We start from the raw sequence: 72089 nt of genomic DNA, 5'->3' as shown, positions 1-72089 counted from the left end.
GGCAATATACATCTACGTTCAACTGTTGATTTTGAGATTATAATGTCTCTATTCAAGCTAATTCAACACACTGTTTTAGAACCTTATTCAATGAATCAAAATGAAGTTAGAGTGGCCCTTTGGATCTATCCCAAGTTTGGTTGAGATAGTTGGTTCTTTATATCCTTACATTGATCTGTCTTGGATATAGTTGCCCAAGTAGGGTCAAAACTGAGGCAGTGTCTGGCATACAATAGGTGTTTGAGAAATTTGTTTTGAATTTATGCTGTTATTGTTATTATTAACACTATCATTTATTATATAATTCAATGAAATTCTTGCTGTGCCCTCAGGTGAAAATTTCTCCCACTTTGAGAACCAGGATTTCGGAACCTGTAATGCGCAAAATTGCAAGAACAGGTAGCACAGACTCCCAAGTGGGTCACTGGAAGTGATGGTAAGTGGAGCTATTTCTGCTACTATAATTTTGTTCCTGGACTATTATTTCTATTAGGAGTAGAGTGTCACATAAAGAACTTTAATTTAAACTGTATACTCTTCTACTGCATCCTAGAGGATAGTGCCCCATTATCATAATGTGTCATCTTCAAACTACCACTTCACCAACGACTTTAACAGGCTGTTCCACGGCTCTGTTAGATGGCGTGGTATATGAAATGATATTTGCCCATGGTCCAACTCTGGAATTTTCTTTGCTCTAAAATGTGACCCTTGTTCTGATGTCATATTCCTGTGGGGTCTCATGCAAGTGACTCCTGCAGGAAAGAAAGACAAAAATGTACCAGAATACCTGTCTATTCCTATCAGAGTGAATTTCTTAGAGGTCCAATGTAGTCAATTTGACACTGTCCAGGACAATCCTTAAGAGATTGTGCTATATAAGCAATTCAACATTAGTCTCTGTTTCTAGAAGATTGATTTCTGGGGCCCATGCATAAACTCTATCTCTACCTCCATGGCTGCTTTACTCAGGTGCCCATAGTGCCAGCACTAGAGTGGTTATTGACAAAGACTTGACTAATTACAACTAGAGAAATAATTTTGTCTGCTGAGTTGTTTAGTGCCTCTTTTCTGGTAGATGCTCTCTGATGGATATGAATGTGTGATACACATATCTTCATACTTCATTGCCTCTTTTATAGGTACACTCACATGTCTCTATTCCAGAACTGCTTTGTCCTTTTAGGACCCAGATCAGCCAGACAAGCCAATGTCCCTGCCCATGATTTCAAGTATATTCTAATCCAGAGTCATTCCTTGTTTCACTCAAAGTGGAAGACCAGGTGAACTGCCCAAAGTTCTGTCCATTGGGAGGATCCTAAACTGCCTTAGATGCTTTAAATCCATTTGAATATACTAGTTCATAAGCAATTGGAAACAAAGCTACTTAAACTTCAGACTGGATCACTTGGAGAGCTTTCTGTTGCTCTGAGCCTCATGATTTTAGCATTTCAGCTTTATTTAGAGTGGGCCTCCATTGGGGTCTGCTTTCAATCAACTAAGTAAGTGAATAATTTAAATCACTCCCAATTCTGTATGTTAGCACACTGAATTGTATTCCTGCTAAGGACACCCATACCAATAAATCTGGTCCAACTTAAAATTAGAATCTTCTGTATTTATTCTGGCTCCCTCAGAATTAATTTCTACCCACATTCTTCCAGCATTTGTTAGCATAGTGCAAACTTGAGACCAGGATATTTGTAGAAGTAAACATAAAGTTATGACCCATGCTAAGGCAGCTTGCAATTCTAGAATTCCCATAGAATAGTAGTTTCCAACCAGCGACAATTTTACCCCCACTCTTTTCCCCCGGATTGTCAACGTCTGGAGACATTTTTTGTTGTCACAGCTAGAGAGGTGTTAGTGGTATCTACTGGGAAGAGGTCAGAGATGCTGTTAAACATCCTACAAACCACACAACAGCCTCCACACACACACACACACACACACACACACACACACACACACACAGACATAAACAGACACACACAATTATCTGGCCAAAATATCAATAGTGTTAAGGTTGAGAAACCTACTGAACTCAGAGAAGTGGTCATTTTGAGAGAAAACTCACTGTGGGAGGGGCTGGGGGATATAACGTCACCAAAAGATGGTTTCAGTGATGGCTCTGTAAGCCATGGATGACAGAAAGAGAAGTTATTATAGAACTAGGCTCACTGGTGGCAATGAAAATAGTAGAATCCACCTAATGGTTATTAGCCAGTCCCTGAATATATAATTAGAATAATAATAATTGGTAGTTGGCAAAAATTCACTTTGGGTCCTTGGTCTGTGGGTTAAGAGCTATTATTGTTCTGTATTTCTATAGTCATCTACTTCCCTTTACAAATCACTTTGCTCTCATGCAAAATAGATGATTACTACAGGACAAAGATGTTCCTAATTAGATGACCAATATCCAGCAACCATTATAGGAACATAAATAACCAAAATTTCCTACTAAGAATTTCAAAAAGATTCCCTCCAATTAGCAGAAATCATCAGCAGTTATGCAGCTACACCATTTTTCCCTGCTCATAATAACATGGGTTTCTCATTCAGATGGATCCAGAAAAATGAGTTTATTTTGTTTTAGGTACAAATCTGTCAAAATAACACAACAAAACAACAAGAATAGAAGCAGCAATAACAAAAATAAACTCAGCTCTGCTTATTCATCTACATACCAAACATGCAGTGTTATTCTTTTGCTTTGTCTCCTTAGGTCCAGACTGAAAACACAAGCATATAACCCCAATTCAAATCACTTACCACCTAGAGAGTAATGGGTTCAGAATTTTATGCCTAAAAGTGGTCTTAAAGTTTCATCTTAAAGATAAAGAAATTGTGTCTCAGGAAGCTGAAATTACTTCCCCAAGGTCAAACAGTGTTTTAGTAGGCAGTAACCTAGATTTCTGCATTCCTATTTAATGCTAAATAACAAAATGATAGTACTAGGGATGGTCAGAATAACTTAATTAAAAATCATGCTATGTAATTCTATTTTTTGTTGTTGCTGTTTTTCTTGAATTTTTGAATTTTATTTATTTTTTTATACAGCAGGTTCTTATTAGTTATCCATACACATCAGTGTATACATGTCAATCCCAATCTCCCAATTCATCACACCACAACCCCCACCCCCTGCCACTTTCTCCCCTTGGTGTCCATACGTTTGTTCTCTATGTCTGTGTCTCAATTTCTGCCCTGCAAACCGGTTCATCTGTACCATTTTTCTAGGTTCCACATATATGCGTTAATATACGATATTTGTTTTTCACTTTCTGACTTACTTCACTCTGTGTGACAGTCTCTAGATCTATCCACGTCTCTACAAATGACCCAATTTCGTTCCTCTTTATGGCTGAGTAATATTCCACTGTGTATATGTTCCGCATCTTCTTTATCCATTCGTCTGTCGACGGGCATTTAGGCTGCTTCCATGACCTGGCTATTGTAAATAGTGTTGCAATGAACATTGGGGTGCATGTGTCTTTTTGAATTATGGTTTTCTCTGGGTATATGCCAAGTAGTGGGATTGCTGGGTCATATGGTAGTTCTATTTTTAGTTTTTTAAGGAACCTCCATACTGTTTTCCATACTGGCCGATTCCCACCAACAGTGCAAGAGGGTTCCCTTTTCTCCACATCCTCTCCAGAATTTGTTGTTTGTAGATTTTCTGATGATGCCCATATTAACTGGTGTGAGGTGATACCTCACTGTAGTTTTGATTTGCATTTCTCTAATAATTAGTGATGCTGAGCGGCTTTTCATGTGCTGTAATTCTATTTTAAATGAACTTTATTCACTTGGGCCTAAATATATTACTAGACAAAAATTAAGACATTCATATTAAATATATGCTATATTCTTTATTAGATTAAGCAATTTATTTGATATTCCCAAAAGACTTCTTTTGTTTCTCATATAATTTTTAATTTTCAGCAGAAGACCATAAGAATCCAGGAATTGAGAAAGTGCATATCTGGGCTTTATTTGCATCATTGTTGATAACATACATGCTCTTGACAATTGCTTTGTTCTTTGTGTTTCTGTTTCCACACTAATAACTCTGCCTTTGTTCTCCACCACATCACAGGGGGGTGCAGATGAATAAAAGCTCAGGAGAGTGGTTGTTGGGAAGGCAAAATGGTAAGAGATAAAGATTTTAAACAGAATTTTCCTGGTGTATAATTTAAGAGTAACAGCATTAGGCTAAATAGCGACTGAGTATGTTTGAGTGAAATACTTGGTGGAGAAGAGAGGTAAAGGGAGAGTAGGGATTAATAGAATATGTAGGATAATTTCTCTCTCCGAAAGGCTTATGGTATAAACCTCTTTTTCCTATTTATAAAGTAAAAAGAATTACATTTTGGGTAGCCATTGGTCCTAAGGTCATCAATTCTCATCTAATTCAGGAAAAATAAAGGATTATTCTCTGAGTCTAATGGTACAAAGGAAAACAAGATGTGAATACTAAAAATGTAATTTCATGGATGCTGTCCAAAACCAGACTTCATACTATAAATTTGAATCCTAAAATATAAATAAAATAAATATTCCTATTTTTATCATAAACATCTTTCTAATACCATCTAAAATGCTGCAGACTGGGACTTCAAATGGGATGAAGAACGTGAGCAAAGCCTATTATTTCACTTAATGAGAGGTTGTATGTTGAAAGCTTCCTCTATTCTGGCTACTGTAGTTCTCACTTATCTAAATTTCTTCTAAATTTGGTTCTAAATTTCTTCCTGTGTTTATTGTTCCATTTTCTGAACTAATGATAACGGTATTCATTCAACAAATATTTACTGAAATACCTTCAAGCCACAAAACTAACTGCTAAATATCAGAGGGGATTTGTCCTTGCTCTAAAGGATCTTACAATATTAAGTAGTAAAATTAACCTAGATGAATAATTTTGTTCAGCAACCCAATCCATGCAATCAGGTGGTTGAATAAAAACTCAAAACTCTTTATTATATTTTGAACTTTCATATAACCAATTACTTTATCTAAAAAAGATATTCTGCTCAAAGTATTAAAAAGCAGAGTGACAAAGGATCATTGATAAAATTATGTATATTTAATTTCCTCATATAATATATATCCTGAATGTTTATCTGTCTTTTAAAAGTGTTAATCACATTTCTCAAATAAATTAAAAACTCTTTTCATATTTGTATTGAAAGATTTATTAGGTTAGAAAGCTCTGTGTGATTTTGTATTTATCCTATTGTGAGTAATTTAATTTTATTTTGGTACAAGAAGGTACTTTGTGAGATTTAAATCCTCTTATATTTATTGAAACATTTTATGTTGAATATATTGTCTATTTTAAGAAACATTTCATGTGCACTTAAAAGAATATTCTACAATTTAGGGGTATGATCAAAATGGTTGATAGTACTGTTAACTTTATTTATTTATTTATTTCAGCAATCGTTTACACATAGATGAATGCTAAAACCTCCAAATACAATTTTGAATTTGTTAATCTCTACATTTAGTTCTGTCAAGTTTTGCTTTATCTTCGTAAAGAATGAACTTTTACCATTTTACATTCAATCTCTCTATTTTTAAAGTACATCTTTTATAGACAGAATGTAGTTGAGTCCTTTTTTTTAAATCATGGGTCTTATATTTTTATCCTTCTAAAAATCTCTGCCTATTAATAGAAACATTTAGTCCATTTTAATTTAGTGATTGATATGTTTTGGTTTAGATCTACCCTAATTTACTATTTAATTTCTATTTGTCCCACCTGTTATTTTGGGTTAATCAAATTTTTGGGTTTTTTTTTTTTTGTACTACATGTTGATATCTTAAATGGCTTTGAAACTGTCGGTAATCATTAGTCAAATCCATTTCACCTGTCTTCACTAATCAAGGTCATCTACAAAAGGCTTAATTGTTAAGAACTGGCTATTGGGGATTGAGCTTCTTGGTGACTATAGCAAGGACACTTAGAAAGATTTTGTTGCTGTGACCACCTGGAAACAAAATTCCTTCAAAATGGAAAGTGTTAATTCAATCTCTACTTGCAGCCCTCTAGGCTGCAGTCTCTAAAATTGAGTGACTTTCAGTAATGAATCCATGGAAAAGAAAAATATGGTATTTTTTGTAACACTGTATGTCCACAATGTCCTTTAGACTTCATAGCAAAATGGCCTGAAAATGGATCCTTAAATCACCATACAATTTTGCAACCAAACTTATTTTGTAAATGAGAAGAAAAATGGGATGAAATACCTTATGTACAGTCTTTTATGTTATTGTATCAGAATAAATCTGTTCAAAGAAAATGTAAGATTATGGTCCAATAGGAAGGGAAGGCAAAGAAACCTGTTTTGCCTGAATTTAATGAAAAGTAGAGCGACTTGCTGTTAATTCAGGTGGACATTCTGAGTGCTCTTCCTCCACACTTGCATGATGGCACTGCTGTTCCTTTGTTGCCACTGCCTGAGCCACAGCCTCAGGCTCACCTGCAAACATCCCCCACCCCCAGTCTCTGAGGGTCGAGAAATACTAATGGTCACCCTCTCCCCCTCTCAAATTTTAAATAGCTTATTTAAGTGGTTAATCCATAGTCCTTACTGTATATTTGCCCTTACTGGTGGGACTGCTGCTTTCCTAAAAATTCTTACTTCTTGTTGTAGTCTGTACTTTTCCACTTAGTGAAGAACCTTTAACGCTTCTTTTGGGGTCCATTAAGTCTTGGTGAACTCTTTTAGTTTTTGCTTGTCTGAGAAATTCTTTATCTTTCCTTCAATTTTGAATGATAACCTTGGTGGGTAGATTATCCTAGGTGTAATTTTTTTCCTTTCAGCATTTTAAATATATCATGCCACTCCCTTCTGGTCTGCAAAGATTCTATAGAAATATCAGCTTATAACCTTATGGGGGTTCCCTTGCATGTGACTCTTTGTTTTTCTCTTGCTGTCTTTAGAATTCTCTCTTTATATTTAACTTCTGTCATTTTAATTGTGATATTTCTTGGTGTGTGTCTCTTTCGGTTCATCTTGTTTGGGACTCTGCTTCCTGTACCTGGACATCTGTTTCCTTCTTCAGACTTAGGAAGTTTTCAGTCACAATTTCAATAATACATTTCCACCCCTTTGTATTTTCTCCTTGGGACCCCTATAATGCAAATGTTAGCATGATTGATGTTGTCTCAGAGGTCCTTTAAACTTTTCTCATTTTTTTCTTATTTGCTTTTCTTTTTGCTGTTTTGACTGGGTGATTTCCTTTATTCTATCTTCCAGATCACTTATGCCTTCTGTATCACCTAGTCTGCTGTTTATTCCCTCTAGTGTGTTTTTCCTTTCAGTTATTTTATTCTTCATCTCTGACTGTTCTTTTTTATATTTTCTAGTTCCTTGCTAAATTCTCACTGTGTTCACCTATTCTTTTCCCAAGTTCAGTTAGCATTCTTATTACTAATGCCTTGAACTCTTTATCTGGTAAATTATTATCTCTGTTTCTTTAGTTTCTTTTTCAGGGTTTTTGTTCTTGGCATGTGAAACAAATTCCTCTGTCTTCTCATTTTGTTCAACTTTTTCTGTCTCTATGAAATTAGATGAAACAGTTACGTATCCCAGTCTTGAAGGGGTGTCCTTGTGTGGGAGTGTCCCATTGCAGTCTGAGTGTGCCCAGTGGCTTTGGTGGGAGAACTGGATCTGAAGTGATCATGGATCATGTCTTCCCCCAGGACGTCCTGGCAGCTATTACTGTGGCGGGAGGTGGGGAGGTAGAGATGGAAGAGCTAGAGCCAGAGCCAGTTGTGAGCTGGAGCTTCTATTATGCTCAGTACTCTTGCCTTCATTTTTGAAGGTCATTTTCATTGGCTATAGAACTCAGAGTTGGCTTTTTTTCCTCAACATTTTAATAATGTTCTTCTATTGTCTTCTGGCCTCTGCCATTTCTAATGATAGCTTAACCACCATTCTTATCATTGCTTCCCTATATATACTAAGCCTTCCTCTACCTCTGGTTGATTGCAACATCGTTTTTATCTTCTTTTTTATTTAAGCAATTTGATTGTGATGTCCTATGTGTAATTTTCTTTGTATCTATTTGTATTGGGTTTTTTATTTTAACATCTTTATTGAGTGCAATTGCTTTACAGTGTTGTTATATTGGGTTTATTTATTTATTTATTTATGGCTGTGTTGGGTCTTTGTTTCTGTGCGAGGGCTTTCTCTAGTTGTGGCAAGTGGGGGCCACTCTTCATCGTGGTGTGCGGGCCTCTCACTATCACGGCCTCTCTTGTTGTGGAGCACAGGCTCCAGACGCGCATGCTCAGTAATTGTGGCTCATGGGACCAGCTGCTCCATGGCACGTGGGATCTTCCCAGACCAGGGCTTGAACCTGTATCCCCTGCATTGGCAGGCAGATTCTCAACCACTGCGCCACCAGGGAAGTCCTGTTGTATTGGGTTTTGATGAGCTTCTTGGATCTGTAAGTTGGTGTTTCTCACCAACTTTGAAGCATTTTCAATTATTTTCTCAAATATTTTTCTTTCCCAATCTCTATACTCTTTTTCTGGACTAGACAAATTGATATTGTCTCTCAGATCACAGTTACTCTGTTCATTTAATTTTCAAATCTTTTTTCCCCATTCTGTTCTTCATATTAAATAGTTGCTACTGATTTTTACTCAAGTTTACTGACCTTCCCTTCTGCTGTCTCCAGTATACTATTAAGACCATGTGATAGATTTTTAAATTTCAGATACTATAATTTTTACTTTTAGAATTTTCATTTGATTCTTTTAAAAATAATTTCCATTTTTTTCTCTGATATTCCTCTCTGGTTTACTTATTATTATAATCATTTCCTTTAAGTCAGTCATTGAATGTATCTACTGGTTGTTTTAAAGTCCAAGTATGCTAATTCTGTTATCTAGGTGGTCCCACGGTCTGGATATACTGAATGCCTTTTACCTTAATTATAATCAATTTTTCCTGTTTCTTTGCACATTTAATATCTTTTTTACTGTATAATGAACACTGTGGATGATACATTGTACAGACATTGAATTCTGTTATATTCATCTGAAAAGTAGTCATTAATCTTCTTGCATTTAGTTAAATTACTGACTGATGCCATGAACTTGTAGAAGCTTGGTTTTACACTTTGTTAGAGTGGCTGTTTGGGTTTTGCCCTTAGTCTTAAGAAAAGTTCTTTAGTTCTAAGATAGAGAGCTATGTGAGAGTGTGGGCCCTCTTAGGCTTCACTGTAAACCCATTTAATCTAGCACATTTCAAATTTCAAATTCTATCTCCCCTACAGTGAACAGCAATTGAAGTCCCATTCAACATATCCTGCTTTCTCCCTTTTGCTTCCTGCTGGATTTGCTGTAGTCTTTCTTGCTAGTGCAGAGTCAAAAGGTCAGCCAAGGATATGAGGAGACTTAAATGCAAATTTACTGGTCTATGTTTGTGGCTTCCTACTTTTCTGAATTCATCTTCTCAATTTACAGCCATCTGGTAACCCCAAACTCTGTCCTCTGGCATTACGCCTCAATCCAATTACACTGCAACTTTCTGCTTGATCTTTAATATTCTCCTTGAACACTCTGGACTGAGTAATGCTCATGAAAAAAAACATGTAAACACAGACCTCACCCAGTGAGGTTCATTTTCTGAAGCACTAAATTCCATCAAATTTCTGCCTGCTTTGTGTCAGTTTCTAGTGCTTTCAATTGCTTTTCTTTAAAAAAATATAATTTGTCCACATTTAATTGTTATTTGCAGGAGTCTTAGTTTTATATAAGCCACTATGACATTACTAAAACTGACAAGTGATTTTTGGAACTCTATTCCTTGGAGACCTACTGGGTCCCAGATATGGTTCACATACAGCTACAAACAGTGAAGGAGAAGTTAGGTTGGTAGAGAGTCTCATCTTCCTATTGCTACTTGAGAAACAGCTGATCACTTTTTTATATTTTATTTTATTCATCATTGCTGTTTCTTGTAAGATTTTGTTTAGAAAATAAAATATGCTGAGAGTAATTGGAAAGTCACTAGGCACACTATTTATTCAATAAATTTGACGTAAAACCATGACATGTGTTGCAACAGACTTTGAAATTTATTTCAGTTAATAACTGATGATAAGGTTTATGGTAAAATTTTTAGTAACTTAATCTATTCCATTTTTTGTATGCCCAGGCTTTATTTTTTATATGTGTATAGATACTGAAATGAGTATCACTCCCAGATAGAAAAAACTTTTTTATTCCAACATTTTACTGTGGTGTACATTTTATATGTAAGGTTTTGGCCATCAAAATTTTTGACTGAAATTGTTAGTCTTCTCATTCCAGATTTCTAATGATAGGGATAATTGAAGTATTTTGAATCTCCTGAAGTTAATAATACAACAAAAGAAATAAAATCACTATGGAATAAGGCCAATAAATATTTTATATATAATGAACATAAGCATAGTTATACAAGATAGCAGTAAATACTATATAGAACATTTTGCTATTTAAATTTAAAGAGTGGCATATATATCTAATTACTTAACTATTGTTTCTTTCTAAACATTTGACCATGCAGCATACCATTCTTGTTTGCTTTTGAGACAGACTATTCCAATACCTTTTATCAGGAAAGAGCTACTGTCAATGAAAAATATAAAGTTCATTTCCAAATAAATGGGCCTTAAGAATTTCAGTTATTATAAAAATATCATGCTATAGTTTCAATTTCAATGTTACTTTAATAACACTTACTTGTGGGAGGAATTGTGTTTTCTTGTTGAGTCTTGCATTTCACCTGAGGAAGAAAAATATGAAGAAGGACATGATTTGCCATCATTAGACAAAAATTTGATTTTTTAAGGAATGCTGGGAAGCATCTTTTTAAACTTCGTTTCATCAAGTTGTTTTGCAAAGTAAATAACTTGATTTTGTTTAAATACACTACTTTACAAAAATTAAATTTACACCAATGTTGACTGCAAATTTGTTGTCATGGAGAACATACTGCAATTGTCCGAATGAGGCTGAATAAAAATTTTCTGTATAGTTGCCTGAGGGTGAATTTAATTATCAGGAATATTAAATAGTTAAAATCTAACACACTAACAGGAAGTTACAAAATTGATAGATAAAATGTTGAGGAACATTTACCAATTTCCCTTGGAATTATCTTGTCCTCAAAGAAACAGTATCTTATCCTTCTTCATTTTGTACCTATAGTGCTTATTCAGCATTAAAATAACAGCTATGTTTGTATAGTGATATATCATCAAAAGCAATGAATATACATTCATTTAACCTTATATAAATACATACCTACACATATACATTTTTCCAAATTTAAATTCTATAACTGCTTCCTCTAAGGGACTCATAATGGTGCAGAATTACTCAGAATACACACCTAGATTAAAAGACAAACCATACATTCTGTAGACTGTAAATCCAAGAGTGTCTCATAGTAATATCACTCCTGAATGTGTTTTAGAAACTTCTGCCAGATCCCAGGTCTGGAACTTGTTACACATATAGGCATGATAAACAGGAAAAAATAAAGCAGTGAGCTGAATTTTAAGGCAAGGGAGAAAAACTGCCAGCACGATTTCAACCCCAAAAGCACTGAAAGGCTCTTCTATGTCTAATCACCATCTAGGGAAGGGAGACAGAGGTAGAGGATACAGTAAATGCATCTTTGGATCAGTTGTAAACATTAGGGTTTTTTGTATAACTTATGCTTTTGTGCTAATGTGACCTGAGAAAACAAATTGACTCTAAATTCTGTAAACAGTTTTTTCTTTTGGAACACAATGCTTATTATACAAGGGAATTCTTGCTTCATCTTTTATTTGAACTAATTTTTATCTCATAAACATCAATGTCAAAAAAAGGATGCTTGTAGTGGTAGGTGTGAAAAACAAATTGTCAGTTTAAGGGCTAGTGACAGAATTACTCAGGGTCTGTCTTTTCCTGAGCACTACTTCTATGAGCCATGTTTAGTTAGGCAAAGATAGACCTCAGGCCTATTAAAAGGCTGAGACGTGTTCAGATTGATATAAGAAAACTAAATTTCTCCCCATAATAAATTTAGGATAATGCACAGTTTCCCAAAGCTGCTCATAAATAGCATTACATTGCCTGGGGATCTGAAGCAGCTGGAGTTGATGAGGAGGGCAGGTAAGGAAAAGGCCAGCAAGACTGTAGAAATGTAGGGCCCAAGAATGAGTCAACTGTGAGACAGTCTCAGCTACGGGTATGGTCCAAATATTCTGGACACGTCCAATTTTGAATGTAAGTATGGTAGGTAGTTATGTTGTGCTATGCTCTGTGCACTTGAAAGTAATCCTCCATTCCACCACATGCGTCAATCTCTGCTCCTGATTTTTTTTTTTTTTCGCGGTACGCGGGCCTCTCACTGTTGTGGCCTCTCCCGTCGTGGAGCACAGGCTCTGGACGCGCAGGCTCAGCGGCCATGGCTCACAGGCCCAGCCGCTCCGCGGCATGTGGGATCTTCCCGGACCGGGGCACGAACCCATGTTTCCTGCATCGGCAGGCGGACTCTCAACCACTGCGTCACCAGGGAAGCCCTCTACTCCTGATTTTTAAGTAAAATTCTTTTATACAAAATATTCTCGTGCAAAAGTGATTTGAGATTTATAAGAAAAGAGAATATCCCATAATTGGGTCCATGCAGAATAAAGAAAAGGAAAGGCTGCTAAGACTATTTCAGGCAAAGCAGGAAATTTGAATAAGACCATGAGTAGAAGAAATTTAAGAACCATTTAGGAGGATTGAGTGTAGTATGTCTTGCTATTGGCAGAAGAAAGTTTTGCTATCCCTTTCTTAAAATTAATCAAGAGTGATTAAAAAATAAAATGAGATATGAAAAGTGCTGGAGGGGGGAAGGGTTTTTCTTTAGGCAGAGTGGGCAGTAAAAACCTCTCTGAGGCGCTCGTATTTGAGCTGAGGCATAAATGAGGAGCAGTAGGCAACCAGTTGAAGAAATAGGGGAAGAGTGGTAGAGGAGGAGGAAAAAATTCCAGAACAGAAATAAGCCAGTGTAGCTAGAGTATAATGGATCAGGGAGACTGGTGAGGAAAGAAAGAGGATAGGTAGGCTGTCATCAGTTATGTAGGCCTTGCATATTGTCACAGACTGGATTCCTTAGAAAACAGAACCTGAGGCAAGCTTACATGCTAACACTGTATTGGGAAGAGGACAATCTCAGGGTAACAAATGTGAGTGAGAAAGGAAAATGAGGCAGGAAAGGAGTAAGAGCAAGCACAAGTAGGGCTTTACTAAGCTAACCACAAATTGTTGCTCAGTTACGAAGGGCATCTCTGTAGGGCCCGTGTGGAACCTCACAGCAGTCTTTTAGGGTAGATGGAAGAAGACAAAAATCTATCTCCTTCCACATTTTGTCTCTCGTTTGTCAGATTTTGCCATATGGGAATTACTGCCTTACCTTCCCTGGCCGATGTAGGCACCTACTGGAGGTACCAGAGACCTTGTGTGAAAGGTTGGGTAAACATTAGGCAGTGTAGTTACAGTGGCCTCTGCTATAAGGTGGCATGATGAAGATCACGAAGAAGCCAGACTAATTTGGAGGGGAGGCTGATTAGCTAGAGGAATTAGGAGATGATGTTGTAGACCAGTAGCTGGGATTCTTCAAAGATTTAGGATTTTTTTAACTAATTTCAAAGTCAAACCATTGGGATTTTTAAAGCAAACGTGCAATATTCTCTCATTTATGCATTTAAACGATCACTGTCTGCTGTGTGGAAAAAAAGACATGGAGAACAGCTTGATAGTAGGAGACAGAGATTTTAGAATTATCAGCATAGAGTCTCTGTGTGTGTGTGTTTAACTTGACAACTCCACTGAGAGTTTGAAAAGATGAGATCAAGAGAACTTTCAACTTCTCTCACTATGTAAATCTTTAATGGCCTTTATATGAAGTATTATTGTTAAGTATTGGAACAAAAGCATGATCAGAGTGACTTGAGATGAGAAAAGAGAAGGTTATAAAGTAAAGGCACTAAAGTGAGAATAGGTAACCCTTTAGAGAAGTTGTAGGGTAATTTTGTCCAAGACAACACTTTATTTTTAAAAGGATAATTTAAAGGTATATCTATGTACTTGGGAATGATCCAATCTTGATATAGAAATTTATGAAGTAGGACAAAATAGGGTAACTGCAGGACAACTTCCTAGAGTGTGATGAGAGCTGGGTTGGGACAGAAGTGGAAGGGTTGGCCTTGGAGGAGCAGAGGTGTTTCTTTAATTGCGACATTAAAATTCTAATCAAGAGCTATTTCACATCTATGTGTATGACTATAAAAATGCCCCCTACTAATCAACTTAGAATCACTCTTTCAGGAATCTCAGAGCTAAAGTTTTAGAATTCAGATCCAGGTTCCAAATATATGTCAAGACTGATATTTGCCACCAGAGAAAAACTGGGGAATCTTATATTTAAAAATTGTCAACTGTTGCTATCACTTACAAAAATTAAACACTTGGAAAACCATGTAGTCTTTCAAAAGAATGTCATGTGAATATTACATTCTGAATTGTGTTTTCAGTGAATGTTTTCAGTAAATTCAAGCCAATTTCTTTCCCGTCCACAACATTTTCCCGAAGAGGATGCACTGAAATGGGCATTTTCATGTACTACTGGTGGGAGATAAAACTGGTGTAGCCTTGTGAAAATAAATTTAGTCATTATGATGTCAATAGCATTAAACATGTACACGCCATTTGATACCAATATGCTTCTTTTCAGAAATGTATCTATGACAAAAACCTTTAAAATACGGGGGTGGGGCGAAGTGTACTGTATAAAATGTTCATTGCAGTAGTGTTTGCAATAGCAAAATATAAGTGATGATGCAAGTATCTAATAATAATAATAAACTGGTAATAATAAGTGTTTTAAAGTAAACATTTACAAAATGAAAAATTATGCACCTATTAAGTAGTTTCCTTATGGCTATGTAAGGATATCAAAATACTTTTTTAGATTTCTAAGTGAGAAATGATGACAAGTAGGCACACAATTATCATTAAACATGCTTAAAAGTATACAAAAAATGCCTGAAAGAAAATGTATACAGATGCACAAAGACGTAGGAAACACACTGTTACAACTCCATTATCATTTATTACCAAATATTCTATGAGTTTTTTTTAGAGGACTTTAAAAGCATGTATGTATACGTCTGTAACCATTGCCTTGAAGCCATTAGACACATTCAGCTGAAGTACAGTGGAAGGTCTTGGTGTTAACCAAGAAACTGAAAGTCATACTACTACATGTGGATTTGATCTGCACATTAGTAAATTCCAATTTAAGACAGAGAAGCAACAGTGTCTTTCTCACTTACTATCAAGGGTATCTTTGTTTCTGAGTAGGCCTTATTTGCTATCCAATCATATAATAGATCTCATATTCTTGCCATCTCCGCACTGAAATCCTTAACTATGGGATTGGAAAGCTTTTCTTAGATTCATGTTGACTATTTTTTAATCCAGAATTTCTCTTCCAAATGATTATTTTGGATTCTGCCATAAAAATCCATGAAGGCAATTAGAATGCAGTTTCTCAGTAATTGAGTACACATTCTCCGTAGGCTCCCTCTCTCTTTATAAGAAACATTGAATTTTAGAGTCCAATTTAGGCAACCAGGCTAGTTGGGGGGAAAAGAAAACTAAAAGAAACAAACAAATGCATGACTCCCTTCTCACCGGTTAACTTTGGAAATGGTTATTATCCATTACAAGTTTTTCTCTTACCCCAGGCAAGTAGTAGAAAACAATGAATCCATTTGTTTTACTGCTCACATAATTTGGAGATGGAATCTTTGCAATATTTCCTGAGGTATCTTTCTCTCACCCCTTTATGGGCCCAATTTTTCTAATTGCCTATGAATAAGGAGGCCAAGGCAATTAGGGGTTTTATCACATACATATAGCTATTTAAATGGTATTTTCTTTCCGCTATATTTCAATTACCATCATAGCAAGCTCATTCCAAGCTACCACATTGGATGGTCTAAGAATTCCTAAGGTTTGCCCTATCATGTTTTTAAAGATGAGGGGAAAAAAAGTAATTGAGACAATAGTCACATTTTCTAGAGGATGCTGAGAATCAACGTTTATCCATAATTCTGGATTATTTCTTATAGCTCTTCAAAAGAATAACATAACAAATTTTATATATCAACAATATGAAGTGATGACAAAGTCAGCAAAAAGCATTAAAGCCATGATATTAAAAATTCCTTCACTGGGTGGGGTATAGATTGTGGATATGCCTTGCTTCGTAGACAGATTTTTCAGGGGTTTCTAAGTTGATACAAATGTAAAACCCAAGAAATACAATTGTGCAGTGAGAGGGAAAGTAAATGTTGCCAAATAATCAGTAAAATATAGAAAAACATCTGTTTTGAACTACTATTAATTGTTGTAGAACCACCAGTAAGTAAAAATAGAAAAAGAAACATCCTATATTTATTTTATCACATAAGAACCTAATTTTTAAGGTTCTTAATTGGCTTAGGAAATGAGTGAAAACAATTTCACTAGATAAACTTATTTGAATATTCTCTGTCAATATTCAATGTTGTTATTGCTGATGATCCTTTGAAAATGCAATATTTTGAAATGTATGAAATATTGAAATTTCATAAATTACAAGATTGTATATCCTCCACAGGGATAAGTTAACTGCTAAAAGTTATGCTGGTCTTGTCAATTACTATCTGTTCTTATCAATTATTATCTTGTCTCATGAATAAATATCACTTCTGGATTTTTTCTAAAATATTAACCTAAAATCCTAATCTATGTTGTAATTACATTTGACCCTTGAACAACATGGTTTGAACTGCAAGGGTCTACTTATTTGCATGTTTTGCATCTGAGACACAGATCAAAATTTCTGTGGATGGTTGAGTCCGTGGATGCAAAACCCCCAATATGAAATCCCCATTGGGACGGCCAAGTATGGTACTTGAATCCCTTTGGATACTGAGGGACAACTGTATATACAGTTTGCACATGCAGATAAATTGCATTCAGAATAAGATTTATAGAGCTAAAACTGATGTTATTCATTAAATAGTCCATTTTTGTTATGTTTCAATAATTAATATATCATAATTTTTATAACTTTAAGTAGCTACAAATTCTTAATGCAAAGGGTAAAAGCTCATTATTCTATAAGTCTCAGATACATAAGATACCTGAAGTATTTATGTTAAACATATATTTTAGCATATTTAAGGCAAGCTAAGTGTTTCACACTTTCAGACTTTGGAGCCTTGACTCTCAATCCACTTCTTTAAGTATGTCTACTGAGCACACCACAGGAGAGAGGTTCATCTGAGAATGAGAATTTAAGGTCAACTCAATATTTGGGATTATTCATAAAAGTAGTAAAAAGAAAGATATATTTTGGAGTTATGGGTTTAACTTAATGCCAAACTGAAAGTGGAAGAGCACTAGGCAGTATTTCTCCATTTCTTGCCCCCAGTTTCTTTTGTACACCTAACTCACATTGCACACATTTTAATTTTGTTTCTGTTTGTTTAGATTTTTAAGAAGCATAATTAAATTTGGACTAAACAAAACAAACAAATATAACCATTCTGCTAATAAATATTTTTAATTTTACAATTTAACTTCTGAAATCTATATTAAGTCCAGTTCTAAAGAAAGAGGAAAAACTCAGAAAAACCTAAATGGTTGTGTGTGTGTGTGTGTGTGTGTGTGTTGGTCAGATATGCTTGTGTAATATGTCTGTGTATTTGTGTCCATGTTTCTGAATATATACACTCCAAATTTTTCAGAAATGCTGGAAAAATAATTATTGAATAGACATATTTCCAAAGAAGACATATAGATGGCCAACAGGCAAATGAAAAGATGCTCAACATCACTAATCATCAGGGAAATGCAAATCAAAATCACTATGAGATATCACCTCACACCTATTAGAATGGCTATTATCAAAAAGACAACAACTAACAAGGGCTGGTGAGGACGTGGAGAAAGGGGAACACTTGTGGACTCTTGGTGAGAATGCGAGTTGATGCAGCCACTATGGAAGACAGTATGGAGATTCCTCAAAAAATTAAGAATAGAACTACCAGCAATTCCACTTCTGGGTGTTTTTCCAAAGGAACAAAAACACTAATTCAAAAAGATATATGCACTCCTATGTTCACTGCAGCATTATTCACAATAGCCAAGATATCGAAGCAACCTAAGTGCCCATCCATAGATGAATGGAATATATTCATATATTATATATATGGAATGGAACATTACTCAGCCATAAAAAAGAATAAAATCTTACCATTTGGGATAAAGTGGATGGGAACAGAGGGTTTTATGCTAAGTGAAATAAGTCAGACAGAGAAAGACCCATACCATATGATTTCACACATATGTGGAATTAAAAAACAAAGTAAATGTACAAACGTAACAAAACATAAACAGAGTCATAGATACAGAGAACAGAACTGATTAAATTAATCTACTTTTTGTGATACTGAAACTGGTCATTTATGTACAGATTTGTTTATATCACAGTCTTACATGTAATTTTTTTTTTAAAACACCTTTATGGGAGCAAAATTGCTTTACAATGGTGTGTTAGTTTCTGCTTTATAACAAAGTGAATCAGTTATACACATACATATATCCCCATATCTCTTCCCTCTTACGTCTCCCTACATGTGATCTTAAAGCTTATCTATTACAGAGTTTTTCTACCTTAGTCCTGTGCATTTTAGTATGTTTAACAGTGTTCCCGACCTCCAGACACTAGAAGCCAAAAGTTTCTCTCCAGTATGAACAACCAAATATGTCTCCAAAATTTCCCAAATGTTCCACAGTGGGCAAAATTGCCCTGGTTGAGAAACACTCATCTATTCCAATAAGCCATATGACACTTAAAACTACTCGTTATTCATACTGATGATCCAGAATCATTTTTCTTTTGTGTGTAAAAATATCATTTTATGAGACAAATCAGATTGAAAAAATCTTATTTAATTTACCATTTTCAGTATAAATTTTAATAATTTGCATGTTTACACTAGTTTTGAGAAAATTTTTAGAGATACAGTTATTTTATTCCAATTTAAATACTTTAAGTGAATTTTGGACTTTTGAGTTGAATAAAACCTATATAAGCACCTTGTAATCTTTCAGACATTTAAATTAGTCATCAAAGTGACTGTATTATAATCATCATAACAATTCTTGGGGCTTCCCTGGTGGCGCAGTGGTTGAGAGTCCACCTGCCGATGAAGGGGACACAGGTTTGTGCCCCGGTCCTGGAAGATCCCACATGCCATGGAGCGGCTGGGCCCGTGAGCCATGGCCGCTGAGCCTGCATGTCCGGAGCCTGTGCTCCGCAATGGGAGAGGCCACAACAGTCAGAGGCCCATGTACAGCAAAAAAAAAAAAAACAAAAAAACCCCCAATTCTCTTAAATAGTTGTTTCTCTCAAAATATTTACAAAAGTTTAATGACGACTTTCATTTTACCTTTAAATATTTTTTTACTGTAAGTGCTGATGAATAAGCAATCAACCTGTCCTCTCCCACACTGATGCACTTGGAGGAATTATTCATAGGGACTAATACTGCACTGGCCACAGTACTGAAATAAATGTTACTCACCATTCAATAATGAATGTAAACATGAAAATCAAGATTTTGTGAAAACTTCTTTTTCAAGTGCCTAGAAAGTATGACTTCTGAAAAAGAGGCCAGGGAAGGAAGTGAGTTATATCAAACCATTTACATAGGTTCTTGGAAGCCTGAACAAGACTGATTTTGGTGAGAGGACTTTCTCTCCACAGAAAATTGAGTGATTCAAAGGGTCAGGATAAGCTAAAATAGAATCTGCCAATACTGGCAAAATAAATATGGATAGAATTTTTTGTACATCCCTTTCCCATGAAAAAAATTCAGGCACTGTTCCTCAACCCTTCAAGTGCCATGATTAAGTCAACTACACTCCTGAGAGAAGTTGGGGGTAAAACTGTAAGAGCGGGAAAGGGAAACTGTATTACACTCCATCTTTCATTCACCTGACCTTAGAAATCCCTCCCTCTTTGGAACATAGAAAGTGAGATAAGTCCCATGGTGATTGTGTTAATTCAACTAATTCAGACCCTCTTCTCTAAGAACAGTGGGAAAAAGTGAAAGCAATTTTCCCATTAAGCATGATTCATCAGAAAAAGTAAGTACAAACCTTGAAAAAGTCATGGCAACAAGGGGCAGTATGGCCAAAGTGAGACAGTCTTGAAAATAACCCTTATAAAGCAAGGGAACAAAATGTGTCTGGCAATGAGGAGGGGTGTAACAATGGCAAAGGCAGAATCTCAGTCCTTCAGCAGGAGACAGTACCCAGGGGTGCCGCAGAACTGTGGGCAAACGTCATGAGGAATGACGGGAAAAGCCATCACTGTAGCAGAGACAGGATCTAACTCAGGCCTTCAGAGTTGGAACACACTAGGGTTCAAAGCACTATTCAGCAGATAAAAAACGACAAGTGAGAGAAAACAAGGAGTTGGAGGCCCATTATATGGGCAATGACAATGCCTGGCTATATTCAGCCCTATGATGCTCATTTGAGGGATGGACTATTCAATGCTTGGGATACTACAGGCTGTACATACTCTGTTTCTGTACTGGGGAAATCTATGGAGTAGCAAGAGAAGGATGGGAGGGGAACCAAACATGAGCACTGATTTAGAACAGAACTCTGTGACTGCTCATACGACTTGAAAAGTCATGAAGGTTTTGATTTTGATGTCTCAGTGAAATGTGAGGTGGAGAACTTTACTCTTCTACCCTTAAGCTCTGTAGAATACAGTTCTTGACTACCATGATTCTGTGAGAAAACCATTTCACTGTTGTTTTCATAAATCATTAGAGACATGCAAACCCATTTATAGTAAATCAGGATTCACTAGGCTCTAAAGAAAAAAAGAAAACCCTAACACTAAACTATTCTGTAGACAAACATATTTGGAACTTTGAATCTTGTACCTTTGAGTATAATTTATATGTAAGCTCAAGCCATGTGAAAAATTAGAGACAGCCAAGGAATTGGAAGCAGAAGAGAAACAAGCGAGGAACACAACATTTTCTCATCCTGAGGTGGCCGGTTGCCTGCCATTCCTATGTGCAGCAGATGGCAAAAAGGCAGTGAGGGTGGGAGTGGCTGGCACTTCACAGACTGCCAGGCTCCGTCTGGGCTCCTGATAAATATTAATTAAATGAATTGACTCCACTGAAGACTGCTGCCCATGCTGCCAATTATGACAACCATTCTTTGTTTTATATATTATCCTCATGTTAGCATGGCATTGAATATGTCTTTATAAAGACTGAATGGGCTATGCAAATAAACTACTAAGAGGTGACACTCAAAGGCACACACGTTTTTTAGACCCTACTTTATAAACATCTTATTAAAACCATATCCTAGTGATATCTTGGTTGGCAATTCATCTGGAAATAAAGTTATACTACTTTAGCAAAATCAGTCTGTGTGTGATGGATGCTGGGAGGACTTCAGGTCTTTTCTTTGCTTGGCCTGGGCATGTGATGGACAAGGAGGAAAAAGAAGCAGTACAGAATTCATTCACGAAGGGGACTGAAATTCCTGGAGTTCATAACCCATGTAACTTAGGAGTTGTGAAAGTGTTACCTGGGCTCCTGAATTGAAAATGATTCAGAGGGATCTGTGTGCCTCTCTTCAGGAAAGAAGATTATAGAGCTGCAGCTTCTAGGTGATCTGGGGATTAGCAATCCCCCAAAAGACAAGAGTTGAGCAGTCATCAAGAAATCTTATGTTAAAAGCACCCCCAAATTAAAATGTGTTAATTTTACTTTATATGAAAGGATTTCCCAAGTTAAAGTGCCTTAGGAATATATCCTCTTTGTTATAGCAATCTACCCAGAAAAGTGTGCTGGCCTCAGCAGCCTGTGGGTTCAGGTAAGGATTCATTAATATTAATGCCCAAATCCCACGGGCTCTCTCTCAATGACAAGATATCACTTTCCCTCCTAGTATGAAATATCGGAAAATGTTGGCCATTTACTTCTTGGAGCCCTTTGTCTCAGAAGTTCTGTTTCTTTTACTCCAGCCTCTTGTCAACGAATACTGTCAGGCAATGTCTTAAGGGGAGGCACCTAGTCACTGGTAATTTCCCAGGATTATTTAAAAGGAAAGTTTTAGGCTCCAGAGTTACCTATGGGAATGATGTCTCTTTCCCTCTGTTGTGCACAGCACAATTAGTGCCTGGAGCCCCTCCTGAATGCAGCTCCCTCTAGTTTTGATGTGTCAGTAAGGAACATTCAGGATACCCCTACTTTTCCTTCAGGAATGAGGATAAACATCGTTTTCCCAGGGAAGCATTTCCTGACTTGTGGTACGTGTAACTCTCATCTTTATGTCCTCATAGTTCTCTATACTTCTATCATGGTAGTTAGTGATTTCGTTTCCCTTCTTCCACCCCTAAACTCTTTATTCGTAAGGGCAGAAACTTTGTATGTTTATATAGCATAGTGTCCCTTACCAGGGCTACCACTGTGCAAGTCCAATAGACACCATTGACATTGGATTCTCTGAAGTTGGGCAACAAAGGTCCCAATCCCCAGCATTTATAAAACATGGTAGATGCTTAATAAGTAATGTTAAATGAGTAAATCCTCTTATGCATTTCTATGTCTCACCTACAACTTTACTTAAAATCATGTATAAAACAAACTTCCAGAAATACCAAATAGTGCAGATACTCCTGGGTGATGTAGGAGTACATCGAGTCGAGCAAACACCTAAATTCTGAATTCTAAATTACACTTAAGTAAAACACCTGAATTTGTTACATAGGGAAGTCAAGATAAAGTTCTGCATATATAAAAATACATAAAACATAAGTAATATAAGATCATATAATGTAATATAATATGATACAATAGAATCTTTTTCACGCTGGGAAAACTGATGATAAGGCAAGGATTGTACAATACAGAAGAGGCTGAAATTTCCATCCAACCAATTCAAATGTCCATATAGGATGAAAATGTGGTAAAGATGTAAATAGCAGTGAATGTGTAGGAATTGGGGCTAAGGAAGCAAAAAGGGGACATGAGCATGTATTCATTCAGTTATTCAAATATTCATTGATACCAACTTTATAGCAAGTGCTATTCTAGACGTGGGGAACACAGTGGTGAATAAAATGAGGGAAACAGACAATAAATGAGTTAAAAAACAAATGACAAATAATGTTAATATTTAGATAAGTGTTATGAAGAAAATTCAGTAGAGCCACAGGATAGAGCATGATACAGATATGTGTTTATTTAATACAATTTGGTCAGGAACTAACCTCTCTGAATAAAGAGAAGTGAGCACATAAAGATATTGGAAAATACATTGCAGGAAAGGAAACAGCATACTGAGGCAAATCAGATAACATGAATGGATAAAATATCCTTTAGGTTATTTGGTGAATCAGAAAAAAAATTGACGAGAAAAGTACATACATGGAATTTATGGCGATGCCTAAGTTATTGATATGGACTCACCTTACAAATATTTGCACTTTATAGACAGCAGAAAACAAATGCTCCACTCACTCTCTAAGCACTACATTTAACCATCTCAAAAATCCCATGCTGAAAGTAGAAATATTACCCCTATTTTACATATAAAGATACGAAGGCCAAAATTTAGGAAATTTTCCCAAGGTCACAAAATAAATGTCAGTGCTGAGATCTGAATCCAGGAAGCCCAGTTATAGAATATATAATATTAATTAGATACATATATATGGTCTCTAATGTATTTTCAATATTAATGTCATTTGATGATATCTAGACACATGGGGAAATTATGTATTTTAACATATGAATTATTTAGGCACTCTTTCTCCACCTGGTGTCAATAATTTGGTTTTCCTCATTGAAAAACATGAACATAATTATCTTTTATTCTCTATTGTGTGCTATGTAATTGTAATGTTTGTGTCAGAAAGAGCTATAAAAGAGCGTAATCAATGCAATGATTTCTATTGTTCTCACAGTCACCGGCATTATCTGGCATCACAAAATAATACACTTAACTATGGTAGTTGGTGTCAACCACTGAGGCACCTAAATAAATGGGTCACCTTCACTTTGAGTGAACAAATACTAATCTATAAATGTATATCAGCTATGACTTTATTGTTAGCCAAATCTACTTGTAATGCTCTTTGGGTAAGAGAAGAAACAATAAAAAATACCAATTTAAGGTTCCGTGTGTCTACTTACATTATGCTGGGTTCTAAATATGATTTCAGGAAATATTTTTAAAGGATTAATGAAAGCAGTACTAGCGGAAACCCTAAAAGAGAATATTAAAAATAGAATCAGCATATGGTACAGTCCACAGAAGATGGCTCATAATATATTACAAATAATTTCTGTCAGTGGTTCTGGATATTTCTTGGAATTCTAACCTTAGGCAATGTTAACAATAAAATATCAACACTGTTATTTATGAAAGTATCCGTGGTGATGAACAAATAGATAAACAGAGTCAAATTAATTCATGGAACATTTATATTAATTTCATTTATTAAAAATGTGGCTGCTATTATTACTATACACTCATTAGTTCATAGCTCAGTGAATGAAAAGCTAGTTCCAAACTGCTCTTTTCCAAACATTAAAAAAAAAACTTCTTCCATTATTTTAAACGTACCAGCAATAATGGCCCCACTGGTCCATCTGCTGCTTGCACTTTTTCTGCTGTGTACAAATCACCCTAAGTGCTTTGCTTCCCATCAGACAAAGCTATGGTAGTAAGAACGATTTATTTAACAGATATGCATTGTAATAGTTGGAAAAATACTGACTTGGGGAGATCACTACGGGGAGAGAATTTTAATGCTAAAAGCCACTCCGAATGTTCCAGTGGGCAGTGCCAAGCAGAAACATGGTAAATGACAGATGGTAAATATATTCTTACCAACTGACAGTTGCACTTCCCATGGCCAAACACTTCCTATGCTGTGCAGTTCCTAGGTCAAAGAAACTTCATTCTGTATTTGTGCTCAACAAATACATGCAATTATCTTTAACACACAAATGTTCTGAGTTATTATGTATCATACCATGTATGTTACATATAATGAAAATATAAATAATTGTTAAAAATGTTAGGATATTGAAAAATCTATTTGATCATGTATATTGTGCTATATTATTCTGGAATGTTTTTAAGTATAATAGAGTACCCAGCCTTTAATCTTTTAAAAAAATATTTTCCCACAATGGAAACTAAAACAGAAAATCGTTCAAAAATGTTTTGCCAAGTTACATGTTTTTATGGGTATTGGAATTAGGGAAATGACTAAAACTGTCTAAGAAGTAATTTTTATATCAGGCTTTTCTGTGTGTAATTGATGTTTTAGAAAAAAATTAAACAAAACTGTTTTGTTTTGATACTGCTATGTTACATATAAAGAATCCTTTATTCTAATGTTATAAAATGATTACCTGTTCACCTAAAAAATATGATCATTAGCTGGTCTTCAAATATGTAACAGATTAGAAATGCTGACAGTATTAGCTAGTTCAATACAAAAATCTTTTTGGATTTCAATTTTGGTATTAGCTGGGAAGTCACATTTTAGAGTCTGTAACAATCCCTCTGAAAATGGAGATATATACAAAGGAAGGTGACACACCCTGTAACTATGGTTGAGACTGTCATATTGAAAAGCATCCACTCCTCCAGACTGGCAGGATTTCCTATGACATTTTTTCTCATTCACTCTGAGAATAGAACTGAGAAGTTTGGCCAGATACAATTTTGCTGGGACTTGTTAACTAATAGTTTTCAGTTGCTAATTTACATTAGGGTTTAGCTATGCCAGCTTCAAAAATGAGACTGAATACAAAGCCAGATGACCTTAAATAACTCCAGAAATGAGCAGTCACTTGTGCATTAAGAATTTGCATATGACATGCTCCTATTTAGAGCCAAGATAGATAATGAAGAACAGAATTCAGATCAGAGTTCCTCGATTTGTCTATCCATGTCACCATATTAATCCAATAATTGCCTAATTTCCACATAATTTCCCCTCTATCCCAGTCATACCATAGTACTGAGAATGATTCATTGAAATATCATTTTTTATTATTATTTCGGGGGAATAATATGTCACCCTTGAAACTTAGTGGCTTAAAATGACAACTACTGAATTAGCTCACAGTTTGTCAGGTTGCAAAATGGGCTGAATTTAGTGGGCGGCTTTTTCACAGGTCTCACCTAATCTCACTCATGCATCAGGATTCACTTGGGGAGTGACTGGAGCTCATTGGTCTGGAATGACCTCATTCATAGCCCTGACAGATGGCTGACAGGTGGCTGGTGCAACAGGGGTGGCTGGGTCATGGATCTCTCTTCATCCAGCAGGCTAGCCTGGGCTCACTTACAAGGTGGTTGCAGAGTTTCATGAGCAAGAAAAGGACAAGCCCCAATGCACAAGTATTTTCTTTTTTTTTAACTTATTTTTTAATTTAAAAATTTTTTAAAGGAATATGACTCAGCCATTGAAAGGAACAAAACTGGGTCATCTGTAGAGACATGGATGGACCTAGAGACTGTCATACAGAGTGAAGTAAGTCAGAAAGAGAAAAACAAATATCGTGTATTAACGCATATATGTGGAACCTAGAAAATGGTACAGATGAACCTATTTGCAAAGCAGAAATAGACACAGACATAGAGAAGAAATGTATGGACACCACGAGGGGGAAGGGGTATGTGTGATGAATTGGGAGATTGGGATTGACATCTACACACTACTACGTATAAAATGGATAACTAATGCGAACCTGCTGTGTAGCATAGGGAACTTGACTCAATGCCCTGTGGTGACACAAGTATTTCCTAATTTTCTGCTCTTCTCATGTTTGCTATTGCCCTATTGGCCCAAACAAGTCACATGGCCAAGCCCAGCATCAGAGTGGGTGGGCATCCAGAATTTCAGTGAAAGGCAACATGTATATTGTGGTTCTTGCAATCTAACATACTTATTAAACATGGTTAGCTTAACACACAGAACTGAATACTGACTGGGTTTATAGCTTTAGTGATGTTTATTAGCAAGCAAGGCCAAAAGCTGCCACAGTGCTCAGTTTTCAATAGGTCACAAAATTAGATAAGTGCCTTAATCTTCAAATTTAACATTGACTAACATTTATTGAGATCTTACTATGTGCAATATATCAACATTTTACCCACATTATTTCATTCAACTGGGAAAACACACAATGCGGCAGCTGAGTGCATTACTTATGAGTATAGACTTGAAGTCTGACTACCTCTGTTCAGTCCCAGTGCACTACTTATTACCTGTGGGGTTTGGTTAAATAATCTACCTCTCAGTGCTCTTATGTTTTCATGTATTAGTGTATACAGAGTCCCTTGAACTGTGCCTAACATATAATGAGTGTTATATAAGTTATCACTATTATTATAAATTACATACTATTATATCATCTCCAGTTCACTAATCATACAGCCTGGAGAAATTAACAAACCAAAGTAACACAGAGTATGCATTCAAGTTGAAGAAAGTGTGATTCAAAATTCCATGATTAATCTGATGAATTCTATTTTGTGCAATGGGAAAATGAATACGGAAACTAGTTTTACACATAAATAATATGTTTTACATGTAAATAATTACCCACTATATTAAAGACTTTAACAATCCAAACCATGGTTTTCTTTTTCTTTTTAACATTATACATATTTTGACCCGAAGAATTTTGAATAATTGCCTCTGTTCTAACATAGGATTTCATAATTAACAATTCCCAGGTTTTATTTGTTTACATTTCTATAAGAATTATACGTAGTCTTTCTTTCTGAGAGTTCTAGTTATACATGTATACTTTGCCATGTTCCAGTATTAAGGGTTGATTAGCCTATTGAAAAAGATGCTGAATATAGCATAGTGGCTAAGAACATTTGGATTTTAATTCCAAATCCCGCACTTATATGATCTATGAAAAAGGCAATCTCATGTGATTCAACTTAGTACAGGTATTTAACATAGAAAGCACTGAGTAAATTCTAGCTATTATTATTATTATTATACCCCCAAAAGATGCAGTTTTCTGGTTTTATCCTTAAATCAATTAAACACAAGTGCAATTTACTTAATGTGACATCAAAGTATAAATGAAAGCAAAGTGACGGAGACAGGGAGAGAAAAGAGAGAGACAGAGACTGGAAAATGCTATTGTTGATGGCTTTGAAGACAGAGAAAGAGGCCAAGAGGCAAGGAATACAGGTGGCTATAAAGCTGTAAAAGTCAGGAAGCAGATTTCCCCTAGACCCTCTAGAAGGAACTAGCCTTGCTGACACCCTGATTTTAACCCAGTGAAAACTGACTCTGGACTTTTGATCTCTAGAACTTTAAGAGAACTTGTGATTTTTAATAAAAAAATAAATAAATAAAACTAGTAAAACTGGAATTATCTATGACATGGAAACATTCAAAAAGAAAAAAAAATATGCCAGTGAAAAATTCAAATGAATCCAAACACTCTGGAGATATATTTTCTTTCTCCTCAATATCCCATAGGGATTAATTTCTTGATCTGAGCGGATCTTGTTTTACTTTGAGGAAGCTGATGTTACTATCAAATAATATATTAACTTTTTGCTGGAAAGAAGTATCGATAGAACATAAATACAACAAAAATAACTGAAGAGGCATCTTCTGAAAATGAATATATACTAAATCACAAGTCAAGGAAACCAAACATTTCTTTTAAACTAGACTTCTTGGTAACATATATCAAAACAGTTGCTATTTTTACACATTCTATAATAGCAAAATTCTATATTTTGTATATGACATAATGAAATTTCACCCTATGTTGTCTCTTGTGTGTTTCTGTACCAAAATATCTTTTTCTTGGCTGCCACACATTTGAAAATGTCACCTTCAGTTTCTGTGATTTCTTATTATCTACCTCTGGCACTGCAACTACACCTCTTTAATTCTCCTGACCATCACACCCATACCAATGTCCCCTAATGAATGGAGCTAGGTGATATACCATCCCTGCTTTTAACTATTTATATCCACTAATTTCTATTGGGACTGATGATCCTCCCAGATAAATAATTTGAGCTAATGTAACTACTGTGGCACAAACATATTAAAATGATTTCAAGGACTGGTTTTATATCTGTGGAGTTCAGATTACCTGGAGCAAGAAAAGGGTTTCCTAGAGAAAAGTCAACCAAAGAAAGGAATTAGGATGGTGAGCCAGATGCAGACAGAGACAGCTCCAGAACAAAGGAAGTCCAAGTGTAGGTTCGTGAGTTATGCTAATTTTAACTCAGCTGCCTTGGCACCATATTTCAGTGCTAGAAGATAGAGGCTCTTTGCATAATATGAAAGATCTGCTCAAGGCTATAATCTTTTAAAATAGAAACAAATTTGGTTTAGTATACTGCCTATGTACCAAGTATAATGTCACATACGAGTGTTGTTTCCTGACTTTAGTAGAACAGAGATGTTGCACATCTGCTACATGGTCCAAAGATAGTTTTCAAATCCACTCTGGAGTGGCACATTTCTGACTTCACCAGCTTCTAGGTGACAGCAATGGCCTCAGAAGGTGCACTGGAAACCATAATCATTGTGGTTTGGAAAACTGAACCAGCTGCACTGTTCTGGCTCAGCTGTCTAAGCAACCATTGACAGAACAGTTTTAACAATTTCTGTAATATATTTTGTCTTAAGCAAGCTTTTGTTGGATGTCCTAAATGGGTGTAACATGGAAAAAAATATGCTCCTTTTTATTTTGGAAGAGCAGAAAGAAGGTAGAAGGTGATGCCTAAGATCTCCCAACATCCAATGTCCTCTTGGGAATGACCTCATAGAAATGCTATTGTGGATCTGCAGTGGACTTGGCCACCCAAACCCAGCTGTGCTGCTCACAGGGGCGAATTACATTTCAAAGTGATGCATAGGCAGCAGTGTTCTTGCAGGTAGGCAAGGTGGTTCTTGGAGCATGGAGGTTTGGGTATTAACACTGTACATTGCAGAGGCTGGATAGTGAGGCTTGAGTCCATGTTCTACTGGGATTAAAAAACGATGTCCCATGTTACAGTCCAAAATTTAAAATTATAATCATAAAATTTAAAATAATAAATACAAACTTGGTACATTTATTATTACTCCACACTAACTAACACTCTTAGGAATGGATCTAAATATCAGTGTAAATTGTTACCAGATTTTTCTTCTTTCTACCTGGAAGAAATAACATAAAATATGCTTTTTAAATGCATACAATATGGTTTAATAACTTTTGATTTTTGCTCCTTTCTTTCTCCTCCCTTTAGCTCTTGGCTGGCCTAACCAAGACTGGGGCTACTCCCTCATTTTCCAGCAGAGAACATATTCACCCATCTAACCTACAGTAGTCCAATGTTTCTAATCAAATCTAAGGGCTTGGAATTTAGTTTGAAAACATCCGCATAACACATTTAAGTTATTACTACAAGTGTCACTCTCCAGTTCTTAAAATACATTAAAAAGAATTGAGGTTATCTTAGGTTATTTTCTCCAAGTTCAGATTGTTTAGTAGTTTTGACTAATTTAATCAGTCAAATATGATTTGTTTTAAATTAAGGTTTTTTTCTTTTATTTTATCCCTCTATTTTTTAATTAGTGTGTACGTAGATAAAATTTCTTTCCCATGGTACAAATTCCATTCTATTTGTTGAATAAATACAGAGACTCTCTTTTAGAGGTGGCAGTATCAGGCACCAGAGAGGAGTTTTGCTGGCTCTTTCTTTGCACTAGAATGTCTTTTACATAATAGATGCTCAGTATACAGTTATTGAATTGAACTAAAGCATAATTTTTGGTCTATGCTTTAAAATAGTGAAACTAGTATATAAGTTTAGATAGGCTGACAATTTACATAGCAATAGTTCAGGCTTCAGAGGCAGTGTCATAGTAGAGGCTCAGTGTCTGCAAAAGAAATGAGATGATTTCAGGATTCTCCTCTGTTATCCAGGAGGAAGCATATGCTAGACATAGAGAAAGAGCCAGTGACTCTTTGCTCTGGTGACAGATGCATGAATATTAGAAAGTATGAATCTGGGACCAGATGAATCCCAAAGAACATGCTGATGAAATCAAAATTTTGTTAACCATATTAGGCAACACTTTAATATTTAATATAAAATATTTAATATTGGTATAATTGACAATTAGAGGTAGATAGGTAAACTGTACCAGGAGGCTGGAAGGCTGGGAGACTGGGATGCAAGTGAGAATATTCTTGAAGTGGTTCTGGCTTATTTCACTCAACAATATGCTACATTTTGCCCTGCTCTTGGGTGGAACGTGAGCTTTGTCTTTTTAAAGGCTGACTTATAGTATTCCATTTTAAGCATTTACCACAATTTATCAATCCCAGTATTGATGAACATTTTCTCCCCCAGTTTGGGGCTCTTATGAATAATGCTTCTATTAACATCCTTGAATTTGTCTTGTGGTCCACATATGAAGGCAGTTCTGTTGCGTATACATCTAGGAATGGAATTTTTGGTTATGTATAAGTCTAATATTACAAAAGATTGCCAAACAATTTTTCAGAGTGACTGTGTCCCTTTATATTCCCACTGGCAGTGTATAAAAAGTCCTATACTATTGAATTTGCACCAATACTTGGTATGGTCTTTTAATCTTATCCATTCTTACAGGTGCTTAGTGGTGATTTGCATTTTAAAATTGAATTGTTTATCTTATGGGCAATGATGTTAAAATATGTTAGATATTTTAAATGAGCATTTGGATATCATCTTTTCTGAAGCACTCATTCAATTGTTTTAAATTGAAGTATAGTTGATTTACAATATTGTGTTAGTTTCAGGTATACAGCAAAGTGATTCAGTTATGTATATGTACATATATTCATATGTATAAGCACATATATATAATATATATGTATATATATGATTATTTCCCATTATAGGTTATTATAAGATATTGAATATAGTTTTCTGTACAATACAGTAAATCCTTAATGCTTATATATTTTATGTATAGTAGTTTGTTTATCCCATACTCCTAATTTATCCCTCCACCCCCTTTCCCCTTTCGTAACCATAAGTTTATTTTCTACGTCTGTGAGTCTGTTTATGTTTTGTATATAGATTCATTTGTATTATTCTTTAGTTTCCACATATAAGTGATATATAAAATTTGTCTTTGTCTGACTTACTTCATTAAGTATAATATTCTCTAGGTCCATCCACGTTGCTGCAAAAGGCAATATTTCATTCTTTTTTATGACTGAGTAATATTCCACTGTATATACCACATATCCTTAAGCCATTGTCTGTTGATGAGCACTTTGGTTGTTTCCACTACTGTAAATAGTGCTGTTACGAACACTGGGGTGAATTTATCTTTTTGAATTAGAGTTTTCATCTTTTTTAGATATATACCCAGGAGTCGGATTGCTGGATCATATGGTAGCTCTATTTTTAGTTTTTTAAGGCACCTCCATACAGTTTTGCATAGGGACTGCAACCAATTTATATTCCCACCAACAGTGTAGGAGGGTTCCCTTTCCTCCGTTATCTATCCAGCATTTACTATTTATAGACTTACTGATGACAGACATTCTGACAGGTGTGAGGTCATATCTCATTGTAGTTTTGATTTGCATTTATCTAATAATTAGTCATGTTGAGCATATTTTCATTTGTATGTCTTCTTTGCAGAAATATCTGTTTATGTCTTCTGCCCATTTTTTTATTGTATTGTTTGTTTTTTCAGTATGAGTTGTATGTATATTTTGGAAATTAATTCCTTCTTTTCTAGTTGTTTTTGTAGTTCTTCTTTGTTCATTTCTTCTTTTTGTGTTTCCTTTCGTGGTTTGATTTATTATTATTATTTTTTGTAGTAAGCTTGAATTCCTTATTTTTTGGTTTTTGTGCATCTATTGTACATTTTTAACTTGTAGTTACCCTGGAGTTCAAGTATGTTGACCCATAACTATATCTATTGATTTAAACCGATAGTCATACAAATTCAAACACATCCTAAAAGATCTCTAATTTTATACTGTACTCCCCAATTTGTGAATTTGATGTCCTGTTTTACATCTTCATGCTTAACCTTTTGCTGTTAATTGTACTTAAAATCAATTTTACAAAAATTTTTAATGGTTGTTAAATCTATGTACTGTTTTAGTTAAATGATCTTCAATCCTTTTATATATTTGTCTTTCCTATTTGATTTTCCCTTTGGTGTAGATTCTTGCTTCTCTTCTATTTAGAGAAGATCTTTCAATATTTCTTTTAGGTTAGATTTAGTATTGCTGAATTCTTTTAGTTTTTGCTTGGCTGAGAAATTCTTTATCTCTCTTTCCATTCTAAATGATGATCTTGCTGGGTAGAGTATCAGAGTTTGCAGGTATTTCCCTTTTAGGACTTTGAATATGTCATGCTACTGCCTTCTGGCTTGCAAGGTTTCTGCAGAGAAATCAGCTGATAGCTTTATGGGAGCTCTCTTGTAACTGACTCTTTGTTTTTTCCTTGCTGCCTTCAGAACCTTCTCTTTAACTTTTGCCATTTTAATTATAATATGTCTTGGTATGGGTCTGTTTGGGTTCATCTTGTTTGGGTCCTTCTGTGCTTCCAGTACCTGGATATCTGTTTCCTTCTTTAGGATTGGGAAGTTTTCAGCCATAATTCTTCAAATACACTTTTGATCCTCTTTTCTCTCCTCTTTCTGGAGCCCCTATTATGTGCAGGTTGGCATGTTTTACATTATCCTATAGATCTCATATGTTGCTTTTTTTTTTTATTTGTCTTTCTGTCTGCTGCTCTGATGAGGTAATTTCCATTAGTCTATCTTCTAGATCATTTATTTGTTCTGTGTCATTTAGTCTGCCACCATTGCTTCCAGATTGGTTTTTCTTTTTTTTTTTTTTTTTTTCTTGCGGTACGTGGGCCTCTCACTGTCGTGGCCTCTCCTGCTGCGGAGCACAGGCTCCGGACGCGCAAGCTCAGCGGCCATGGCCCTAGCCACTCCGCGACATGTGGGATCTTCCCGGACTGGGGCACAAACCTGTGTTCCCTGCATCGGCAGGCGGACTTTCAACCACTGCGCCACCAGGGAAGCCCCCCAGATTGGATTTTATCTCAGCAATTGAATTGTCTAATCTTAAATGGTTCACCTTTATAATATCTAGCTCCTTGTTACAGTGACCTGCATTTCTACTGATAATCTTTCTTAAATCCTTTAGCATTTTTATTAACTCCTTTTCGAACTTGGGGTCTAGTAGACTGGAGAGGTCTGTTTTATTATTTGTTCTTTCAAGGGATTTCTCTCGTTCTTCTAATTAGGAGTAGTTCCTCTGCTTTTTCATTCTACTTAACTTTCTCTGTCTCTATGAATTTAGGAGAAACAGTTATGTACTGTGGTCTTGAAAGTTTGTTCTTATGTGCAAGCATCCCTGTGTAGACTGTGAGTCCAATATTTTTGCTGTGAGGGCTGGTTTGGTATGGATACCAGCCATGTCTTTCCTCAGAGTGTGATGGCCATTATCCCCTTGATAGGGGGTATGATTGGTGTTGTGGTGTCTGGAGACTGCACTGGATGCGGGTCAGGGCCTACTCTTTGTCCCCTGGCTGTCACTGCCCTGTCAGGGGGCAGGGTCTGCTCCACAGTCCTTAGAGTAGAAACCTTGAGGGTTGGGTTCGATCAGGCTCCGTTGCCCTTGAGGGCATGCCCTGCCCTGAAAGAGGTGACCACTGAGTAAGTGAGGCACATGTGGTCACAGCAAATCTATGCACTGCCCATGTAGGCATCTGCGGTTCGGCCCAAAAGCAGCCCAAGGTCACTTCCCATTCTTTGTTGTGTTTGTTCCAGACTTAGTGCTAGGCTGTGGTGAGGAGCAGGCTGGTGTTGGGGGTGGGACACTGAGGCTGCAGAAATTGAGGTTGCTGTGCTGCTGCCTGGGAGCTGGGCTGCCTCTGTGGCACACCTCTCCCAGGACCTGTCTGCACCAAATCCGGCACCATGCTGAGTGTGGAGTGGGCAGAGCCAGGGCGCTCCCACCAGGTAATGAATTGCCATGTATTCCATGAGACTCAGCACCCAGCCACTGTGTGTTTTTGCGGTGCCACAGAGTGCATGCTTCAACAATGTCTGCCGTGGCTAGTCTAGCCCTGCCATGCCTGTGCTGACAACTTCCCTGGGGGGACTATACCCCAGGCCCTCAGGGTTTTCTCTGCACAGCTAGACCAAATCCTCCCCCAGGGCCTGTCTACCCGATTCAGCACTTAACTGCTGTGCAATCTTGTGGCACTGCCCAGTATAGGCACTGACTGTGTCTGCCCAGTTTCACCCACTGCTCCCATGTGCGCTGACAATGGTCTCTGTGTTAGCCTGGATCACATCCCAGGCACGGTGATCTGTCCATGTGCAGCTAGACTGAATCCCTGCCCTGATCTCCTGCCAGGATGTGGTGTGGAGCGAGTAGGGCCAGGGTGTTTGCCCCTTCGGATTGGGAAGTGCAGCAATGCAGCAGCCCCCAGCACAAGTCTCTCCCTACCCTGATTGTTAGCAAGCCAGCATGTGCACACTCCTTGCAAGTAGAATTTAGGCTTCCCTATCCCTTCTGTCTGTTCCAGTGGATTTCCCAGAAGGCAAGGGGGGTCCCCAGAGTGAGGGTCTGACCATGTGGACCTTTTCTTCCTTACAGATCCCTCCAAGGGGCACCGATCCTGTCCTGATGCCCTTTTCCCCCATCCTATTTGATTACATGGAGATCTATCTTGCAGCTCTGGTTGTATAGGTGATCTTCTCCCAGTTTCCCGTTGGTTTTCTGTGAGAACTGTTCCACATGTAGATGTATTTTTGATGTGTTTGGGGGAGGAGTGAGCTCCATGTCCTCTTAGCCATCTTGATCCCCCTCCTCCATTTAAATTTTAATCTTTTTTTTTTTTTTTTAAACTGGGATTCTGTCTTTTCCTTACTGATGAACTCTGGAGAAAAATTCTTTGTCAGGTTGATATATTGCAAATATTTTCAACTCTGAGACTTACTTTTTCATTGTCATAATGTTATCTTTTGATAAACAGAAATATTTATTTTTAATGAGCTTGACTATATTAACCCTTTTCTTCTTGCTATTGGTTTTATATCCTGCTTAAGAAATGTTTGCTTATTTCAAAGTCAAGAAGTTGTTTTCCTATCTTATCTTTCAGAAATTTTATTGTTCACCTTTTAAATTTACAGGTCTGCAGTCCATTCATACCATTTTTTGTGTATGGGTAAGCTGTAGATATTTTTAATTTTTCACATGGATATCCAAATGAATCAATGTCATTTATTGAAAAGAACATCTTTCTTCACTGTATTTCAAGTGGCACCATTTTGTAAATCAACTGAATTTATAAGAGTAAGTTCATTTCTGAACTCTGTATTCTGATGTATTTGTCTGTTTGTCTTGCTTGCACCAGTAATATACTGTACTTAAAACAAGTCTAGATATCCTGTAGTGTGTATCATTGAACTTTATTCTACTTCAAGAATAGACTGACTATACTTGACTCTGAATTTTCATGTAAATTTTAGAATAATCTTGTTAACATACATATACACACAAAAATAATCTTCTAGGGTTTTGATTGAGATTGTTTTTTTCTATTGATCAATTTTTGAAGAACAAATATTTTGACAACATTGAATCTTTGAAATGTATGGTGTATACATTCTCTTGTTTAGGCCTTCTTTTAGTTTGCCAATAATATTTTGTATTTTTCTGTTTAGATGCTTTTATATCAAACATTAAACTTATTCTAAGTTATATGATTTTTTATTCTATTGTAAATGGTATCCTTAAATTTCATTCTCTAATTAATTGTTATACATATATATATTCATTGATCTTTGCATATTGGCCATATCAGTATACATTGTATGGTTTATTTGCTTGTTAGCTCGATTTTTTTAAATTTGTGGATTATTTCGGATTTTCTAGATTCTATTATCTGCAAATTATGACCCTTTTAGTGTTTTCCCACTATTTATACTTTTTTTTTCCTTTTTATTGCCTTATTAGTAAACTGTCTAGGACTTCCCATACAAGGTTTAATAGAAACAAATATCTTATTTCTGATCTCAAGAGGAAAGTCTTCAACGTTCTACAATACATATCATATTTGCTGATGGGTTTTATCTTTTTTGGTAGATATTTTTTAAATCAAAATTTCTATCCTAGTCATTGTTTTCTTAGATTTTTAAAAAGTTATTTGTTGTGTTTTATTAAAAAATTTTTTTCTGCATCTCTTAACCTCATCCTATAATTTCCCCTCTTTTATTTATTTATTTATTTATTTATTTATTTATCCACACTGTGTGGCATGTGGGATCTTAGTTCCCCAACCAGGGATTGAACCCGTGCCCCCTGCATTGGAAGCACTGAGTCTTAACCATTGGATGGCCAGGAAAGTCCCTCTCCTCTTTCTTAATGTGGTGAATTTATCTTGCTTGAGGTGTATGGTACTTTTGGATCATTGGCTTAATTACTTTGCCAGTTTTAAAAAATGCTTAGATATTAGTATTTCAAATACATATACATATATATATATGTATATATATTTGCTTTAAGTTCTCTTTTCAGTTTTTGGGACTCTAAACATATGATAGATCCTTTTTTCTTTTTACAATGTCCCATATTTCTTCAGTGTTCTTTTCTCTCCCTTTCTTCCCCTTCCTCCCCTCACTTTATCCTCCTCTTCCTCCTTCTTCTGTACTTCTCTTGAATTTTCTGTGCTTCCTTTGAATCCCTGTGCTTCAGCTTGAATATTTTCTACAGATCTATATTTCTGTTTACTAATCCTACTTTTTGCTATGTCTAACAGGATGTTAAAATCAACAATTCAGTTCTTAGTTTTGATTACTGCAGTTTTTAGTTTTACACTTTCCATTTGGTTCTTTTCTCAGGTATTCTGCTTACAGAACTAGATTTCTACCTATTTTTAAAACCATATTAATAAAATCTGTGGCTGCCAACTTTCATAAGTGATCTGTACGTCTGTTTCTGATTGAAAGCCAGAATTCTTTAAAAATGTTGTAGGAGCTCAGGGTGGTGCTATTAGCTTCAGAAAGGGTTTAGACTACCGTTTGGTGGAGACCCTGAGTTGAGAGAAAGATCACAGTAAATCAGGGCTTCGTTTATGTAGCTGGATTGCAGTTTTTAGATGGCTCAGTTTATCTCTGTTTTATCCAGTACTCCCATTGTTCTTTGAGGCATTACCTTAGAGCCTAGGATACTTATTAGAGTCTGTTCTCCTTAAGATCCTTAATTTCAATTCTTATTTTCTTGGCACTAAAACACTTCCAAATACTCCCAGTTTTTAAATAGTTTCTCCTTTATGCTTAGTTTTTTAGACTTTTTCTTTGTGCATAGAATTGAACAAATGCTTCAAGAAGGAACACTGTTAAGTGTTAAGTAATGCCAATTCTCTTTGCCTCCCTCACTCTTAGATTTTGCTTCTTAAATTCTGGATGACTCACTCCAGTTTTTGTCTTTCAATCCCATATGGTTCCCTACATACCTCATGTGTTAACCAAAACTGTTTTCTTTTTCTTTTAACTGATGTCTTCTGCCTGAATTCTCAGTCTCTCTCCCCATTCCAAGAATCAGCAAATGCTCAGAGAATGAAATCTGCTCACAGAATGTTAGCTCATCTCATTGTGGTTCACTTCTCTGGGATTTTGGCCCCTTTAGTCCTGATAGCTTCAGCAACTCTCCAAGGACTTCAAACAAATCCCCTCCCACTTTGTAGTTTTAGCTGTTTTTTTCTAGTTCTTCTCTCTAGGAGTGTTAGTCAGCCAAAGTTACCCTATTGTAGCCATGGGGAAATTCCCAGCAAATTGGTTTTGATCATTCAAGAGTTACACATTGTTTTGAGTGTCAGAATCTAAGTGATTTAACAAGCATTGCATAAGCTTTAATAAAAGCCATAAGAGAACAGGAAAAATATATTTGCTATATGTGTGAAATTCTTTAGATAGGGAGCCCAAAGGCACTACACCAATGGAATGGTTCTTCTTATTTCTGAAAGAATAATTGAAATGGAAAAAAAAAATCACAGTTGTTCAGAGTCTGAGAACAGATCACATTATAATATAAAATGGCAAAAAACTTATCAATATATAGTTGCTTAGTATTTAGAATGGAAAGGATATACTGATTGCAGTATACAGGAATTTCTTTTGTAATCATTGGAAAACCTGAAATATTATTATTCCCTAGTTTTCCAGCTAGGGCAGAGCCAAGAAATAGATGTATAGTGAAAGCTTCAATGACAATAAGAATGTTCCAGAAGTTGAGATGTTGCAGATCATGGGGTTCAGGAACTGTTACCACTGGACAGACTATTTCACTTTTATTCTGCCAAGGGGCATCAATAAACAGCTGGCTATTGCCAAGAAGATTAGGACAATGAAAAGAGACTTATTAAAATGATTTTAAAATACTGTAAATCACTTTCAGCTGAAATTATATTTGTGAATTCAAAAAATGAAACCTGTATTCTCTATTTTTGGTATTAATTTTTCAGGATTAGATCTAATATCAAATTAAATGTAAATCGAACCACTGATTCATTTTTAGAGTTGGACAGGACAATATTCAGATGTTTTAAAGGGTAGGAGAGAACGTATCTATGTGTCTATTTTCTGCATCAGGGCTGCACTTTCCTAAAAAATAGGGTTCAATTTTTAAAAAATTTGGTTTCATAAACTTTAAATATTTTCAATGAGAAAAGTTATTTTAAAATTGTGGAATAAATGTTTTAATTCTGAAAAATATCTAGTATATAGATTTTCATATTACTATAATGTTTTAACTATGAAGACTGCATCTATTCATGCTCTAATAATTGGATATTAGCCATAAATTACTATATATTTTAGAGACACTGTAGAAATTTATAAATATATCTCAAATAAAAGCCCTAAATCTATAAATAGCAACAATTGGGAGAGCCAAGAGAGAAAGGATTTTTTTCCAGATGTAAAATTTGTTTACTATTATGATTTGTACGTGTGGAGGCTGCTGACTCATTGGTGACTTACATACTCATGATAGAGTAAAATTATGACTCAGTCATTCCATTTCTTATTCACTCGTTTACAGCTTGGTATTACTTAATCAAATCCTTATTTTACATAATTTATAAACACTTTTCTTCAAGTCTTTCATGAAAGTAAATCTATTCTTTTATCAACTTCTATATATTTGTTTCCTGTACAATTCATTTGAAACTTTCTAATTGCCACCAACATTTATCTCTGTTGTTCTATGATTTAACCTCCTATGGATGTTGTGTTGTGCTGGAAAGAATTTACATGAGAATTAGAAAATGCAAAAATCTAATCCTTGCTGTCCACTTACTGCCTGGTTTGAGTTGGGTAAGACATGTTATAGTCTTTGAGTCATTTGTCTTTGAATGAAGTAATTTTTATATAAGGTCTCTGATTTTTCATTCAAATTATTGGATTTGACCCCACTTTTTCCTTCTATTTAGGGTAAACAAATTATAATTTCTATTATTCTCAACTGGATAGAGTTTAACATTTACTTCACTTAAGTTTTCTTTATGTCTAAAACTATTACACCCTCTGGAAATCCGATCACTTATTTTATAGCTTTTGGACATTGTCATTGACCTTATCTCCCATGCATATTTCAGGTGAGCTGATTATGCAATAAAAGAAAAAGACATTTTTAAAGAAAACATGCTGTCAAAGATTTTACTAACATATGGATGACCAATTGTCCAAGCACAATAATTTTCAACTTCAGCTCTGTCAAAAATCAAGTTTCTATATTTGTATCCATTTTAGGGTACTATATTCTATTCTGTTACTAACACTATTCATTGTCTTAATTATCACAGTTTCAAATTAAGTCTTGGTATCTGGCAAGCAAATTCAGCCACAGTTTTCTCCTATTACAGGATTGTCTTGGCTTTCCTCGACCTTTTAAATTTCCACATATATTTTAGAATTTACATCTAAGTCCTACCAAAAAGACTCTTTTGATCTTGATTGGGATTACAGTGACTTTGTAGATCAAAGTGGGTAAAATGAGATCTTTATAATATTGAATCTTCCAATCCATGAACGTGATATATTTCTCCATTAGGTAGGTCTCTCAAATGTTTCATTATAGCTTTATACAATATGTACAAATATTATGCACATATTTTGTTAGGTTTAATTCTAGGTCCTTTGTATTTGTTTACCCTATAGTAAATTATATATACACACATAAACACATTAGTATAATTCAGCTATATATTTTGTTTCCGATTCTTGCTCATGATGATCTTTGTATGTATTGTTACTTTTGAGTATAAATGCTAGTTGGAATCTTATCTATGGAAATACTTTAAGCCTGGGATGAAGGTGGATTCTTTCAGAGAGTATTTGTATTCACTTTTGTCAGTCAACTGGGAGCACTGATCTAGGATATTTTAAACTAAATTCTTGGCTTAAGTGGTTTTTGGACCACATTATTTTGAACTCAGGCTGTCAACTTGTATAATATCTAACTTATGGTTACAAATCAAATTCTCACAAGTGATTTTTTTTTTATCTTTTGTGCAGTCTGTTGGCTAGTAGCACTCAGTTTGGGGAAGGGGATTTCTAGCTCATTCTTACAAATCAGGTGAAGATTTTTGGTGGGTTGGGCTTTACAGAAGTCTTCAACTCTATCCATCACCTCAGGCTCTGAAACTGAATTCTTGTCCCACCCAATTTCCACAACTTTGCAAAACCTGATTCAGAAAAAATTCCTCAGGATAAGGCAAATTTAGTGCCCCTTTAATTTTGATCTGAATCCTTACATTTTTGCCAGCTCGTGGGTGAATTTAAGAAGATTTTTATACAACATTTTACGGTGGGTCAGCCTGGGACCTTAGATAGCCATATTACCAGAACCAGAGTTTCCACGTGTGTATTTATTTAATGTTATTTAATTATATGTGAATATTATCTCAATTAAAAGCAATATTTAAAATTTTAAAATTAGCACTAGGATAACAATTATATTATAATATATAATTATATAACTATTATTACTATTACTATTATTTCCAAAATATGGTCACTGAAAATACCTACAAGCAATGACAACCCAATAAGAATAAACACTACTCATCCATGATATGGCCCTCAGATATGATTCCCCATTAAAAGGAACTATGGATTTTGCAAAGAATACTGATTTCAGCCTGAAACAGAAAATATATAATGAACCTGGAGAATTTCAGTGGGCAATCAAGTATTTATCAATTGTTATTTTGTGTGAAACAACATGGAGATCAATATAAAAGAGCTCATATTTTCCAAATATTGGATAATTTTAACATCAAAAAGAATGATTAATGGTAATTGTACACAGCACTCAAAACTGTAGAGAGAGAATGAGTGAAACAAAAACAGAAAGGTAAAAAAAGATAGGAAGGGGTAGAGAAACTCACTGTAAACCACTGGAAATAACTTGACATCAATTCCTTACTCTTAAAATCAGCAACTAAATACCTAGGAATAAATTTAACCAAGGATGTGAAAGACCTATACTCTGAAAACTACAAGACACTGATGAAGGAAATTGAAGATGATACAAATAAATGGAAAGATATCCCATGTTCGTGGATTGGAAGAATTAATATTGTTAAAGTGACCATACTACTCAAATCAATCTACAGATTTAATGCAATCCCTATCAAAATACCCATGACATTTTTCACAGAACTAGAAGAAATAATCCTAAGATGGAACCACAAAAGACCCCAAAGTGTCAAAGCAATCTTGAGAAAAAAGAACAGAGCTGGAGGTAACACATTCCCTGACATCAAAATATACTACTAAGGTATAGTAATCAAAAAACAGTATGGCACAAGCACAAAAACAGACACATAGATCAATGGAACAGAATAAAGAGACCAGAAATAAACTCACACACCTACAGTCAATCTCTGACAAAGGCAAAAAGATACAATGGAGAAAAGATAGTATCTTCAATAAGTGCTGCTGGGAAACCTGGACAGCTACATATAAAGAATGAAATTTGAACATTTTCTCACACCATATACAAAAATAAACTCAAAATGGATTAAAGACTTAAAAAACAGAAACCATAAGACTCCTAGAACACTCTTTGACATAAATCAGAGAAATATTTTTTTGGGGCCTGCACCTAAGGCTAAGGAAACAAAAGCAAAATTAACAAATGTGACCTAAATAAACTTAAAAGATTTAGCACAGCAAAGGAAATCACCAAAAAGAAAAAACAACCTATTGAATGAAGAAAATATTTGCAAATGATATGACCAATAAGGGGTGATTATCAAAGATATATCAACAGTTCATACAACTCAATATCAAAAAAGCCAACAACCCAACTGAAAAATGGGCAGACCTGAATAGATATTTTTGCAAAGAAGACATACAGATGGCCAACATACACATGAAAAGATGCTCAACATTGGTAATCATCAGAGAAATGTAAATCAAAACCACAATGACGAACCACTTCACACCTGTCAGAATGGCTATCATCAAAAAGTCTAGAAATAATGACTATTGGTGAGGATGTGGAGAAAGGGAACCCTAGTACACTGTAGATGGGAATGTAAATTAGTGCAGCCACAATGGAAAACAGTATGGAGGTTCCTAAAAAAAAACAAATATAGAACTAACATATAATCCAGCGAGTCCACTCCTGGATATATACCTGAAGAAAATAAAAACACTAATTCAAAAAGATACAGGCACCTTAATATTCCTAGTAGTGTTATTTACAGTACCCAAGATATTGAAGCAACCTAAGTGTCCATCAACAGATAAATGGATAAATAAGAAATGGTATATAAATGCAATGGAATATTGTTCAGCCATAAAAAGAATGAAATTCTGCCATCTGTGTTTTTAGTGTTAGCATCACTTAAAATGGTGGAATAACACATTGTGTGCTTTCTAATGTAATTAATATGAAGCACACAGAATCACCCATATTTTATTTAAGTTGAACCTGAGTCAAATCAAGCCTCTGAAGCTCATCTAAAGTCACAAGAGATACAGAGAGCAGGGGAACAATTTTAAAGATACCAAAAAATGCAAATAGAAAAACTTGGGGGCATTCTAATTAGCTCTCAGTTTTTTCAGTAAGCAAAAGACAGAAAAGAAATGGGAGGGGGATGCTATATATAAAATAACTTAAGAGACATAAAAAGTCAATGTCACATGTAAATATTGTTTGGAAACTTCTTCAAACAAACCAAATGTAAAAAGTATATATTTTTAAAGCAATTGGGGAAATGTGACTACATATCTGAGCATTAGATTTCAAATTTTCAGATGTATTATAAGCACTTTGGGATCTTTTTAAATGAAGCTTCTGATTCAACAGTTTTCAGTGAAGCTGAGATACTGAATTTCTAACAAGCTACCAAATTCTGCTGCTTCTTTTTAATTAATTTTTTAAATTAATTTTTGTTTATTAATTTTTTATTTTTGGCTGCATTGGGTCTTCGTTGCTGCGCGCGGGCTTTCCTCTAGTTGCAGCGAGCGGAGCTACTCTTCATTGCGGTGCACAGGCTTCTCATTGCGGTGGCTTCTTTTGTTGCAAAGCATGGGCTCTAGGCACGCAGGCTTCAGTAGTTGTCTCACGCGGGCTCAGTAGTTGTGGCTCGCGGGCTCTAGAGAGCAGGCTCAGTAGTTGTGGCACACAGGCTTAGTTGTTCCACGGCATGTGGGGTTGTCCCAGACCAGGGCTCGAACCTGTGTCCCCTACATCAGCCGGTGGATTCTTAACCACTGAGCCACCAAGGAAGCCCTCTGCTGCTTTTTGTTTGCAGACTACGTTTTGAGAAGCAAGGTATTAAATTATATTAAAGAGTAATTTTTAAGTTTCTTGGGTGTGATAATTTCTTTTTAATTATATAAGAAATTACTCACTTTTAAAATGATTTTTTATGTGATTAGATATGCATACTAAAATGTATTGGTTTGAAGTAAAACAGGTTTAAATTTCCCTTAAAATAATTCAGCAAGAGGGACCTTGAAGATGGCGGAAGAGTAAGACGCGGAGATCGCCTTCCTCCCCACGGATACACCAGAAATACATCTACACGTGGAACAACTCCTACAGAACACCTACTGAAGGCTGGCAGAAGACCTCAGACCTCCCAAAAGGCAAGAAACTCCCCACGTACCGGGTAGGGCAAAAGAAAAAAAGAAAAAACAGAGACAAAAGGATAAGGACAGCACCTGCACCAGTGGTAGGGAGCTGTGAAGGAGGAAAAGTTTCCACACACTACGAAGCCCCTCCGCAGGCGGAGACTGCGGTAGGCGGAGTGGGGAGCTTCGGCACTGCGGAGTAGTGCACAGCGACGGGTGCGGAGGGCAAAGCGGGGAGATTCCCGCACAGAGGATTGGTGCCGACCGGCACTCACCAGCCCGAGAGGCTTGTCTGCTCACCCGCCGGGACGGGCGGGGCTGCGAGCTGAGGTTCGGGTTTCGGTTTTGGACGGAGCGCAGGGAGAGGACTGGGGTTGGCGGCTTGAACATAGCCTGAAGGGGTTAGTGCACCACGACTAGCCGGGAGGGAGTTCGGGGAAAAGCCTGCACCTGCCGAAGAGGCAAGAGACTTTTTCTTCCCTCTTTGTTTCCTGGTGCGCGAGGAGAGGGGTTTAAGAGCGCTGCTTAAAGGAACTCCAGAGACGGGCGCGAGCCGCGGCTAAAAGCGCGAACCCCAGAGACGGGCGGGAGACGCTAAGGCTGCTGCTGCCGCCACCAAGGGGCCTGTGTGCACACCCCTCTTCCGCGGAGCCTGTGCAGCCCGCCACTGCCAGGTTCCCGTGATCCAGGGACAACTTCCCCGGGAGAACGCACGGCAGGGCTCAGGCTGGTGCAACGTCACACCGGTCTCTGCCGCAACGTCACGCCGCCTCTGACGCCGCAGGCCCGCCCCGCACGCAGTGCCCCTCCTTCCCCCCCGCACCCCCGGCCTGAGTGAGCCGGAGCCCCCGAATCAGCGGCTCCTTTAACCCCGTCCTGTCTGAGCAAAAAACAGACGCCCTCCAGCGACCTACACGCAGAGGCAGGGCCAAATCCAAAGCTGAGCTCCTGTGAGCTGTGAGAACAAAGAAGAGAAAGGGAAATCTCTCCCAGCAGCCTCAGAAGCAGCGGATTAAAGCTCCACAATCAACTTGATATACCCTGCATCTGTGGAATACCTGAATAGAGAAGGAATGATCCCAAATTGAAGAGGTGGACTTTAGGAGCGAGATCTATGATTTTTTACCCTTTTCCTCTTTTTGTGAATGTGTACGTGTATGCTTCTGTGTGAGATCTTGTCTGTATAGTCTTGCTTCCACCATTTGTCCTAGGGCTCTATCCATCCATGGTTTTTTTTTTTTTATAATTTTTTTCTTAATAATTAATTTTAATTGTAATAACTTTATTCTACGTTACCTTCGTTCTTTCTTTCTTTCTTTCCTTCCTTCCTTCCCTCCTTTAGACAACGAATCACCCCAAAATGAGGAGGTGGTCTCTGAAAGCAAGATTTATGATTTTTCCCCCTTTACCTCTTTTTGTGAAGGTGTATGTGTATGCTTCTGTGTAAGATTTTCTCTGTATAGCTTTGCTTCCAACATTTGTCCTAAGGTTCTATCCGTCCCTTTTTTTTTCTAAATATTTTTAAATTCAATAACTATAGTATACTTTATTTTATTTTTACTGTATCTTCTTTCTTTCTTTTTTCCTTCTTTCCCTCCTTCCTTCCTTCCTTCCTCCCTCCCTCCTTTCTTTCCTTCTTTGCTTCTTTCTTCCTTCCTTCCCTTCCTCCTTTCCTTCTTTCTTTCCTCATACTTCTACTAATTCTCTCTACTTTTTCTCCCTTTTATTCTGAGCCGTGTGGATGAAAGGCTCTTGGTGCTCCAGCCAGGAGTCAGGGCTCTGCCTCTGAGGTAGGAGAGCCAACTTCAGGACACTGGTCAACGAGAGACCTCCCAGCTCCACATAATATTAAACGGCAGAAATCTCCCAGAGACCTCCATCTTAACACCAGCACCCAGCTTCACTCAACGACCAGCAAGCCACAGTGCTGGACAACCTATGCCAAACAACTAGAAAGACAGGAACACAACCCCACCCATTAGCAGAGAGGCGGCCTAAAATCATAATAAGGCCACAGACACCCCAAAACACACCACCAGACGTGAACCTGCCCACTAGAGAGACAAGATCCAGCCTCATCCACCACAACACAGGCACTAGTCCCCTCCACCAGGAAGCCTACACAACCCACTGAAACAACCTTAGCCACTGGAGACAGACATCAAAAACAACGGGAACTACGAACGTGCAGCCTGCAAAAAGGAGACCCCAAACACAGTAAGATAAGCAAAATGAGAAGACAGAAAAACACACAGCAGATGAAGGAGCAAGATAAAAATGCACCAGACCTAACAAATGAAGAGGAAATAGGCAGTCTACCTGAAAAAGAATTCAGAATAATGATAGTAAGGATGATCCGAAATCTTGGAAGTAGAATGGACAAAATGCAAGAAACAGTTAACAAGGACCTAGAAGAAATAAAGATGAAACAAGGAACGATGAACAACGCAATAAATGAAATTAAAAGTACTCTAGATGGGATCAATAGCAGAATAACTGAGGCAGAAGAACGGATAAGTGACCTGGAAGATAAAATAGTGGAAATAACTACTGCAGAGCAGAATAAAGAAAAAAGAATGAAAAGAACTGAGGACAGTCTCAGAGACCTCTGGGACAACATTAAACGCACCAACATTCGAATTATAGGGGTTCCAGAAGAAGAGAAAAAGAAAGGGACTGAGAAAATATTTGAAGAGATTATAGTTGAAAACTTCCCTAATATGGGAAAGGAAATAGTTAATCAAGTCCAGGAAGCACAGAGAGTCCCATACAGGATAAATACAAGGAGAAATACGCCAAGACACATATTAATCAAACTGTCAAAAATTAAATACAAAGAAAGCATATTAAAAGCAGCAAGGGAAAAACAACAAATAACACACAAGGGAATCCCCATAAGGTTAACAGCTGATCTCGCAGCAGAAACCCTACAAGCCAGAAGGGAGTGGCAGGACATACTGAAAGTGATGAAGGAGAAAAACCTGCAACCAAGACTACTCTACCCAGCAAGGATCTCATTCAGATTTGATGGAGAAATTAAAACCTTCACAGACAAGCAAAAGCTGAGAGAGTTCAGCACCACCAAACCAGCTTTACAACAAATGCTAAAGGAACTTCTCTAGACAAGAAACACAAGAGAAGGAAAAGACCTATAAAAACGAACCCAAAACAATGTAGAAAATGGGAATAGGAACATACATATCGATAATTACCTTAAATGTAAATGGAGTAAATGCTCCCACCAAAAGACACAGATTGGCTGAATCGATACAAAAACAAGACCCTTATATATGCTGTCTACAAGACACCCACTTCAGACCTAGAGACACATACAGACTGAAAGTAAGGGGATGGAAAAAGATATTCCATGCAAATGGAAACCAAAAGAAAGCTGGAGTAGCAATTCTCATATCAGACAAAATAGACTTTAAAATAAGGACTATTAAAAGAGACAAAGAAGGACACTACATAATGATCAAGGGATTGATCCAAGAAGAAGATATAACAATTGTAAATATTTATGCACCCAACATAGAAGCACCTCAATACATAAGGCAAATACTAACAGCCATAAAAGGGGAGATCGACAGTAACACATTCATAGTAGGGGACTTTAACACCCCACTTTCACCCATGGACAGATCATCCAAAATGAAAATAAATAAGGAAACACAAGCTTTAAATGATACATTAAACAAGATGGACTTAATTGATATTTATAGGACACTCCATCCAAAAACAACAGAATACACATTTTTCTCAAGTGCTCATGGAACATTCTCCAGGATAGATCATATCTTGGGTCACAAATGAAGCCTTGGTAAATTTAAGAAAATTGAAATTGTATCAAGTATCTTTTCTGACCACAACGCCATGAGACTAGATATCAATTACAGGAAAAGATCTGTAAAAAATACAAACACATGGAGGCTAAACAATACACTGCTTAATAATGAAGTGATCACTGAAGAAATCAAAGAGGAAATAAAAAAATACCTAGAAACAAATGACAGTGGAGACACAACGACCCAAAACCTATGGGATGCAGCAAAAGCAGTTCTAAGGGGGAAGTTTATAGCAATACAAGCCCACCTTAAGAAGCAGGAAACATCTCGAATAAACAACCTAACCTTGCACCTCAAGCAATTAGAGAAAGAAGAACAAAAAAACCCCAAAGCTAGCACAAGGAAAGAAATCATAAAAATCAGATCAGAAATAAATGAAAAAGAAATGAAGGAAATGATACCAAAGATCAATAAAACTAAAAGCTGGTTCTTTGAGAAGATAAACAAAATAGATAAACCAGTAGCCAGACTCATCAAGAAAAAAAGGGAGAAGACTCAAATCAATAGAATTAGAAATGAAAAAGGAGAAGTAACAACTGACACTGCAGAAATAAGAAAAATCATGAGAGATTACTACAAGCAACTCTATGCCAATAAAATGGACAATCTGGAAGAAATGGACAAATTCTTAGAAATGCACAACCTGCTAAGACTGAATCAGGAAGAAATAGAAAATATGAACAGACCAATCACAAGCACCGAAATTGAAACTGTGATTAAAAATCTTCCAACAAACAAAAGCCCAGGACCAGATGGCTTCACAGGTGAATTCTATCAAACGTTTAGAGAAGAGCTAACACCTATCCTTCTTGAACTCTTCCAAAATATAGCAGAGGGAGGAACACTCCCAAATTCCTTCTACGAGGCCACCATCACCTTGATACCAAAACCAGACAAGGATGTCACAAAGAAAGAAAACTACAGGCCAATATCACTGATGAACATAGATGCAAAAATCCTCAACAAAATACTAGCAAACAGAATCCAACAGCACATTAAACGGATCATACACCATGATCAAGTGGGGTTTATTCCAGGGATGCAAGGATTCTTCAATATACGCAAATCTATCAATGTGATAAACCATATTAACAAATTGAAGGAGAAAAACCATATGATCATCTCAATAGATGCAGAGAAAGCTTTCGACAAAATTCAACACCCATTTATGACAAAAACCCTGCAGAAAGTAGGCATAGAGGGAATTTTCCTCAACATAATAAAGGCCATATATGACAAGCCCACAGCAAACATCATCCTCAGTGGTGAAAAACTGAAAGCATTTCCACTAAGATCAGGAACAAGACAAGGTTGCCCACTCTCACCACTCTTATTCAACATAGTTTTGGAAGTTTTAGCCACAGCAATCAGAGAAGAAAAGGAAATAAAAGGAATCCAAATCGGAAAAGAAGAAGTAAAGCTGTCACTGTTTGCAGATGACATGATACTATACATAGAGAATCCTAAAGATGCTACCAGAAAACTACTAGAGCTAATCAATGAATTTGGTAAAGTAGCAGGATACAAAATTAATGCACAGAAATCTCTGGCATTCCTATATACTCTTGATGAAAAATCTGAAAGTGAAATCAAGAAAACACTCCCATCTACCATTGCAACAAAAAGAATAAAATATCTAGAAATAAACCTACCTAAGGAGACGAAAGACCTGTATGTAGAAAATTATAAGACAGTGATGAAAGAAATTAAAGATGATACAAATAGATGGAGAGATATACCATGTTCTTGGATGGGAAGAATCAACATTGTGAAAATGACTCTACTACCCAAAGCAATCTACAGATTCAATGCAATCCCTATCAAACTACCACTGGCATTTTTCACAGAACTAGAACAAAAAATTTCGCAATTTGTATGGAAACACAAAAGACCCCGAATAGCCAAAGCAATCTTGAGAACGAAAAAAGGAGCTGGAGGAATCAGGCTCCCTGACTTCAGACTATACTACAAAGCTACAGTAATCAAGACAGTATGGTACTGGCACAAAAACAGAAAGATAGATCAATGGAACAGGATAGAAAGCCCAGAGATAAACCCACGCACATATGGACAGAGATAAACCCACGCACATATGGACACCTTATCTTTGATAAAGGTGGCAGGAATGTACAGTGGAGAAAGGACAGCCTCTTCAATAAATGGTGCTGGGAAAACTGGACAGGTACATTTAAAAGTATGAGATTAGATCACTCCCTAACACCATACACAAAAATAAGCTCAAAATGGATTAAAGACCTAAATGTAAGGCCAGAAACTATAAAACTCTTAGAGGAAAACATAGGCAGAACACTCTATGACATAAATGACAGCAAGATCCTTTCTGACCCACCTCCTAGAGTAATGGAAATAAAAACAAAAATAAACAAATGGGACCTAATGAAACTTCAAAGCTTTTGCACAGCAAAGGAAACCATAATCAAGACCAAAAGACAACCCTCAGAATGGGAGAAAATATTTGCAAATGAAGCAACTGACAAAGGATTAATCTCCAAAATTTACAAGCAGCTCATGCAGCTCAATAACAAAAAAACAAACAAACCAATCCAAAAATGGGCAGAAGACCTAAACAGACATTTCTCCAGAGAAGATATACAGAATGCCAACAAACACATGAAAGAATGCTCAACATCATTAATCATTAGAGAAATGCAAATCAAAACTACAATGAGATATCATCTCACACCAGTCAGAATGGCCATCATCAAAAAATGTAGAAACAGTAAATGCTGGAGAGGGTGTGGAGAAAAGGGAACACTCTTGCACTGCCGGTGGGAATGTGAATTGGTTCAGCCACTATGGAGAACAGTATGGAGGTTCCCTAAAAAACTACAAATAGAATTACCATATGACCCAGCAATCCCACTACTGGGCATATACCCTGAGAAAACCAAAATTCAAAAAGAGTCATGTACCAAAATGTTCATTGCAGCTCTATTTACAATAGCCCGGAGATGGAAACAACCTAAGCGCCCATCATCGGATGAATGGATAAAGAAGATGTGGCACATATATACAATGGAATATTACTCAGCCTTAAAAAGAAATGAAATTGAGCTATTTGTAATGAGATGGATAGACCTAGAGTCTGTCATACAGAGTGAAGTAAGTCAGACAGAAAAAGACAAATACCGTATGCTAACACATATATATGGAATTTAAGGAAAAAAAAATGTCATGAAGAACCTAGGGGTAAGACAGGAATAAAGACGCAGACCTACTGGAGAACGGACTTGAGGATATGGGGAGGGGGAAGGGTGAGCTTTGACAGCGCGAGAGAGAGTCATGGACATATACACACTAACATACGTAGTAAGGTAGATAGCCAGGGGGAAGCAGCCGCAAGGCACAGGGATATTAGCTCGGTGCTTTGTGACAGCCTGGAGGGGTGGGATAGGGAGAGTGGGAGGGAGGGAGACGCAAGAGGGAAGACATATGGGAACATATGTATATGTATAACTGATTCACTTTGTTATAAGGCAGAAACTAACACACCATTGTAAAGCAATTATACCCCAATAAAGATGTTTAAAAAAAAAAATTCAGCAAGGAAAAGGAAAAGATGAAAACTAACAGAAGAAACAAATAGGCAAAGTTTTGATGATTGCTAAATCTGGCTGATGGCCATATGAGGGTCAATGCACAATTTTCTTTATTCTTTTGTTTGTTTAAATAATAAAAATTAAAGTAAAAATCATGTTTTTAAATGTACCAACTAAATCTTAAGATAAAGCAACTTATATAGATTACACCACGATCAGTTGATAACAATTCCTGGTAATACACGATGTATATTTTTTTGTGTCATGGAAGTTAAAAGTAGTAGCACGCCCCAAAAGCTGGTAACTATTGCCTGGAGAGATCAATGACTGCACAGAGTGGTCTCTGCAGGGTTATATTATCCTGGTATCATGTAATTATTTATACTAATAAAACAAATAAACCAGAGGATCATCTCAGATGCAGGGAAAAGTACATTTGTGAAAATTCAACATTCATAATTTAAAAAGCCTCAGTAAATGAGATATAAAAGGGAGCTTGCTATAAGGCATCTAGATAAAGGACAAATATGACAATTTTAAAGCTAACATGATATTTAAAGGTGAAAACATGGTTGCTCTCCCCCTAAGTTGGGAACAAGGTAAAGATGGGTATTCTTCCATTCTACTCTGTACTGGAGATTTAGCCAGTGCAATAAACAGCAAGAAAAACAAAATTAAAAGGAAATGGATTGAAAAGGAAGAGACAGAACTGTTTTTATTTGTGGACAAGATGATCATCTATGTAGAAAATCCTACAGAATTAACAAAGGGGAACTAGAACTAATAACTGAGTTGAGCAATGTCACAGGATACAAAGTCAATATATAAAAATCAATTACAGAACAAAATTTAAGGATCTCACCTACCTGACTTCAAGCTTTTACATAAAGCTATAGTAATCAAGATAGTGTTGTACTGGCATGAAGATAAACATACAAATTAACAAAATAAAATCCATACATGCATATGGTCAATTGAATTTTGACCAAGTTTCCAAGGCAAGTCAGTGGAAGAGGATAATCTTTTCAATAAATGGTGCTAGAACTCAGATGCTTCTCTTACACCATTTTGTTACTTTAACAAAAAATATCCAGAAATAGATCACAGAGATAAATTTGAGAACAAAACTATAAAATGTCTAGATAAAAATAGGAGAAAATCTAGTGACATTCATTTAGACAAATAATTTTTAAATAGGACAAAATAACCTTACAAACTATAAAATAAAATTTAAGAAAATGAAATGTCAAAGCACAGACTGAGACAAAATATTTTGAAAAAGTAGTTCTGATAAGGGACTTGTGTCTAGAATTTGTGCAACAGAAAAACAAATAAACAAAAACCTCTTCCAACTCAATATCACGAAGGCAGACAACCTAATTAGTACACGGGCAAAGACTGAACAGATATTTAGCCAAGAAAATATGTATTACAAATAAGCAAATAAAATATGCTCATCCTCATTAGTAACTAAAGGAATGCAAATCAAAGCCACAGTGAAATACCTCCACATAACCATTAGAATGACTAAAATTGAAAGTCTGATAGTACCATGTACGAATGAGGATGTGGATAAACTTGCAGATTTCTAGTGGTAATGGGTATAGCTTTTTTGAAAAACAATTTGGAAGATTTAAAAAATAAAGCAAATGAGATGCAAATATTTAAAAAAATCATTAATTTATAATGTTAAATGTACTGATAAGTAGATAGATCATTCTTCCCTTCAGGTTATGTGGGAAACTGAATTTCTGAAATTCAGAATGTGGTAAATACAGAAATAGAACAGGGAAGTTATTGTGATTAGAATTTTAAACTTTTAATGGTACAGTCATCCTTTAAAAAATCTTTTAAAAAGATAAGCTCACTACTTCATAATGTGTTAATAATTTTCAGTGTTTTTTACTGTGACTTTCCTTTATTTATTTCCACAGATATTTACAATTCCTCTGAATTTTCATTGTGCCTTGTGTAGTGTAGATGTTCAATAAATGTTCATTTAATAAATTAATTTTTAAAAATATACAGTAGTTTATTTCATCAGTTTATAGTTTTGTCTTTTGTACTTCGGAATGATTGTGAACCTTTCAGGTTAAGCTGCATACCTCCTTTTGATTTATTTCTCTTTGTTGTATAGACCAATGGACTAGATTTCCAAGGTGTGTATAGCACTTCAATTTTATCCTCTTTCCACTAATTTATGAGGGAACAGAAGATGAGAATTTGTAAAGTACATCAAGTTCCTTAAACTTCATTAATTTACTCATTCTTTTATTCTCTAAATGTTTACCGAGCTCTTGAGACGTAGCAGATTCTCTGCTCTCTAAGGACGAACTTTCAAATGGATATATGCGTTATTCCAAAATATTCTTTTATAATTTTTGACAACTTTTATTAAGCAGGTTATTTTGGTTTATTGTTATCAGTGAGATTGCTTTTTTCCTTTTATTGTTCCATTGAAGTCTTTAATTTAATTGTAAATTCTATTTTAGTTGCTTTAAGATAGAATAGACAAATATGATTTCCAACTGAAAATCACTTTTAAAACCTTAGGCTTGGAAAGAGAATTTTATTTTTCTAATAGCATTGATAAGCATCAAGACGTGTATGGCTTTTCTAATGCATTTTCTGACTTCTTTGGTGTAATGTCTTAGAAGAAAAGAACATATGTCTGAATGCAATTAATCGAATCTATGTGCTTCAAAATCCATAGTTAAAATGTGAAAATACTGCTGTGTGGAATAGAAGAATACATTTTAAGGTTTTCAGTAATGCAGATACAGGACTATCACTAAAATTAGCATTTTCAAGAGCTCCTTTTGCAAATGTAGTTTCAATCATACGATTTCAATCAATTAAAATACTTTGATCTGGATCCTATTAATGTATATTTGAAGGTACAAGATAATACCTATGCATTATTCTAATTTAATTCTCAATTCATCAACATGTGTTTACACACATTGCATCCTTATTGAAGTTATCAAATACAGGTCAAAAAATTTTATTAGTTAAAAATTTTTTTAGTTTATTCAAAAGAGATTTTCATGTTGCCCATATGAATAAGAACTAAGTGAAAGCATATATAATCAAATTCAGAAATTCTTTATGCTCATTCATGTCATTCTCATTCTTTTTACCACTCTTTCTATTGAAAATGAAGTAACCAAATATTTAAATTATTAAAATACAAACAAAGAACCAACTTGGAAATAAAATAATCCCCATGCCAGTATTTTAATCTTTAGTTAGGACTTCCTAAAATTTGGACATACCTAACTATTTGTACTTCCAGATTAACAGAATGTGGAATGTAAGTATTCCTGATGAATGGATGCAGGAGATATCCACCCAATATCAGTAAAAACAGATTTAGAGCAGAAACGTTTTCGTTGGTCATATGACTTCAGAAATCATTAAACAATGGGTTTTAGTTTCCAGTGTCTGAAGTTCAAAACAGGAAGGATTAACTTGTACCAAATCATCTGTTTCTGTCCAAATCATCTCTGTACCAAATTTGGAATTTATGAGTGGGACTGGTACATTTTTCCTGGAAGTAACTAGTTAACTCTCCAAAGACCAAGATTGTGGGTATTTATCTAAAAAGCTTGTCTGGATTTTATTTATTGAAATATTTTGACCTGTTAACTGACCTGTTCATTCTCAAATGCAGGCTCTCCCCATCACCACACACTTTACCACCAAGGCTCCAGTCAGATTAACAATGAATATCAAATTGCTTTCTTAAAAGTTTTTTTTTCAATGTGGTTTAACTAAATTATATACCAAATAATATTTCAATTTTTATATTTTTCACACCCTAGTTCTGTGCTCTTTAGTATCCCAAATAAAGTAAACTACAGAAATAAGAAAACAAATCAAATAAATTCCAGTTCTCATTTATAACTGATAAAATATTTATGTGTAAACAATATTAAAATCTACAGTCAAATTAAGTTTTGAAGATCATCTTTCATTTTATTCATGATTAATTCACATAATGTTTATTATGTGAACAAGGGTGGATTCTGGTGGTGACAAGTCAGTTGCAATTTTGGAACAAGTAGATTCTTTGGCTTCATTGAGAAACTGTATGAGGTTTTAGTGATTTTCTTTACTGATTTTTCTTCTTGGATTTCCACAATCAGCTAATCAAATCAAATTATTTAAGGGGATAGGCCCAGGAGATAGGATGATTTATTCATTCAACAAATATTTACTAATTGCATATTATGTGCAAAGCACAATTCTAAGTGCTGGAAATACAGCAGTAAACTAAAGGAAACAGAAGCCCCTCTCTCATGGATCATATGATCCCATAGCAAGGGAAAGACAGTAGCCAAAATAATAGTTTATTGTGTTAGAAAATGTAAATTAATGTGAAGAATAATAAAGTGGGCAAGGGGCTAGGAAATATTAAGGCTTATTGCAATATTATATAAAGTAGAGAGTGAAGGCTTCTGTAAGAAATGAAATTTCAGGATACATTTAAAGGAAGTTTTGGGGTTATATATTAAGGTATCTGGTCAGGGAGCAGCATTATGGACACAAGGGAACAGGATATGCAGGGGGCCTGAGGAGGGAGCATGCTTGGTAAGTATGAGGGACATGAAGGAGTCCCTGAGTAGCAAGAGCAGAGAGAGAAAGGGATGAAAAATAGGAGATAGGACCACATAGGTAATGCCTGAGGGCAGACTGGATAGGAATTTATGGGTATTTTAAGCATATTGAAAAGTTCTCTGTAAACTTTATTCATAGTAAAGATAGTGATTTTAGAAACTGTTAGAATTGTACTAAATGAGAATTAATTAATGCTTCAGTATTAACTTGGAAAATGAGTATTTTTTCTATTCTTTCACCCAAGTTACCATCTTTCCAGCTAAATGGAAATTCCAGGCAATGGAATGCCACAGTGCTCTGCTCTTGTCCTTGTCTTACAAAAATGTGTTGATAATATGAGTGAAAGCATAGAACTAATACTTATTATATTTAAAGTTTAAATAAAGCTATAAAATGGCTAATATTAAACATTAAACTAAAAACACTAGGATACACTGTGTAAGGAAAAAAATAAAAACACAGATAAACTTTACAAGGATAAACATAAGATTTGCATTTAATTTCAAAATAATAAACTGCATGATTTAGGAAACTTCTGTTAATAAATCAAAAAAAATCATCAGGGATTTAATTCGATCAAAATCTTCAAGAGGGCTTCCCTGGTGGCGCAGTGGTTGAGAGTCCGCCTGCCGATGCAGGGGACACGGGTTCGTGCCCCGGTCCGGGAAGATCACACATGCTGTGGAGCGGCTGGGCCCGTGAGCCATGGCCGCTGACCCTGCGCGTCCAGAACCTGTGCTCCGCAACGAGAGAGGCCACAACAGTGAGAGGCCCGCGTACCGCAAAAAAAAAAAAAAAAAAAAAACTTCAAGAGATGTGACTAATTAAAAACATCTAACAAAATCTTTAAATGTAGCATTAGAAAAATAGTGTTTATATCATGAAATGTAATTGTCTTATATACGTCTCTTGTCACATTATTTGGGGTATTGTGTTCTATTCTTGGAGCCACATTTTAAGAAGGACTCTTGTAACTGGATCATGCCAACTAAAGAATACAATGGAAATTACGATGATAAGGGGTCAGGAAATAATTTTATAAACTGTGCAAAGTAATAAATATAACTTCATGGTTTTACCTTTACTATATATATATGGGTATATACCCTGCTGTAAGCCTATTCCCAACGTTACAGCAGAATTTAGCTTTTAAAAACTATGTCAAAAAACTTCACTTCTCTTCTCAAAACTCTACAATGGCTCCACAAAGTGCTTATAAGGGTCTACAAAGCTGTGTACAACCCTCCCTCACACTGCTGTGATGTCCTCATCTGCTATTATACCCCTCCTTGTTCACTCTGCTCCAGTCACAATGACTATTTTGCTGTGCTCTTTGCCCTGGCTGTTCTTTCTACCTGGAACACTCTTCCCCAAAACAGTCACAGGGCTAATTCCCTTACCTCTTTCAAGTCCTTGCTCAAATACCACCTCAGTGAAGCCTGTTCTGATGACTCTATTTAAAACTTCAAATCACATCTATTCCTACACGTCCCTCCCCTTCCCCTACATTTTTTATTTCCATAGGACTTATCAGAGTTTACAAACTACATATTTTACTTATTTATTATGGCTTTTGTTTTGTTTATTTGATTTGTCTGTCTTGGTTATCTTTCTCTCTTAAAATGAAACCTCCATGGGGACAAGAATCTTTGTTTTGTCCACTACTTTATTCTGAATTCTCAAAATAGAGCATGAAACAAAGTAAGATGTTGATATTTTTAATTGAATTAAAGTGATTTTTAAGCTGACGTTTCCAAAAAAAAGAAAAAAAGGCAATGTATTTTTGATGTTAGAAGGGCAATTAATAATCATAATAGATTTAGTCTCTTTTTCTCTGGATATACTACTGTCCAAAAGAACTTTCTGCAATAACAAATATGTTCTCTACAGTGTCTGGTATTGTAGCCACTAGCCACATAGGGCTATTAAGACTTTAAATGTGCTCAATAGTGTGGCTGAAGAATTCTCAATTTTATTTAATTTTAACTAATTTTAATTTAAATTTATATAGTCACATGAGTCTAGTGGCAGTCATATAGAACAGTGAAGCTCTAGAAGGCATAAACTAAAGCTATTGAGTGAATATTAATGGGAAAGAGATTTTTGTTTAATTAAGGAAGAACATTTCAATCAGACTCTATCCAACAAAGGAATGGACTGCCTCATGAATAGAGTGTGCTCTACCTCAAAGAAGTAATGCTTTGACAATGATTAAGGAGTCACTTACCAGAATTGCTACAGCAGAGATTCTTGCTTGGATGGGCTAGTTGTACTATTATGTTAATGTGATTTCCAAATTCAATAAATCCTTTTATTATATGCTTGCTACCTAAAATTCATGTCTACTATAACTTAGTGGGAGGGAAATCCAGTATTCCAAAAGTAACAAACGGTATACTAAAAAAAAAAAAAAAAAAATGGTATACTAAAAACAGGTAACTTTTCTTTTTAAATCCTCAGTTAGTGAAGGGCTACTGGGAAGAGAGTATATTTATAAAGATGACACAATAAAATAATTTCCTTGCCAGTACATCTGGATATGAAATGTAAAGAGCATAGGCTTTGTAGTTATACAGGCTCCAGTGACTTGGGAATAGGCATTCTCTGGTGGTTGAAGGCTACCAGATGTCCATTAATATCATTCTTCTCTACTTCCACAGTAATAGAATTTGATTTGGGTCCTGGCTGCCCACACAGGAAAGCCATATCCCTAAGCTCCTGTAGTTGTACATATGTGACTAAGCTATTGGCACTGAAGTATAATCCGAAGTGATGTGTACAACTTCTGTCTTCCTTAATTAAGAGGGAAACTCTGGCTCTGGACATCTGCTCTTTTCCTCTCTCCACTGGCTAGAATGACAAGAATCAACGTGACCTTAGATTTTTGAACAATGTGAATATATAACTCATTCAATAAATTAAGAGCAGACCTATTAAAGTTTTAATCTATAGAAACACTAGTTATAAGATAAAAATAAGGCATATTCCGAAAAGCAAAATGAGAAAAGTTTCAGATGTTTGGTTTCCTCAGAATCTAATTTCTTTCCCGACAGATTAATGTTGGATTTGCAAGTACAAATTTTGGAAATGTTCATGAAACAGAGCTCACCACGACAGGTAAACTTTTATGACTGCTACTAGAGCTGGTGATATTTGAAATTCTTCATTAGAAAAAGGAAAAGTCTGTTTAAAGCAATGACAAAGATACCGATGGCCAGGAACTTTTCCTTTTTTTCCTAAATGGTACTTAGTGTTTGACAACAAATACACTTAGATTTTAGGTTGTAATTTTAGATGGCATTCAGAGGATGTGAATCAGTTTCCTGATACAAACAGGTAGTTAAAATCAAACAATGAGAATAGTTAAACATAGCATTGCCCCACAGATTATTTAATGATGGACTTCTTTTTCCCCCTAGTTGAGAGGTAAGGGTTCATTGCAAATCTTCAGTAGTGTAAATACAGTGTGTTGGAGGACCTTCAAGATGGCAGAGGAGTAAGATGTAGAGATCACCTTTCTCCCCACAAATACATAAAAAATACATCTACATGTGGAACAAGTCCAACAGAACACCTACTGAACTCTGGCAGAAGACCTCAGACTTCCCAAAAGGCAAGAAACTCTCCACATAACTGGGTAGGGCAAAAGAAAAAGAAAAAACAGACACAAAAGAATAGGGATGGGACCTGCACCTCTGGGATGGAGCTGTAAGGAGGAAAAGTTTCCACACACTAGGAAGCCCCTTCACTGGTGGAAATGGGGGGTGGGGGGGGAAGCTTTGGAGCCATGGAGGAGAGTACAGCAACAGGGGTGCAGGGAGCAAAGCGGAGAGATTCCTGCACAGAGGGTCAGCACTGACCAGCACTCACCAGACTGAGAGGCTTGTCTACTCACCCGCTGGGGCTGGTGGGGGCTGGGAGCTGAGGCTCAGGCTTTGGAGGTCAGATCCTGGGGAGATGACTGGGGTTGGCTGCATGAACACAGGCAGCTTCACAGCCTGAAGGGGGATAGTGCGCCACGGCAAACCGGGAGGGAGTCCGGGAAAAAGTCTGGAACTGCCTAAATGTCAAGAGACCATTGTTTTTGGGTGCGCAAGGAGAGGACATTCAGAACACTGCCTAAATGAGCTTCAGAGACGGGCGTGAGCCGTGGCTGTCAGCGTAGACACCAGACATGAGAATGAAATGCTAAGGCTGCTTCTGCAGCCACCAAGAATCCTATGTGCAAGCACAGGTCACTGTCCATACCTCCCCTCCCAGGAGTCTTTGCAGCCCGCCACTGCCAGCGCCCCCTAATCCAGGGACAACTTCTCTGGGAGAACACAGAGCATGCCTCAGGCTGGTGCAACGTCATGTTAGCATCTGCCACTGCAGGCTCGCCCTGCATTCTGTACCCCCTCCCTCCCCCGGCCTGAGTGAGCCAGAGGCCCCTCATCAGCCGTTTCTTTAACCCCCTCCTCTCTGGGCGAAGAACGGATGCCAGAGGGTGACCTACATGCAGAGGCGGGGCCTAATCCAAAGCTGAACCCCAGGAGCTGTGTGAACAGAGAAAGGGAAATTTCTCTGTGCAGTCTCAGGAGCAGTGGATTAAATCTCCAGAATCAACTGATGTACCCTGATTCTGTGGAATACCTGAACAGACAATGAATTGTCCCAAAATTGAGGTGGTGGAGTTTGGAAGCAATTGTAGACTTGGGGTTTGCTGTATACGACTGACTAGTTTCTGATTTTTATGTTTATCTTAGTATAGGTTTTTGTGCTTGTTATCATTGGTGGATTCGTTTATTGGTTTGGCTGCTCTCTTCTTCATTTTTATTTTAGTAATATTTTTAAATTTTATTTTAATAACTACATTTTATTTTATTATTATTATTTTCCTTTCTTTCTTTTTTTCTCCCTTTTCTTCTGAGCTGTGTGGCTGACAGGGTCTTGGTGCTCCAGCTGGGTGTCAGGCCTGTGCCTCTGAGGTGGGAGAGCCAAGTTCAGGAAATTGGTCCACCAGAGACCTCCCAGCTCCACGTAATATCAGTTGGTGAGGGCTCTCTCAGAGATCTCCATCTCAACGTTAGGACCCAGCTCCACTCAACAACCAGAAAGATCCAGTGCTGGACACCCCATGCCAAACAGCTAGCAAGACAGGAAAACAAGCCAACCCCTTAGCAGAGAGACTGCCTAAAATCATAATAAGTTCACAGGCCCTCCAAAACAAACCACCGGACATGGTCCTGCCCACCAGAAAGACAAGATCCAGTCTCATCCACCAGAACACAGGCACCAACCCCTTCTACCAGGGAGCCTAGACAACCCACTGAACCAACCTTATCCACTGGGGGCAGAAAACAAAAACAATGGGAACTACGAATCTGCAGTCTGAGAAAAGGAGGCCCCAAATGCAGTAAGTTAAGCAAAATAGGAAGACAGAGAAATACGCAGCAGATGAAGGAGCAAAGTAAAAACCCACCAGACCAAACAAATGAAGAGGAACTAGGCAGTCTACCTGAAAAAGAATTCAGACTAATGATAGTAAAGATGGTCTAAAACCTTAGAAATAGAACAGAGAAAATACAAGAAACATTTAACAAGGACCTAGAAGAACTAAAGAGCAAACAAACAATGATGAACAACAAATAAATGAAATTAAAAATTCTCTAGAAGGAATCAATAGCAGAATAACTAAGGTAGAAGAATGGATAAGTGACTTGGAAGATAAAATAGTGGAAATAACTACCGCAGAGCAGAATAAAGAAAAAAGAATGAAAAGAATTGAGGACAGTCTCACAGACCTCTGGGACAACATTAAAAGCACCAACATTCGAATTATAGGGGTCCCAGAAGAAGAAGAGAAAAAGTAAGGGACTGAGAAATATTTGAAGAGATTATAATAGAAAGCGTATCTAATATGGTAAAGGAAATAGTCAAATCCAGGAAGCACAGAGAGTCCCATATAGGATAAATCCAAGGAGAAACATGCCAAGATACATATTAATCAAACTATCAAAAATTAAATATAAAGAAAAAATATTAAAAGCAGCAAGGTTGCAACAAATAACATACAAGGGTATCCCCATAAGGTTAACAGCTGATCTTTCAGCAGAAACTCTGCAAGCCAGAAGGGAGTGGCAGGACATATGTAAAGTGATGAAAGGGAAAAACCTACAGCCAAGATTACTCTACCCAGCAAGGTTCTCATTCAGATTCAACAGAGAAATTAAAACCTTACAGACCAGCAAAAGCTAAGAGAATTCAGCACCACCACACCAGCTTTACAACAAATGCTAAAGGAACTTCTCTAGGCAATAAAAACAAGAGAAGGAAAAGGCCTACAATAACAAACCCAAAACAATTAAGAAAATGGTAATAGGAACGTACATATCAGTAATTACCTTAAATGTAAATGGATTAAATGCTCTAACCAAAAGACACAGACTGGCTGAATGGATACAAAAACAAGACCCAAATATATGCTGTGTAGAAGAGACCCACTTCAGACATAGGGACACATACAGACTGAACGTGAGGAGATGGAAAAAGATATTCCATGCAAATGGAAATCAAAAGAAAACTGGAGTAGCAATTCTCATATGAGACAAAATAGACTTTAAAATACAGAATGTTACAAGAGACAAAGAAGGACACTACATAATGATCAAGGGAACAATCAACGAAGAAGATATAACAATTGTAAATATTTATGCACCCAACACAGAAGCACCTCAATACATAAGGCAAATGCTAACAGCCATAAAAGGGGAAATCGACAGTAACACAATAACAGTAGGGGACTTTAACACCCCATTTTCACCAATGGACAGATCAACTGAAATAAAAATAAATAAGGAAACATAAGCTTTAAATGACACATTAAACACGTGGATTTAATTGATATCTATTGGACATTACAACCAAAAATAACATAATACACTTTCTTCTCAAGTGCTCATGGAAGATTTTCCAGGATAGATGATATATTGGGTCACGAATCAAGCCTTGGCAAATTTAAGAAAATTGAAATCGTATCAAGTATCCTTTCCGACTACAATGCTATGAGACTACATGTCAATTACAGAAAAAACCTGTAAAAAATACAAACACATGGAGGCTAAACAATATGCTACTAAAGAACCAAGAGATCACTGAAGAAATCAAAGAGAAAATCAAAAAATAGAAACAAATGATAATAAAAACACAATGAGCCAAAACCTATGGGATGCAGCAAAAGCAGTTCTAAGAGGGAAGTTTATAGCAATACAATCCTGTCTCAAGAAAGAGGAAAAATCTCAAATAAACAACCTCATCTTACACCTAAAGCAATTAGAGAAAGAAGAAGAAAAAACCCCAAAGTTAGCAGAAGGAAAGAAATCATAAAGATCAGACCAGAAATAAATGAAAAGGAAATGAAGGAAATGATAGGGAAGATCAATAAAACTAAAAGCTGGTTCTTTGAGTAGTTAAACAAAATTGATAAACCATTAGCCAGACTCACCAAGAAAAAAAGGTAGAAGACTCAAATCAACAGAATTTGAACTGAAAAACAAGTAAAAACGGAAACTGCAGAAATACAAAGGGATATGAGAGATTAGTACAAACAAAATATGCCAATAAAATGGACAACCTGGAAGAAATGGACAAATTCTTAGAAAAGCACAACCTTCTGAGACTGAACCAGGAAGAAACAGAAAATATAAACAGACCAATCACAAGCACTGAAGTTGAAAATGTGATTAAAAATCTTCCAAAAAAGAAAAGCCCAGGACCACACAGCTTCACAGGAGAATTCTATCAAACATTTAGAGAAGAGTTAACACCCATCCTTCTCAAGCTCTTCCAAAATATAGCAGAGGGAGGAATATTCCCAAACTCATTCTACAAGGTCACCAACACCCTGATACCAAAACCAGAAAAAGATGTCACAAAAAAAGAAAACTACAGGCAAATATCACTGATGAACATAGATGCAAACATTCTCAACAAAATACTAGCAAACAGAATCCAACAGCACGTTAAAAGGATCATACACCATGATCAAGTGGGGTTTATCCCAGGGATGCAAGGATACTTCCATATATGCAAATAAATCAATGTGATACACTATATTAACAAACTGAAGGATAAAAACCCTCCAGAAAGTAGGCATAGAGGGAACTTACCTCAACATAATAAAGGCCATATATGAGAAACCCACAGGCAACATCATTCTCAATGGTGAAAAACTGAAACCACTTCCACTAAGATCAGGAACAAGACAAGGTTGCCCACTCTTACAGCTATTATTGAACATAGTTTTGGAAGTTTAAACAACAGTAATCAGAGAAGGAAAAGAAATAAAAGGAATCCAAATCAGAAAAGAAGAAGTAAAGCTGTCACTGTTTGCAGATGACATGCAACTATACATAGAGAATCCTAAAGATGCTACCAGGAAACTACTGGGAATAATCAATGAATGTGGTAAAGTAGCTGGATACAAAATTAATGCACAGAAATCTCTTGCATTCCTATACAGTAATGATGAAAAATCTGAAAGGGAAATTAAGGAAACACTCTAATTTACGATTGCAACAAAAAGAATAAATACCTAGGAATAAACCTACCTAAGGAGACAGAAGACCTGTATGCAGAAAACTATAAGACACTGATGAAAGAAAATAAAGATGATACAAACAGGTGGAGAGATATACCATGTTCTTGTATTGGAAGAATCCACATTGTGAAAATCACTATACTACCCAAAGCAATCTACAGATTCAGTGCAATCCCTATCAAACTACCAATGGCACTTTTCACAGAACTAGAATGAAAAATTTCACAATTTCTGTGGGAACACAAAAGACCCTGAATAGCTAAAGCAATCTTGAGAAAGAAAAACGGAGCTGGAGGAATCAGGCTCCCAGACTTCAGACTATACTACCAAGTTACACTAATCAAGACAGTATGGTACTGGCACAAAAACAGAAATATAGATCAACAAAACAGGATAGAAAGCCAAGAGATAAACCCACGCACATATGGTCACCTTATCTTTGATAAAGGAAGCAAGAACATACAACGGAGAAAAGACAGCCTCTTCAATAAGTGGTGCTGGGAAGATTGGAAAGCTTCATGTAAAAGAATGAACACTCCCTAACACCATACACAAAAATAAACTCATAATGGATTAGAGAGACCTAAATGTAAGGCCAGACACTATAAAACTCTTAGATGAAAACATAGGCAAAACAATCGATGACATAAATCACAGCAACATCCTTTTTGACCCATCTCCTACAGAAATGGAAATAAAAACAAAAATAAACAAATGGGACCTAATAAAACTTCAAAGCTTTTGCACAGCGAAGAAAACCATAAACAACATGAAAAGACAACCTTCAGAACGGGAGAAAATATTTGCAAACGAAGCAATTGACAAAGGATTAATCTCCAAAATATACAAGCAGCTCATGCAGCTCAATATCAAAACAGAAACTACTCAATCTAAAAATGGGCAGAAGACCTAAATGGACATTTCTCCGAAGAAGAAATACAGATTGCCAACAAACACATGAAAGGATGCTCAACATCACTAATTATTAGAGAAATGCAAATCAAAACTACAATGAGTTATCACCTCACACTGGTCAGAACAGCCATCATCAAAAAATCTACAAACAATAAATGCTGGAGAGGGTGTGGAGAAAAGGGAAGCCTTTTGCACTGTTGGTGGGAATGTAAAATGATACAGCCACTATGGAGAACAGTATGGAGGTTCCTTAAAAAACTAAAAATAGAACTACCATATGACCCATCAATCTCACTACTGAGCATATACCCTGAGAAAACCATAATTCAAAAAGAGTCATGTACCGCAATATTCACTGCAGCTCCATTTACAATAGCCAGGACATGGAAACAACCTAAGTGTCCATAGACAGATGAATGGATAAAGAAGATGTGGCACATATATACAATGGAATATTACTCAGCCATAAAAAGAAACAGAATTATCTGTAGTGAGGTGGATGGACTTTGAGACTGTCATACAGAGTGAAGTAAGTCAGAAAGAGAAAGACAAATACCGTATGCTAACACATATATATGGAATCTAAAAAAAGAACTGGTTCTGAAGAACCTGGGGACAGGACAGGAATAAAGATGCAGACGTAAAAAATGGAGTTGAGGACACGGGCAGGGGGAAGGGTAAACTGGGACGAAGTGAGAGAGTGGCATTGACATATATACATTACCAAATGTAAAATAGCTAGTGGGAAGCAGCCACATAGCACAGGGAAATCAGCTGGGTGCTTTGTGACCACGTAGAGGGGTGGGATAGGGAGGGTGGGAGGGAGACACAAGTGGGTGGGGATATGGGGGTATACGTATACATATAGCTGATTCACTTTGTTATATAGCAGAAACTAACACACCACTGTAAAGCAATTATACTCCAATAAATATGTTAAAAAATAAAAATAAACATAGGGGTAATAAGACTATGCAGGGGCAGTCATGCAAAATAAAATACATATCCTATGTTACAGATATTCTGTGATTAAGAAAATGCCTTGTGTATGGGAAGTGTTCAATAAATGTTAGTTCTTCTCTAAAAGAAAAAAACAAGAAAAGAAAAGAAAAAAAAGAAATCAGATTAGAACTTGCCAAGAGTTAGGGGTGAAGAAAAGTATGGCTACAAAGGGGAAAAGGGAAAATTTTTTTTAATACAGCAGGTTCTTATTAGTCATTGATTTTATACACATCAGTGTACACATCTCAATCGCAATTGCCCAATTCATCACACCACCACTACCACCCCCCCACAGCTTTCCCCCTTTGGTGTCCATACGTTTGCTCTCTACATCTGTGTCTCAATTTCTGCCCTGCAAACTGGTTCATTTGTACCATTTTTCTAGGTTCCACATATATATGCATTAATATATGATATTTGTTTTTCTCTTACTGAGACTGTAGGACAGTCTCTAGATCCATCCACGTCTCAACAAATGACCCAATTTCGTTCCTTTTTATGGCTGAGTAATATTCCATTGTATATATGTACCACATCTTCTTTATCCATTCGTCTGTTGATGGGCATCTAGGTTGCTTCCATGACGTGGCTATTATAAATAGTGCTGCAATGAACACTGGGGTGCATGTGTCTTTTTGAATTATGGTTTTCTCTAGGTATATGCCCAGTAGTGGGGTAGCTGGATCATATGGTAGCCCTATTTTTAGATTTTTAAGGAACCTCCATACTGTTCTCCATAGTGGCTGTATCAATTCACATTCCCAGCAACAGTGCAAGAGGGTTCCCATTTCTCCACACCCTCTCCAGAATTTGTTGTTTGTAGACTTTCTGATGATGCCCACTCTAACTGGCATGAGGTGATACCTCATTGTAGTTTTGATTTGCATTGCTCTAATAATTAGTGATATTGAGCAGCTTATCATGTGCTTCTTGGACATCTGTATGTCTTCTTTGGAGAAATGTCTATTCAGGTCTTCTGCCCATTTTTGGATTGGGTTGTTTGTTTTTTAATATTGAGCTGCATGAGCTATTTATATATTTTGGAGATTAATCCTTTCTCTGTTAATTGGTTTGGAAATATTTTCTCCCATTCTGAGGGTTGTTTTTTCGTCTTGTTTATGGTTTCCTTTGCTGTGCAAATGCCTTGAAGTTTCATTAGGTACCATTTGTTTATTTTTGTTTTTGTTTCCATTACTCTAGGAGGTGGATGAAAAAAGATCCTGCTGTGATTTATGTCAAAGACTGTTCTTCCTATGTTTTCCTCTAAGAGTTTGATAGTGTCTGGCCTTACATTTAGGTCTTTAATCCATTTTGAGTTTATTTTTGTGTATGGTGTTAAGGAGTGTTCTAATTTCATTCTTTTACATGTAGCTTTCCAGTTTTCCCAGCACCACTTATTGAAGAGTCTGTCTTTTCTCCATTGTATATCCTTGTCTCCTTTGTCATAGACTAGTTGACCATAGGTACATGCGTTTACCTCTGGGCTTTCTGTCTTGTTCCATGGATCTATGTTTCTGTTTTTGAGCCAGTACCATATTGTCTTGATTACTGTAGCTTTGTAGTATAGTCTGAAGTCTGGAAGTCTGATTCCTCCAGCTCTTTTTTTTTCCCCTCAATACTGCTTTGGCTATCCGGGGTCTTTTGTGTCTCCCTACAAATTTTAAGATTTTTTGTTCTATTTCTGTAGAAAATGCCACCGGTAATTTCTTAGGGATTGCATTGAATCTGTAGATTGCTTTGGGTAGTATAGTCATTTTCACAATATTGAGTCTTCTAATCCAAGAACATGGTATATGTCTCCATCTATTTATATCATTTTTGATTACTTTCATCAGTGTCTTATAGTTTTCTGAGTTCAGGTCTTTTACTTCCTTAGGTAGGTTTATTCCTAGGTATTTTATTCTTTTTGTTGCAGTGGTAATGAGATTGTTTCCTTAATTTCCCTTTCAGATTTTTCATCATTACTGTATAGGAAGGCAAGAGATTTCTGTGCATTAATTTTGTATCCAGCTACCTTACCACATTCATTGATTATTCCCAGTCGTTTACTGGTAGCATCTTTAGGATTCTCTATGTATAGTTGCATGTCATCTGCAAACAGTGACAGCTTTACTTCTTGTTTTGTGATTTGGATTCCTTTTATTTCTTTTTCTTCTCTGATTTCTGCACCTAGGACTTCCAAAACTATGTTGAATAATAGCGGTGAGAGTGGACATCCTCATCTTGTTCCTGATCTTAGAGGAAGTGCTTTCAGTTTTTCACCATTGAGAGTGATGTTTGCTGTGGGTTTGTCATATATGGCCTTTATTATGTTGAGGTAGTTTCCCTCTATGCCCACACTCTGCAGAGTTTTTATCATAAATGGGTGTTGAATTTTCTCAAAATATTTTCCTACATCTATTGACATGATCATGTGGTTTTTATACTACAATTTGTTAATATGGTGTATCAAATTGATTGATTTGTGTATATTGAAGAATCCTTGCATCCCTGGGATAAACCCCACTTGATCATGGTGTATGATCCTTTTAATGTGTTGTTTGATTCTGTTTGCTAGTATTTTGTTGAGGATTTTTACATCTATATTCATCAGTGATATTGGTCTATAATTTTCTTTCCTTGTAGTATCTTTGTCTGGTTTTGGTATCAGGGTGATGGTGGCCTCATAGAATGAGTTTGGGAGTGTTCCTTTGTCCACAATTTTTTGGAAGAGTTTGAGAAGGATGGGTGTTAGCTCTTCTCTAAATGTTTTGATAGACTTCACCTGTGAAGCCATCTGGCCCTGGAGTTTTTTTGTTGGAAGGTTTTTAAGCACAGTTTCAATTTCATTCATTGTGACTGGTCTGTTCATATTTTCTATTTCTTCTTCGTTCAGTCTTGGAAGGTTATACCTTTCTATGTATTTGTCCATTTCTTCCAGGTTGTCCATTTTATTGGCATAGAGCTGCTTGTAGTAGTCTCTTAGGATGCTTTGTATTTCTGCGGTGACTGTTGTAACTTCTCCATTTTCGTTTCTAATTTTATTGATTTGCATCCTCTCCCTCTTTTTCTTAGAGTCTGGCTAATGGTTTACCAATTTTGTTTATCTTCTCAACCAGCTTTTAGTTTTATTGATCTTTGCTATTGTTTTCTTTGTTTCTATTTCATTTATTTCTGCTCTGATATGATTTCTTTCCTTCTGCTAACTTTGGGTTTTGTTTGTTCTTCTTTCTCTAGTTCCTTTAGGTGTACCGTTAGATGGTTTGTGATATGTTTCTTGTTTTTTGAGGTAGGCTTGTATAGCTATAAACTTCGCTCTTAGAACTGCTTTTGCTGCATCCCATACGTTTTGGATTGTCGTTTTTTCATTGTCATTTGTCTCTAGGCATTTTTTGATTTCCTCTTTGATTTCTTCAGTGATCTCTTGGTTATTTAGTAACGTATTGTTTAGTTTCCATGTGTTTGTGTTTTTACGTTTTTTTCCTGGTGTGGTCAGAAAAGATGCTGGATATGATTTAAATTTTCTTAAATTTACTGAGGCTTGAGTTGTGACCCTAGATATGATATATCCTGGAGAATGTTCCGTGCACACTTGAGAAGAAAGTGTAATCTGCTCTTTTAGATGGAATGTCCTATACATATCAATTAAATCTAACTGGTCTATTGTGTCATTTAAAGCTTCTGTTTCCTTATTTGTTTTCATTTTGGATGATCTGTCTATTGGTGTAAGTGAGGTGTTAAAGTCCCTCACTATTATTGTGTTACTATCGATTTCCTCTTTTGTAGCTGTTAGCAGTTGCCTTATGTATTGAGTTGCTCCTATGTTGGGTGCATATATAGTTATAATTATTATATCTTCCTCTTGGATTGATCAGTTGATCATTATGTAGTGTCCTTCGTTGTCTCTGGTAACATTCTTTATTTTAAAGTCTATTTTATATGATATGAGTATTGCTACTCCTGCTTTGTTTTGATTTTCATTTGCATGGAATATCTTTTTCTATCACCTCACTTTCAGACTGTATGTGTCCCTAGGTCTGAATTGGGTCTCTTGTAGACAGCCTATATATATGGGTCTTGTTTTTGTATCCATTCAGCAAGCCTGTGTCTTTAGGTTGGAGCATTTAATCCATTCACATTTAAGGTAATTATCGATATGTATGTTCCTACGATCATTTTCTTTATTGTCCTGGGTTTGCTTTTTTTTTTTTTTTCTTGTGGTACGTGGGCCTCTCACTGTTGTGGC

The sequence above is a fragment of the Delphinapterus leucas genome, chromosome 9 (assembly GCF_059928025.1).
Source record: "Delphinapterus leucas isolate spDelLeu-1000000601 "Yukka" chromosome 9, BTC_Dleu_Yukka2, whole genome shotgun sequence".
Taxonomy (NCBI): domain Eukaryota; kingdom Metazoa; phylum Chordata; class Mammalia; order Artiodactyla; family Monodontidae; genus Delphinapterus; species Delphinapterus leucas.
The sequence above is the reverse complement of the archived record's forward strand: the minus strand, read 5'-3'. Positions refer to the sequence as shown.